At 41.6% G+C, this 59,667-nt stretch overlaps 1 protein-coding gene across 5 annotated transcripts; it reads right to left on the bottom strand.

Annotated features, from left to right (window-relative positions):
- Nucleotides 1-14,985: 14,985 nt before the first annotated feature.
- ano7 (anoctamin 7) lies at nucleotides 14,986-59,370 on the bottom strand. Of its 5 annotated transcripts, XM_024442013.2 has the most exons (25): nucleotides 59,055-59,369; nucleotides 55,293-55,403; nucleotides 54,935-54,992; nucleotides 51,823-51,974; nucleotides 51,188-51,295; nucleotides 50,704-50,840; nucleotides 50,434-50,491; nucleotides 49,650-49,760; nucleotides 48,656-48,824; nucleotides 47,371-47,461; nucleotides 47,034-47,130; nucleotides 45,677-45,820; nucleotides 45,345-45,482; nucleotides 44,934-45,032; nucleotides 43,169-43,271; nucleotides 42,951-43,062; nucleotides 42,774-42,828; nucleotides 32,431-32,528; nucleotides 31,869-32,029; nucleotides 29,744-29,949; nucleotides 29,507-29,646; nucleotides 29,273-29,363; nucleotides 27,154-27,273; nucleotides 25,133-25,337; nucleotides 14,986-15,935 (listed from the first exon to the last, which is right to left on the bottom strand). In XM_024442013.2, the coding sequence occupies exons 2-24, from the start codon at nucleotides 55,383-55,385 to the stop codon at nucleotides 25,173-25,175; spliced, it is 2,706 nt and encodes a 901-aa protein (XP_024297781.1). In that variant the 5' UTR covers nucleotides 55,386-55,403; nucleotides 59,055-59,369; the 3' UTR covers nucleotides 14,986-15,935; nucleotides 25,133-25,172. The 5 variants fall into 5 exon arrangements, 4 of the variants coding, with proteins under 4 accessions (XP_024297781.1, XP_042151730.1, XP_024297780.1 ...); XM_042295796.1 differs by lacking the exon at nucleotides 14,986-15,935 and having other exon boundaries at nucleotides 24,485-25,337; nucleotides 55,293-55,490; XM_024442012.2 differs by lacking the exon at nucleotides 14,986-15,935 and having other exon boundaries at nucleotides 24,485-25,337; nucleotides 59,055-59,368.
- Nucleotides 59,371-59,667: the final 297 nt, after the last annotated feature.

The following is a 59,667-nucleotide window of genomic DNA, read 5'->3' as shown; positions in this document are numbered from 1 at the left end:
TGCGGCGTGCTTCGGAGGACGCATGGCGCTCGACCTTCGCCTCTCCCGAGTCCTAACGGGAGTTGCAGCAATGGGACAAGACTAACGACCAATTGGATATCACAAAAAAGGGGTAAAAATTTAAGGAAAAGGATCCATCTTCCGTAAGGATCAAAATGGTTATTAATTAATATAATCCACCTTTTGAGAATTCTTTGCCCATGACAAAAATATATTTCTCCCTCACAGTCCTTTTAACACATTTTAACACACAACCTCATCTATAGTTGTAGAGTGAGTTTCCTGTAAACAATATACATTATATTCTTTCTCTTTTAGCCAGGTAAAAAAATATTTTTCATAATCTGCTAAGCCATTACATTTGTAACTGGCTGTACTTAATGATACCAAGTTTCAATTATACTTTTCACTACCGATGTTTGTAAACTTAGCATCAAAAGTACCATGATGATTGAGTGTCCATGTAGCTGTACCATAATATTTATATTTACATAATATAATATGTATTTATATTTACATAATATAATATGTACCATAATATCAGACCACCTCCCTGACCCTTGACACGCCTTTGCATCCTAAGTAAACCTTTGGCCCCCAATTGGAATAGGCCAGAGGGCAATACGGACTAAATACTTTTTTTGCCCCACTGTATATACATACTACAGACCCTACCTACAGAGTACACTCTACAATACTTTTACTGCGGCACCCAGAATAGTTTTTGCTCTGCAGTGATTCACCTTGTGGCCAATGGAATGGGTGGAGTAAAAGGCCAGCAACACTCAGTATTATTCAGAGCCCCATGAAATGAATATTCCCAACCCAAAATATAATTGTTTTTTCCATATAAACCAATATGCAATTTATAAGCCTACAGTGTATTGCATTGGGACATATGGAATGGGTAGAGTAGAAAGGGCTGCTTGTTATTTAGACCACAGTCATCCAATAAATAATAGTTTATATATGTAGTTTAACATTATGCACTAGCAAAGCTGCAAAAACGATTGATTTCGTATCATACACATAGCGTTTTAAACAGACTTTTATTCTGAAACCAAAATCGGAAAATCGGAAGCGTTAGTGTTGATGTCTGCACACTAATGTTGATGACATAACGCTATTGGGAAAGACGCAATAACATAGACGTGTTCGAATATTCATACTAACCGCACTATTTGTGTCGTAAATTGAGTATGTAGTATGCTTATTGGTCATAGTATTAATATAGTTAGTATGACAGATGTCGTACTAAATTCGCCAAAATATGAAGTATACAAGCTGTGGACACCATTTCCTTGCTTTTAGGGCCCATAAATGCAATCTTTCGTAAAATGGGCGTGGCTTCACACTGTTTTCAGATTTTAAGAAAATGGCGGAAAATATGCACAAAATTCATTGCTTTAAAGGGGAATGAAAACTGTGAGCTGTGTTCAAATATCCATACTAACATACTGTACAGTCGTTGCCAAAGGTTTGAGAATGACACAAATATTATTTTCCACAAAGTTTGCTGCTTCAGTGTCTTTAGATATTTTTGTCAGCTGTTACTATGGAATACTGAAGTATAATTACAAGCATTTCATAAATGTCAAAGGCTTTTGACAATTATATGAAGTTGATGCAATGAGTCAATATTTGCAGTGTTGACCATTCTTTTTCAAGACCTCTGCAATCCGCCCTGGCATACTGTCAATTAACTTCTGGGCCACATCCTGACTGATGGCAGCCCATTCTTGCATAATCAATGCTTGGAGTTTGTCAGAATCTTGTTTGTCCACACACCTCTTGAGGATTGACCACAACAGGAGTTTCCTGGCCATGGACCCAAAATATTGATGTTTTGTTCCTCTCGGAGGATGTGTTGGTACCATTCTTTATTCATGACTGTGTTCTTAGGCAAAATTGTAAGTGAGCCCTCTCCCTTGGCTGAGAAGCAACCCCCACACATGAATGGTCTCAGGATGCTTTACTGTTGGCCTGACACAGGACTGATGGTAGCGCTCACCGTGTCTTCTCCAGACAAGCTTTTTACCGGATGCCCCAAACAATCGGAAAGGGGTTTCATCAGAGAAAATGACTTTACCCCAGTCCTCAGCAGTCCAATCCCTGTACCTTTTGCAGAAAATCAGTCTGTCCCTGATGTTTTTCCTGGAGAGAAGTGGCTTCTTTGCTGCCCTTGTTGACAGGGATGACTTACTCATTGTCAATTAGCCATGGAGTCGACCAATCAGCTGCTTAGGGATTGCATGATTGCATGACATGTCGCAGAGGCTGCATAGAATGTCATGCCGTGTTGCTGGACCAAACTCGTTATGGCACCTGAAGCTTATTGTCCACCTTCCCCTCCATGGAGGCCACATATTGTATGTTGATGATGACAATGAGTAAGTCATCCCTGTAAATAATTCAATGTCTTGTTATTACAGATGAATTGTGGGAAGTATTTGTTATTCTGAATGTCTCTTTTTCAGTGTTGACCTGCAAACAGTGCTGAAGATAATGAGCAGCAAGGTCGACTTTTGCCCCTGTTGCCAACCAAATTAACGTGATTGAGGGACAACGCTTATGATTGCGCAATGAGAGGCTTTAAGAGAGCCCACTTTAATCCGGAGGCAAACATAGATGTGGTTTTTAGGGATGCTGATGGAATTGGCGAAGGGGCAGCTGATGAGGGTGGCCCCTCAAGATAATTTCTCCTACTAATGAGTGCCATCCATTCTTCTGCAATATTTGAGGGACCTGATTGGCAAAAAATGATTTCTTGCAACTCTTAAGGTGAGTTACACTTTTACACTAACTGGCACGTTTGTTTATGGCAATATGTATGACTTGAGTAAGATGTGATTTTTGTATGTTATGTAATTTGTCCTTTGTCTTCTGTGTGACAGCACTCTATGATGGCGTATACAAGCAGGTGGGCCACATGATTGCTGTCTGTCTGGTACATGGGGGTGTAGAGCCACATTTTTTCAGGGGGGCTATACAGGCAAGTGTGTGGCCTACAACCTCCTGTGCCAGAACTGAAAAAAATTGCGGAATATTACTTCAGAGAGAAGTTGGAGAAGGAAAGTCACTTTATACTGTGATGGATGTTATGTTATTGTTAATTTGCACTAAGTTTTAAAAAAATGATTAGGGTTGTAGTTGTTCATGAATACTATTCCACATGGATCTGGTTTCCTTTTGTTGGCAGTCAATCTTTCTAAGGATAGTGATAATCAGTTTAGTGTTTTGCTAATTTGTCCCAAAACACTGTTATTGAACTAAGATCCAGTTAGCACAAACTGTTGACGAAGAGGTCATAGAGGCCTCCGTACAACTGGTCATCTTGAGTTCAGTGCGATACATTCATACATTGGAGGAGAGGGATACCCTGGTGGAGTCAGCCACAAAGTTCTACTTAGAAAGTAGGCTACGGGATGCTCTTGAGCAGTGAGTTTTCATATATCTAAGGAATCTCGTATCATTAGTTAAATTCTTCAGGGCAAATTCACTATGTGACTTTTTTTTAAACTTTATAGCTTCAAAGAGGGTCTGGAGTGTCTAGGTCTCCTGCCTTACATGAATAGACACTTAAGCCTCTTCAGAGGTTTTCATCTATGCTGAGAAGCTTCTTTTGGCCAAAGACATAGCTTCTCTCTTCAATGCAGAGCTCTCCCCACCTGGTACCAATCAAAGAGCAGAGTCATATGTTTCTGGAGGGACTGGCTGCTGGAGGTGGAAGGTTAGATCCAAAACCATGATCATTGAAGTAACACGGACCACATCAGTAAAATATATCATCTAATCACTCTCTCAACTGTGGGACAGCATTTTATAGCCTTATTCTTCCATGGGCCTTCTAAGAATGTAATAGATAAATTAAATACTTTTTATTCATTGCCTTACCTCCCTTATCTTACCTCATTTGCACACACTGTATATAGACTTTTTCTACTGTATTATTGACTGTATGTTTAATTATTCCATGTGTAACTCTGTGTAGTATGTGTCGAACTGCTTTGCTTTATCTTGGCCAGGTCGCAGTTGTAAATGAGAACTTGTTCTCAACTAGCCTACCTAGGACACCTGGGTGACTTCATGATAAATGTCATGTAAGCCCACTCATTTTGGAAGTTATCATTCTGAAACTTTGCACAAGTACTGTTGCCCTCTTATATTTTCCACCGAAATTGTCCCCATCATCCTATCTGAATGTTTGTTTTATCTTGTTCATTTTAAAGATGATGATGTTTTTTTTCATTGTTTTATCTAAACCAAATCTATTGTGTGTTATTCTCCTACATTCAATTCACATTTACACACACTTCAGAGTGTTTTATTTCAAATGTTACCAAGAATATGCATATCCTTGGTTCTGTGCCTGAGCTACAGGCTGTTAGATTTGGGTATGTCTTCAGGCGGAAATTGCACAAAGTAGGGGTTGAGCTGCAAGAGGTTTTAAGAGCCTATCGGCATTCCATAAGGATCAACCCTACTCCTCGGCCAAAGCATCCAGTGGGCGCTCCGAGAGTGAAACGTTCTGAATTTAAGAATGGACAATCATACAACACTCTGAATTTACAAGCGCACTCTGGCACACCTGATTGGATTTACGAACACACCCGAAATCGTAAGATTTCTAGCTAGTAATTTGTTATGCTAGCAAGAGGTTGTTTAGCGACAGTATCAACTTCTAGTAGTCAGGTGAAGCACCAGTTGGCCTTAATATAGTTGGTTCAGAGTTCCTTTTGATATTTCAACCTGCGTGTCCTGATCGCATCTGGTGTGGGTGGGCAGAATCAACAGACCGCTTGCTGTTGATTTTGTGCACACACACCAGATGCGATCAGGACACACAGGTTGAAATATCAAAAGGAACTCTGAACCAACTATATTAATTTGGGACAGGTCGAAAAGCATTAAACATTTACGGCAATTTAGCTAAATATCTTGCTGTTGCTAGCTAATTTATCTTGGGATATTAACATTGGGTTGTTATTTTACGTGAAATGCACAAATGGTCCTCTACTCTGAAAATTAACCCACTTATAAAAGGGTAAACCGAGTTTGTTTCTAGTAATCGCTCCTCCTTCAGGCTTCTTCTTCTTTGGACTCTATATTGCGGTTGACAACCAACTTTAAGGTGCATTACCACCACAAACTGGACTGGAGTGTGGACCTCAGTTAATCTTTCAATCACCCACTTGGTTATATGCTCCTAAAAACCAATGAGGAGATGAGAAGCAGTATTTGCAGTGCGTCAAGCGTCACAAATAGCACCAAGTTCTATTTTAATGTAAAAGGCGCGCATACCCAGAAGCAAGTGGCATTTACATATGGTTTGAGTTTGAATAAAACCAGTTAATTTAGTAAATCTAGCCTGCTGTCATTTTTTTATTCAAGACATAGTCCTAATGCTTGCGCCTTATGTAAAAAATAGTATTAGTTAGCTTGTCCACTATAACAGGTTCAAGCGTAACCTGATAAACTTGCTTTGAAGATAAAGCTACTTTCAACATGCACTAACCCCGTGTCCCTGTTGCTAGAGTAGTAACTTAAACTAGCTTTGACTGCCATCTATTGGAAAGGAATGGTAACTACCCTGGGCATCTAGAGTCAAAGGAGACTTTAATAATATATGCCATTTAGCAGATGCCTTTACCCAAAGCGACCTGGCTACATGGTAGTGGAAACAGATCATAGAAACAGGAATAACAAAAATACTGTCAATGTTATTAAGGTGTTTTTACAAGTTCCAACGAACCAAGAGGATTCACATGAAAGGCTTGTGATTGGAAGTCTTTGCATCATGCACAAGATCAGTAGATAAACAACAGTCGCATACCTTGAAGGGGCAATCAGCAGTTTCTACATCAATTTTTGCACTTATAAATGAATGATATGCAACCATTGATTCTTGAAGAATATAACTTAGAAATGCCTCATGAGCTTAGTTCAAATGTCGGACCCGATCAAAACCCCAAATATAAGCTTGTTCTAATCCGTTTGTTAATAAAGAAAATGTCAGAAAACACATTACAGCCTCAAAACATGGTTAAAACTATCATTTTGATATAATGGATTCTATAGCTCTATGAATTTGAAAGTGGTTACATTTCTCCAGCCCCATCCCTCAGCTTTTTACCAAAAGAGAAGGGAGGACACTTTTATTGTTTCTACTGCTGATTGCCACTTTAAAAAGTTACAACACCCCAGGAGCAAATGTCAATTGGCTTCTCATATCTGAGCATTCATAGGTCGATACAGCAGGTATGAGAGAGAGTCAAAACAGCAGGTCCGGGACAATGTAGCACGCTCGTTGAAACGGGTAAAAATATCAGTGGAAAAACAGTCCACTCTGATTTTCCTTTATGGATGTGTGTGTGTGTGTATTTTTCAATTCGCTGTTGAATGGCCTGCTCCTTCTCCATTTTCGGAACATTCCCAAAGTGACCGCCACTCAATCTCTTTGGGCATTCATGAGAGTCCATTGGGATGGTTCTAGAGCCAGATATGTTACACAAACCATAGTTCTGATTTTACTATAAAATATGACAGAACCTCTGGCTTCCCGATGGCCACCAGCTGTTTCCTCACACCTTTGGCAATGTGTCACTGGTAATACTCATGCCAGACATCAGCATGTGAGTCCCTCGAGTGCACCCTCACACTTGGATGCCTGTCAGTGGCCAGGGTTTCATTACTGCATCCATGGGCCTGTTAGTAATAATCTTTTTATAATTATCTAAAGTTACCTACAACCTCTTCCTATATCCACCAAATACACACTTACAACCCTTAGGCTAGCTACAAAATATTGGTTAGGTTATAGCTTACCTCACTGTGTTGCAGGCATCTCTCCAATCCCTCCCTCTCCCACCAGTAGCTGTTCTTCACTTCGGTCACATGGACAGCAAACATTAGCTGTGTCAACTTCAGTCTAGCTAAATGAGGTGGAACTAACAAAACATTCCCCCCCCCAAAAAAAGTCTTTCAACAAAATGTATTCCAGTGCTTCACTATCTGAGGTGGAAGCTAGCTACAGGACTACACGGAGAAACTGTGTTGCAATTGTAGTTGCAGTTGAGTTGCATGCTAACGTTAGTTGCTGGGGTGTGTTTCACAAAAAACTAGAGATGCAATTAACTAGTTAGTTTCACCTAGAGTTGCAACAAATTTGTCCAGTGTCTAACGCTTGCCTAGTCCAACAACACAGTCGTGACTCATGACCGGTTGACGTTACCTCAAGCGCCATTGACTCTCGTTGTCTCGGTTCAGTTTGACTTTTGACTCTGAAGTCAGCGATGTTGATGATGGTCGGTCACATCCTGACCATAGAGAGCCTTCATTTTCTATGGTGGAGTAGGTCAGGGTGTAACTGGGGGGTGTTCTAGTTTATTATTTCTATTTGGGGTTCTAGGTTTAATTTTCTATGTTGGTGTGATTTGTATGATTCCTAATTAGAGGCAGCTGGTAATCGTTGTCTCTAATTGGGGATCATATTTAAGTAGTGTTTGTTCCCACCTGTGTTTGTGGGATATTGTGTTTTGTATTTTGAGTAAGTGTATGTAGCACCTCTGTAGTCACGGTTTGTTGTTCGTTTCTTGTTTTGTTTAAAGATTCACGTTTAATAAATTATGTGGAACTCAACATCCACTGCGCCTTGGTCCTTCTCAACACACAAACGTGACATAACCCTTAAGAATGGAGGGGTAAGCAGAGCGCTTCAACATAATCCTATGGCTCCTTTCCATTCGGAAACTTCCTGTTGCCGCATCGAAAATTCGCCTTTGTACTCCTTGACGCAATTTTTTTTTTTGCAAAGGGTAAAGTGTACAAACGTTAGTCCACTCTATTCATGAGATATTCTTGTTTTGGGAACAGACAACTGTATTGAGATCACGTTTCATCGATGAGAATTTGTAGAATGATGGTCAAAATCCTTCTCCTCCTGTCACGTCCTGACAGTAGTTCCTTTTTTATGTGTCTATTTTAGTTTGGTCAGGGCGTGAGTTGGGGTGGGCATTCTATGTTTTGTGTTCTGTTTTTCTATGTGTTTGGCCTGGTATGGTTCCCAATCAGAGGCAGCTGGCAATCGTTGTCTTTGATTGAGAACCATACTTAGGCAGCCTGTTTTCCCACTATGTGTTGTGGGTAGTTATTTTCTGTTTAGTGTTTTTGTTACACCTTGCAGAACTGTTCGTTTGTCGGTTTGTTGTTTTTGTTCCAGTATTTTTCCATCTTTATTAAAATCATTATGAATACGTACCACGCTATGGTCCTCTTCTTCTTCTCCCGATGACAATCGTTACAGAACTACCCACCACCAAAGGACCAAGCAGCGTGGTGAAAGGACTCCTGGACAGGTGACCAGCGCTATCTGGAGTATGAGACAACCTTGGGAGGAGATAGAGAGGTTCGGTCGACCCAGGGAGGGGGCGGCAGCCAATTGTCAAAATTCCGCCCCAAATTCAAGTGCCGCCATAGTGGCGGCCTAATCTTGCCTAATGGGATAGCCCTGCCGGCCCTGCCTTAGACAGCTGCGCCACTCGGGAGCCAAACGCTAGCTTTGGGCAGGGGATAGGAGTTTTGGGGGGAACCAGAGGTAATCGGAAGGGAAGATGGCGGAAACTGAGGTTTTGTTTGAAACTGCTAGTGAGTTGAGTGAAGCTAATAGTACAGAAAGCGAGAATGAGTGGGTTACAGGGGTGAAGAAAAAGGGAAATGAGAAGTAAAGATGTGTTTGAAAATAGGAAACCACTAGACTCGTTTTTGGTCGAAGTCAGAGTTTTGGATCAATGCTACTTGGGAAATCCATTTAACTTCTCCAGGAAAATCTGGAATGTGTTGGAAGAAAGTGGATTCGGTGAGAGTCACAAAAAGTGGTCTAGATTTGTGTCTGCGGAGCAGAAGAAGAGTGTGTTAAGACTCAAAAAGATATGTTTCCTGCATGGATTTTCATAGCAGGGCACCTATCAAGGGGGTTATTTCTGGGTTGGCGATGGAAATAAAGGCAGAGGATATAACTGAAGACATCGATGGAGTGGTTGGTGCTCGTCGATTGACCTGTACGGAGAAAAGATGTTCACTTCATCCATGCTACTGTTCTTTGATTAAGTCTCTCCCTTCTAGAGTTTTTGTGCACAAGCCCCTTCAGTGTCATGAATGTAAAAGATTTGGTGTGTCTGTGTAGAAGGAAAGAATATTGTATTCCAGATGAAGGGAAATGCTGCAACTGTGGAGGTGAACATGCACCTGAACGCTTGGAATGCCCTATTAGGGTGAAGGAGAATGAGGTGGCAAGGGTAAGGAGTATCCAGCATGTCTCCTATCTAGAGGCGGTGAGAAAATTAGAAGGAACAAGTGGTGGGGAAGAAGCAGTGGTAGTAGAGCCACCACGACCAGTGACGTTCTCATCAACCGTGGGATAGTGAAATACTACATGTTAAAAAGGTTGACTTTGTAAAATGTATTGCAAAGGTCATACACTTTACAGCACAATCAGAGAAGAAGTCTAAGTGTTACAACCGGGCTCAAGACTGTAACAAACGATGGCAAACCACACATTGAGTAAAGGAATAACAAAATGAATTTATTCCAGAAATAAACACTCACAACAATAATCAGATGCGGCATGAAGGTCAGTTAATTATGTGTCAACTGCCAAAGACACGATGAAACAACCAAAGGTATACATGGAGAGAGGAATCTCTGAATGGTGAAACAGTGGCTTTATGCCACAGCTGAGCTTTCACAGGTGTGCCCCATCAGCACTGATGACCCTCCCAGCTCTGCCCACCTCAACTACTCCGCCCACCGATATCCTGCAGGAAGTAAGCAGAGCAAAACCCAGTAGACAGAGCAGGGAGGGGCTGTCATACTAAGAAAATTGGAATCATTGTTTTTGCGGTCTTCGTGATTTCACAGCTGAGGCGGTGCAAGATATCCTGTCGGTGAATGTAGCCCCATTACAGGACCTTGATCCTGATGATGTCGTTTTCCTTTTCCGAATGTTTGTTATTGTTGTTTTCTATTCAATACCCCATCCAGCTGGTGTTGGTAATCCACCATTAACATTGGTTGCCAACCGCCGTTAAACCCCATCGAAGAAGAAGAACGTTAGTGTTGGGCAACCGGGTTAAGTAGTTAGTTAGCTGGCTAGTTAGTTATTTTCATGAACTGAAGTTACATTTCAATAGGCGAACAACAAGTGGCTACCTAAAGAATACTTACTCATAAGGATTCCTAAATCATTGCTAAGAATAATGAAAATGACTGCAGCTTCTGCTGGTCATTGTTTTCAGGCTGGTTGCATTGGTGCTAGCTAGGTACCATGCTAAAGCTAGTTAGCTACCTCAGAAGTTGCTAATAGCATCTGTATCAAAGATATTTGCAATATGCTCATTTGATCCTGATCTTATTTCAAATGTTCATTTGATCCTGATCTTATTTCAAATGTTCACACAGACGTTTCCCATTCGGTTTAACAAATTATGCCTTTTTACCAACACGGTATTGTAAACACATCGTCCGTGGCCTGGTGTGTGCTTGTTTGCAGACTTTTTTTTGTACAGCTTTGACAGTGCTACTGGTCGTAGTGGTGGCGCTTGGCTTGCATGTGCAAATTCAGCACACACAACATCCTACAATAGAATAGTGTTATTTGACGTGTTTGTTTTTTGACACGCAAAGACCCAAACAGCGTTCCATAGTCATCTCATTGTGCTGGCACAGGTGTATTTAAGAGTGGCTTGTCCCAGTACACCAGTTGTCTTAAGAGATGTGGAGGATTAACACCTTTAGTTGGCACACCCCATTTGATTAAAAAAAAAATCCTTTATCTGATTTTCCCTTTTTTTTTGTTTTGCCACCTAAGTTTGGTGTCGGTTTACATTTTGTTTGCCTGTGGACAAATGTGTAATGGTGGGTGTCTTTTAAGTTCCAATTGTTGTTGCTAGTCAACTTTCAGTGGGCACCCCCATGAGTCTTTCAGAACACCTAGAATCTCACCTGTTTTGTTTTTGTTGTTAGTGACCCCTTCTGTTTTATCAACAATTTTTTGGTTTCTTGCTGGGAAATGTAATGGGGGCTCGTCTGGGATCTTGTTTCCCATGAGTATGGTAGGCGCTCTAACCACCTACTAAGCTCTACTATGACCAGATATTTGATTTTACCACAGTGTCTTTTGTACAGTTTTATTCACTGACAACCACCCAGAGGGGTGAGAAGACTTGTGGAATGATTTAGAAAGTTACATAAACATAGGCTAATACATAAAATTGGAAGCATTTGTGGAAAACCTGACATGGGAGATGCTAGATAAATGTACGAAGGCTAGTCTGTTCATGGCAAAGCATTATCACATCAAAGTTGCACATGCTGATTGAAAAGCAGTCAGAGTTAGTCTATACTGCTTTGATGGAGAAGGAAATCCTTCCAGAGAAGGAGGATGATAAGGGTCCTACACGTAGTAGAGTACACCCCGTAGACGTACAACTGCAAGAGCTAGAACTAAAGGCAAAATGGGAACATAAATTAGAGCTTGAGCACAAGGAAAGGGAAAGAATGCACTGTCAGACAACAGGAACGTGAGCATGCCATTCAATTAAAAGAGATGAAGCTGGAAGCACTACAAAGAGAGAGATCTGTAAATATTCCCAAAGTAAGGCCATCCCGCACCCTCAACAGTTTGATCTTGGTCAGAACAGCCAGCTTCTACCGCCTTTCAACGAATAGGAGATGGATGTACTGTACTCAAACTCTGTTTGAGCGAATTGCCACATCCTAAAATGACCACGGGATATTTGGTCACTGCTAAAGTGTTCTTGTGGGAAAAGAACAGAAAATGTATGCCGCTTTCTCTTGACCAGAGCTCAGATTATGACACTGTTAAAGCTGCTATCCTTCTGGCTTACGAGTTGGTCCCAGAGGCATACAGACAACAGTTCCCTGAATTATGAAAGACAAATCATAAAGCGATGTTGAATTCGCAAGGGAACAAGCATGTCTTTTTGATCGGTGGTGTGGTTCTCAAGAGGTCAAGGACTTCCAACAACTCTGCTTTGAAACAAAAGTATACACCTCTTGTATTAATTCTAACCAAATGGAGAGATTATTATCAAAACAAATGTATAAGATTTGCATAAATTAAGAAATTAACCATCACTGTACAGAGTACAGAGTTGAAGCTTCCCAAACAGAGTTGTCTCTCTCCTCTTATAGAAAGTACATCATTTTATCTATGTGACAGTTAGCAGATGGTCAGAAACAGGCCACGGCAACAGTTGTAAAATGTAATTTAGCTTGTCTGTGTAGATCAAGATAGCTGATATCACCACCATTTCTCTATTCCTCCAAACACAACTCCTGCCAATCATAAACACAGGAGGCCACATACCACAGTCGCACCCAAGTGGCTCATAAATCTGTAAGCTCAGATGTATGACTAAGTCACACAAGACAAGTTTGTCTCAGTAAAATTACAAGCATATAACAATTTAAGTAAAACAGCATAGTATGTCTAATTCAACAGTTTAGTATGCAATTAATATTCAGTTTCCACCACACCTCACAAACATGGTTACAATGATGTACGCTGAGAGTCGGGAAGCAAGTTCAGGGAGTGAATACATTTAATAAATAAATAAACACAACAAGAAACACAAACAGCACACCGACATGAAACAGGAACAATGACGACTGGGGAAGAAACCAAAGGGAGTAACATCTAAAGGGCAGGTCATCAAGTAGGTCATGGAGTCCAGGTGAGTGTCATTATGCGCGTAACACTGGTGACAGGTGTGCTCCCTAACGAGCAGCCTGTTGACCTAGAGGCAGAGAGGAAGCACACGTGACAATGGTTATAGGCTGAAAACAATGACACCTGTACCATGTCAGATAGTTAATGTATTCAATATTTCAGTCATCACAGAAGACTGAAATATAACAAAACAGTTTGACATAGAAACACCAGATTTTCATTGTTTAAAAAAATTAAAAATCTGTATGAATTATGAAAAATATGAACATTCCACCCATGAGGCCAAAGAGTTTGTTCATTACCTGCAGGAAAGGGTTTACAGACTCATACCACTCGAGCAGTTCAAGTATTGCCTTCACAAAAGGGTTGCTACCTCATTATATACCACAAGAATCTCTCTTGAGAAAGCTGGTCCTTGCAGATGAGTCTGTGTTGACACATAAACCTACCTTCACAAACAAAGCACCCAGTAGTTATCCCTACACAAAAAGCAATCCAGAGAGGTCCCCACCTACTGCAAGGTGTTAGTGTTTTTTCCCAGTGCCCAAAGACAAAGATCGTCAGGAAAGTTTTTCGTATCCCCCAGTTTGTCATTACCACAGTGAGAAAGGATACATTGTCTCACAGCGCGTTGAATTGAAACCGAAAAAAGGAGAAAGAGAAAAGGCAGTTTCTTCTAGCAGGCCACTCCAGTCTGTCAAGTCTCTGGTTGGGACTGGTTTAGCTCTTAAACAAGATTTTGGATCAGATGTGTATGAACTCTTTGTTTCAGATGGGTTTGTGTCTCTGCAGTGTGGCGATGCTGTTATGCAGCCAGTGAAAATACTGCGGCAGCCCAATCTTTCCTTTTTGAGGGTGTTTTGCCTTTGTCTGTCACTTCAGCAACTTGTTAGTGTGTTAGTTCAAGGTATGGAGATAGGTTGTCTGAAAGTTCCTTTGTATAATGTGGAACTTGAGTCTGATCTTGTTTCTAGTTCCATTGTCATTGGGGTGAAGCCTAGCCTACCAGTGAAGGTGGTCTCATTCATGTTGGGAAACGTGAGCATTTCATCCTTTTTCCCTACCCTTGCCATGCCTGTTAGATATTATGCACATTGATAGCGTCATAGCAAATATCCTCTGGAGGGAAGGTCGTGCCAAATCCTGTCGTTTGTAAGGAACCCAGAGTGGAGAAACCTGATGGGTTATCAGAAAAGTACCCTAGAGTAGGGGTGTGCCGAGTAGTCGGACAAAACAAGTATCATAAAGGATATAGGCAATTTTCTGGATACGATTATAATCCAAGTATTTTTTTGTAATGATCCGTGTTATTTTCTGGTGCCAGCAAGCATTTTTCTCATGTCAGTCAGTCCGAGTTTCTAACCATAACTCGACCGGCTAGTTTGCCGGTCTGTAAAGAGAAGGGCAGGCTGTACGTTGATCCTGCTGCTCTGTTTGGATGGAGTGAACCTGTATTTCTCCGTCCACTCTCTTCATAATTTCACCTGATCAGTCTTCCGCGCATGTTTTCAGTCTGATCATTTAGATTGGTGCTGCTTGCTACTATGACAAATACCATGGCGAGGATATTTGCTATGACGCTATCAATGTGCATAATATCTAACAGGCATGGCAAGGGTAGGGAAAAAGGATGAAATGCTGATGCGCATCCTGACTGAGAGACAGCAAACTTGGCTGCCCGCTTCAAGTTGAGGACACACAGACACACACACATCCTGCAGCTTTTTTTGCATTGAAAACGTGCAGGGATGTATTTTGCCAACATTTATTTAGGCATATTAAAACAACTTCTGTTGTTTCCATTCACAAGTATAATCTGATCCAATTATCAACTGTCAATTTATAGATACGAATACGAGTATGGCCATGTCAGCACAACCCTACCCTAGAGTGTTCCCAGCATGTGCCATTACCCGCTGTCTAAGTTGCCGGGAGCAAGTGTAGTGTTGAGGAATCCCACCATGTTTGATCTGTCTGAGACGTTTGTGTGATCCTGATTTCGGTAAACCTCCTGAGTTGACCTACCCTTTTTCTAAAAACCTAAGGTGAACTAGTTTCCAGGACCACTGAAGGAAGAAGAGGTGCCTACAGTTGACACCTCAATGTCAAGGAAGGAGCTGGTTACGCCGTTCGGCAAAGATGTTTCCCTCTCCCCTTTTTTTTCTGAGATACAGTACCAGTCAAAAGTTTGGACACACCTACTCAGTCAAGCCTTTTTTTATTTGTATTTTTTTATATATTTTTTTACTATTCTCTACATTGTAGAATTATAGTGAAGACATCAAAACTACGAAATAACACATGTGTAATCATGTAGTAAACAACAAATTTGAGTTAACTGCACTTCAGATTGAAAGACTGGGATGAAAGACTGTGATAAAGGAGTCCCTCTAGTGCACTTTGCAGCACAGAAGTTTGTTCAGGAATCTCTTGATTTCAGTCCAAATGAGCTTGTGATTGTACATCATGTCAGTGGTCCGTTGAGCTTTCTGAGAGAGAGGTTGTTGCAGGACAATACCCCCAAAACAAAATCTGTTGGAACACGTTTGTGCTTTGATACAAATTGCACCGTGGATGACCAAATCCTGGTTTTGTTGTCTGTTCTGTGGCAAGCTCACTTTTCAGGCCCTTACACCATAGTGAAAAAATGTGTAATCTGGATTACTTTATTGCCACACCTGAGCGTAGGAAAAAGAACCTGTCTGTGTCATATCAACATGTTGAAACCATACTTCACCCACTACAATTGGGTGGGGAATGTCTGTGGAAACCGGTAATAACCTTCTGCCTGTGGCCACTGTTGGTCACCGTTGACTACAGTCTTCATCTGGAGCACTGGGCCAGTCAGCCCGCCCAACGTGCAAGTCAAACTCGCTTTTCAAAACTTTACTATCACAAATTCTTCATGTGATCTGAGCATGATTCTGCGGGCCATATTGAATCAGGTCACGGCCCGCATACGGCCCCCGGGCCGTCCTTTGCCCAGGCCTGGTCTAGTGTTTCTGATATGTGTCAAATTCCTTTGAAAAGTACCCCACAGGGTGCTCGACATTGTTATCGTCTTTCTGTAGGAGCAAAGCGCCTGCTCTTACGTCGCTGACATCGGTGTACAAAGCAAATGGACGATGGAAATCCGGAGCAGCGAGCACCGGTACAGAGAGCAAAAGGGTCCCAGCATTTCGTAACCCTAAAGGGAGGAAGGAAAACAAACCATCAGGACAAAAGCACTCAGAGCAACCTGCCAAAATCCCTTCAGCAAATCGAACTTGCTAACTTACTTAGCAGCGCCAACACGGTCCACACAATCGTCAACCCTGGGCATTGCATTGCATTACTCATCAGGACGTGCTCTGTAAATGTGTTCTGAAAATGAGCCATGTTGTTGATACAGTCACTAAAGTGGTCAACTTCTTAAGAGCAGAATCTTTAAACCACAGGCAGTTTGTTTCACTGTTGGAAGAGACCGAGTCGGGTCATGCAGATCTCTCCTACCACACAAACGTGAGATGGCTGAGTTTGGGGAAGGTGCTTAAAAGGGTGTGGGACCTGAAGTCGGAGTTTTTGCAAATGAATGGAAAATATGTGGATTTCCCTCAACTGCAAGATAAAGAATGGTCTTCACCGTGGACATTGTGACGGCCCTGAATTTGTCTGAACCGTCTGTACTTCTCCTTCCAATAGGGCTCTTCGCCTTTAATTCCCAATTAAATAGCTAGCATCAGCTGTGCAAAAGGGGGTGGTGATGATAGTGTGAATGAGGACGTGTTCAACCCTCATTTCCAAAGCTTTTTTACTCTGTTTGTTTTGTTGTATTTAAAAGTGTGCTTTGTAGCCTTTGTGTTCATTATGTTTCCTTTCAACTACACATCTCAGTTGTTCTCCTCTGTTTTGTTGTGGCCTTTCTCCGCTGTAGATCTGTTGGCGGATTGGATTGTTTGACTGACCTACTGAGTACAACTTTTTGGACAACTTTTTTGCATACGGTATTTCATTTGTTTAATTTGCATATGGGAAAACACAGGGTCATTCTGACAATGGAGCTGACAATACAAATCATAATGTGAAGGGAGATAATGGAGTTAATTTGGGCCAGAGCCCTGGGAATCTGAATACTCAGTCTGGACCACAGGCCACAGGAGGTCTAACCAGTTACTCTCTTATTGACATGGATCTGTGTGGAAGTACTGAGCTAGCCCTCCCTCTGACACCCAACCTTCCTCCATCGTCTGGTTTATCTCCAGAGGTTGTAGTCTTACAACTTCAAGGCGACACCCTTGATATTCGCCGATACAACATCTCCAAACTCTAACAACACACAGTTACACATGGAATAAACAAACATACAGTCAATAATACAATAGAAAAAGCCTAAATATAGTGTGTGCAATAGAGGTAGAATAAGGGAGGTAAGGCAATAAATAGGCCATAGTGGCAAAAATAATTACAATATAGCAATTAAACACTGGAGTGACAGATGTGCAGAAGATGAGTGTGCAAGTAGAGATACTGGGGTGCAAAGGAACAAAATAAATAACAGTATGGGGATGAGGTAGTTGGATGGGATATTTACAGATGGTATATGTACAGGTGCAGTGATCTGTGAGCTGCTCTGACAGCTGGTGCTTAAAGCTAGTGAGGGAGATATGAGTCTCCAGTTTCAGTGATTTTTGCAGTTCGTTCCAGTCATTGGCAGCAGAGAACTGTAAGGAAAGGCGGCCGAAGGAGGAATTGGCTTTGGGGGTGACCAGTGAAATATACCTGCTGGAGTGTGTGCTACGGGTGGGTGCTGCTATGGTGACCAGTGAGCTGAGATAAGGCAGGGCTTTACTTAGCAAAGACTTCTGGATAACCTGGAGCCAGTGGGTTTGGTGACAAATATGAAGCGAGGGCCAGCCGACGAGAGCATACAGGTCGCAGTGGTGGGTGGTATAGAATGCCAGCAGCAATATGAACAGAGAACGAAACAGACACCCAAACAGTTACCCAAGCCATCAACAACAGCCAGCATCTCCAGCCAAGACCCCTCCCATGTTCTGTTGGAGAAGTAGCCAAAAGGGACATTTTTCAGCTACATGTCCAAATCAGTATCAAGTAAACCCTTCCAGAAACCACAAATCACAACAGGCCAACACACCTAACTCCCTTCGCAGGAACGGCCATCCTACTCTGGGTGCTTTGACCAGAGCTGGAACCCCAAGAGTCCCTGCCTACGCCCACTCGTCGACATCCCCTTTCTTTCAGTAAATACCGCACCAACTGGTGTTACCCCTGTCCATAGGCCCTTAGACAGGATGAGCCATCCTGGACACCGGGTCATCTTACACATTGCTCAATGAGAAACTGTGGAAGGAGGTTAAAGGTCCACAATACAACTTGAAGCCGTGGACAGAAGGTCCGCTATATCTGGCTGATGGTGAGGCTAAACGAACACTCAGATGGAGTGAGGTTGAGTTCCGCCTGTGTAAATGCTCCTATATGATTCCTTCTGTTATTCTGCATACCAAGAACCTTGCTTTTCCTGTCGTGTTGGGAATTGATTTCATGTACTTCAGTGGTGTCCAGATTGATAACGCACACAACTGCTACTGGTTTCCACACAATCAGAGCGAGAAGCATTTCTTCCAATCAGAAGCTACATGATTGGGGTCCAAATGTGTCAGTCTTCTCTGCCGTTGCTCCGGTACCACAAACCCTTGGTAATCTTTCTGATGATTTCCTTTTACAGGCTGTGAGAAGAGCTCAGCTGGAATAGCCAGAGGCGTTAAGGCTATTAGAACAGCTGCAGAATAACTATGATGTATGTACTTCAAAGCTGGGATGCACCGGGCTCCTTAAGCACAAAATATTCCTTACACAGGAAATATTGATCAAGCAGAAGCCATATTGTTTGTCCCCAGCAAAGCTTATCATCCCAAAGGTTGATACGTTGACACAAGATATACAATTGAATGTTCCTCCTCTCCCTGGGCTGCTCTTGTTGTCCTCATCCCAAAAAAGACTGGTGGTCTTAGGTTTTGTGTGGACTATAGGAAGACCAACAATGTTTCCCAGACTGATGCCTATCCTCTTCCCACCATCCACGAGATCCTGGAGTCATTGTCTGGTGCTGTTGTGTTCACTACCCTTGACCTTAATAGTGGCTATTGGCAGGTTGAGATGGACCAGGAAAGCAAGGACAAGACTGCTTTTGTCTGTGCTGAGGGCTTGTTTTCCTTTAAGGTGATGCCTTTTGGGTTAAAGAATACACCTGCCACTTTCCAAAGACTGATGGAGATTGCGTTAGGTGAGGTCAAAGGGAAGATCTGTTTCGTCTACCTGGATGATATAATTATCTACTCCCAGACCAGAGAACAACACTTTCAAGATCTTCAAGCAGTGTTGGACAAGCTAAGAGAAGCTGGTCTGACATTGAACATGAAGAAGAGCAATTCCTGCCAAACCTCCCTTAAGTTCCTTGGCCATATTGTGTCGTCTAACGGCATCCATGTGGATCCTGAAAAGATTAAGGCTGTACAAGACTTCCCTGTGCCAACTACCCTCAATGCCCTTCAACGGTTCCTTGGGATTGCACCATCGGTTTGTTTAGAACTTCTCCCAGGTGGCAGAACCACTCAACACATTGAAGCGAAATTCCGACGGACGACAGAGTGCTAGACCTCCTTTCGAACCCTGAAATGACACCTTGTCACACCTCCCATTTTGGGTCTTAACCAACATTGCCTGCCCATTTGTTGTTTACACTGATACCAGTCCAACAGACTGGACTTGGCACTGAAGAAGTGCTAGCGTTCACCAGTTGGACATTGAATGGACCACAACAGAACTACTCCACAACCGAGCAAGAGTGCTTGCAGTTGTCTGGGCGCCTGAAAAGTGGAGGTACTACCTGGAAGGAAGATACTTCACTGTGGTCACTGACCATTCCTCCCTTGTATGGGTGTTCAAGACCAACAAACCAAGGACCAGACTCATCAGATGGGCTCTACGGTTTCAAGAGTTCACCTTTGCAGTAGAATACAGGAAAGGAAAGTAAAATACTGTTCCAGGTGCCTTATCCAGAGCTCCTGCTGGTGGTGACAGTGGCCCTCATCTTACATGTGCTACTGTTCTGTCTAACAGTCGAGACTCACCCAAAACAGCCGAGACTCAACCAAAAATGTCCCTTCTCTGATGAGTCCATATGGAAGGCTTTGTACCAGACTATGCTGGAAGATGGAGAAAAGATGGTCAAACAAAGCTGACCATCATTGAAGACAAAGTCTACCGAGTTGTACAACTACCTCAGAACACTCTACCAAATGTACATACCTGAACCTCTACTCCTTCAACTGTTACAACATTTCCATGAAGACCCGTTAGCGGGTCATTTGGGCATGTTCAAAACCTACAAGCGGTTGCAAGCATTACTGTACTGGCCATATCTGAGCATGGACGTGAAGTCACACATTCGAAACTGTCAGGTTTGTCAAATGTACAAACCAGAAGGCAGAAATCCTGCTGGCAAGTTGCAGCAAACTGTGGTTACCTGACTTTGGGAAATGTTAGGAATGGATTTGATGGATCCATTTCTGAGAAGCTCCAACCAGAATGTGTACATGCTTGTTTTTGTTAATTACTATTCCAAGTGGGTGGAGCTCTTTGTCCTTCGTCAGGCCACAGCGAGGACCGTCTCTAACATCCTCACAAAAGAGATCCAGACTTGCTGGGGAGTTCCGACTCTGGGATGCTGGCCTTCTAGGCAGAGTTGGAAAGACAAATCCATATCTCTAGCCAATAAAAATAAAAGTTTAAGATGGGCAAAAGAACAGACACTGGACAGAGGAACTCTGCCTAGAAGGTCAGCATGCCGGAGTCGACTCTTCACTGTTGACATTGAGACTGGTGTTTTGCGGGTACTATTTAATGTTGCTGCCAGTTGAGGACTTGAGGCATCTGTTTCTCAAACTAGACATTAATGTACTTGTCCTCTTGCTCAGTTGTGCACCAGGGCCTCCCACTCCTCTTTTTATTCTGGCTAGAGACAGTTTGCACTGTTCTGTGAAGAGAGTAGAACACAGCGCTGTATGAGATCTTCATTTTCTTGGCAATTTCTCGCATGGAATAGCCTTTCTCAGAATAAAAATAGACTGACGAGTTTCAGAAGAAAGTCCTTGTCACTAGCCATTTTGAGCCTGTAATCGAACCCACAAATGCTGATGCTCCATATACTCAACTAGTCTAAAGAAGGCCAGTTTTATTGCTTCTTTAATCAGACAACAGTTTTCAGCTGTGCTAACATAATTTCAAAATGGTTTAGAGATGGCATCATCTGTGGATCTGTTGGTGTGGTATTGAAATTGGAGTGGGTCTAGGGTTTCTGGGATAATGGTGTTGATGTGAGCCATGAAGCACTTCATGGCTACAGACGTGAGTGCTACGGGTCGGTAGTCATTTTGGCAGGTTACCTTAGTATTTTTGGGCACAGGCACTACGGTGGTGTGCTTAAAACCTGTTGGCAGTACAGACTCTGACAGGAAGAGGTTGAAAATATCAGTTTAGACACTTGCCAGTTGGTCTACACATGCTAGCAGTACATGTCCTGATAATCCGTCTGGCCCTGCGGCCTTGTGAATGTTGTCCTGTTTAAAGGTCTTACTCACATCGTTGTTATTGTTTCATGTTTCATGTTTTAGTGTTATTTGCCTCAAAGCGATTATAGAAGTAGTTGGCGTCAGGCTTGCGTCACTGGGCAGCTCTTGGTTGTGTTTCACTTTCTGGTCTGTAATGGTTGACAAGCCCTGCCACATCCGACGAGCGTCAGAGCAGGTGTTGTACGATTCGATCTTAGTCCTGTATTGACGCTTTGCCTGTTTGATAGTTCAATGGAGAGAATAGCAGGATATCTTATAAGCTTCCGGGATACAGAGTCCCGCTCCTCTAGCCTTTAGCTCAGTGCGGATGTTGCCTGTAATCCATGGCTTCTGGTTGGGGTATGTACGTACAGTCACTGTGGGGGCAACGTCATTGTTGCACTTATTGATGAAGCCAATGACTGAAGCGGTGTACTCAATGCCATCGGAGGAATCCCGGAACATATTCTAGTCTGTGCTAGCAAAACTGTCCTGTCCTGTCGCTTAGCATCTGCTTCATCTGACCACTTTTTTATTGATCTAGTCGTTGGTGTTTTCTGCTTAAATTTTTGCTTGTAAGCAGGAATCAGGATAGAATTATGTTCAGATTTGCCAAATGGAGGGTGAGGGAGAGCTTTGTATGCATCTCTGTGGGTGGAGTAAAGGTGGACCAGAGTTTTTTTTCCCCCCTCTGGTTGCACATTTAACATGCTGATAGAAATTTGGTAAAACAGATTTAAATTTCTAAAGTCCCCAGCTACTAGGAGTGCTGCCTCTGGATGAGCATTTTCTTGTTTGCTTATGGCGGAATACAGCTCATTCAATGCTGTGTTAATGTCAGCCTCTGACTGTGGTGGTATGTAAAACAGCTATGAAAAATATTGATGAAAACTCTAGGTAGGTAGTGTGGTCTACAGTTTATTATGAGATACTCTACCTCAGGTGAGCAATAGCTCGAGACTCAAGTGAGCAAAGTCAATGTTGATCATCAACTTTATCCTTTTCAAATGTCACTGTTACTTGAGGAGCCCAATTGTATGCACGTTTCAAATGACTATTTAACGGCAGAGATTAATGCAGCAAATTGTTCAAAAATGATTAAGTCTTCAAAACCAATTTAGATTCGATACTGTAATATCAAGTCACGTATTTTATCAAATTTTTATTTGTTCCAATAAACACCACATTTAAATATTGTAAATTATATTCAAAGACAATGTTACGTGCATGTTACATTAATCATCTTTGGCTTGACTCTCCCATAAACAGATTTAGTCAATTCATAATGTGAACTGGTTTGTAGTAGTAGGTATAGTCTTGAATGAATGGAATACAACTTTTCTGTTACTTTTCCTCCTAGGAAGTATATATATATATATAATTAGGAGGAAAAGTAACAGAAAAGTGGTATTCCATTCATATGTGTATATATATGTATATATATGTGTATTACATACATACATATTACATACATACATATATATATACATATATATATATATACACTCAGCAAAAAAAAGAACCGTCCCTTTTTCAGGACCCTGTCTTTCAAAGATAATTCGTAAAAATCACAATAACTTCACAGATCAATGAACCTTAAACAATTAATGAACATGCACCTGTCGAACGGTCATTAAGACACTAACAGCTTACAGACGGTAGGCAATTAAGGTCACAGTTATGGAAACTTAGGACACTGAGGCCTTTCTACTGACTCTGAAAAACACCAAAAGAAAGATGCCCAGGGTCCCTGCTCATCTGCGTGAAAGTGCTTTGGGCATGCTGCAAGGAGGCATGAGGACGGCAGATGTGGCCAGGGTAATTAATTGCAATGTCCGTACTGTGAGACGCCCAAGTCAGAGCTACAGGGAGACAGGATGGACAGCTGATCATCCTCGCAGTGGCAGACCACGTGTACCAACACCTGCACAGGATCGGTACATCCGAACATCACACCTGTGGGACAGGTACCGGATGGCAATGACAACTGCCTGAGTTACACTAGGAACACAAAATCGCTCCATCAGTGCTCAGACTGTCCGCAATAGGCTGAGAGAGGCTGGACTGAGGGTTTGTAGGCCTGTTGTAAGGCAGGTACTCACCAGACATCACTGGAACCACGTCGCCTATGGGCACAAACCCACCATCGCTGGACCAGACGGGACTGGCAAAAAGTGCTCTTCACTGACGAGTCGTGGTTTTGTCTCACAAGGGGTGATGGTCGGATTCGCGGTTATCGTCGAAGGAATGAGCGTTACACCAAAGCCTATACTCTGGAGAGGGATCGATTTGGAGATGGAGGGTCCGTCATGGTCTGAGATGGTATGTCACAGCATCATCGGACTGAGCTTGTTGTCATTGCAGGCAATCTCAACGCTGTGCGTTGCAGGGAAGACATCCTCATCCCTCACGTGGTACTTTTCCTGCAGGTTCATGCTGGCATGACCCTCCAGCATGACAATGCCACCAGCCATACTGCTCGTTCTGTGCGTGATTTCCTGCAAGACAGGAATGTCAATGTTCTGCCATGGTCAGCGAAGAGCCCGGATCTCAATCCCATTGAGCACATCTGGGACCTGTTGGATTAGAGGGTGAAGGCTAGGGCCATTCCCCCCAGAAATTTCCAGGAACTTGCAGGTGGCTTGGTGGAAGAGTGGGGTAACAACTCACAACAAATCTGGCAAATCTGGTGCAGTCCATGAGGAGGAGATGCACTGCAGTACTTAATGCAGCTGGTGGCCACACCAGATACTGACTGTTACTTTTTTTGACCCCCCCCCCTTTTTCAGGGACACATTATTCCATTTCTGTTAGTCACATGTCTGTGGAAATTGTTCAGTGTATGTCTCAGTTGTTGAATCTTGTTATGTTCATACAAATATTTACACGTTAAGTTGAAAATAAACACAGTTGACAGTGAGAGGACGTTTCTTTTTTGCTGAGTTTATATATATATATATATATATATATATATATATATATATATATATATATATATATATATATATATATATATACACACATGTATCATGATTGGGTTAGTTAAATAAATACTTCAGTTGATTCCAGTCTATGTGCTTATCGCTTCAAGCTGCTTCATACAGTAAATATACAGTGTATTTGGGGGGGACTGAACTGGAAGACTATAATTAAGGACTGAGCAGCTACACCGAAAGAGACACATTTCTCTAGTAGTAATTGATTGATTGGATTTGTGTAATGCTTTACATATTAAAGAGGGGAACTCACCTCTTCCACTACCAATGTGTAGCACCCATTTGGGCGATGCACAGCAACCATTTTGTGCCAGAACACTCACCACACATCAGCTATCATGGTGGAGATGTGAGGAGTGATATATGCCAATTGGGAATCAGGGGGATGAATAGGTGGTCATGATTGAATGGGGCCAGGTTGAGAATTTGGCCAAGACACTGGGGTTATCACCCTAAATTCTTACAATAACTGCAATGGAATTTTCTATGACCACAGATTCAGGACTCCCGTTTAACGATTCATTTGAAAGACTAGTCTAGTCACAGTTCTCTAGTAGTCCACACATTTGCTGCATGGTTAGAGTGGGGGATATACTGCTGCTCCATATGGGTAAGCACAATGCAAAGCCTCAATCTCACTGCAGTCAGTCCTGAGTAAGGATTAGTCCTGTTATTTGCCTTCTCCTCAGTCTTACAGTTATGACTGTACCTGTCCATGTCACTGAAGTTTGTTAGAAACACAGAGCTGAAAAATAAATCTCATCACTCCATCATGTGACCTTGAGCTGGCGTCCAAACGACCCCTGGGGAGGTCAGGGGTTAGAGCGGTGATCTGTCTGGGTCCTCTGGGATTGGATTCAGTAAGGGTGGTGGTGAGTTGCTCTCCCGGGGTGGAGACGCTGTGGAAGTTTGAGGTTTGGCTCTGCGTCGCAACTCAGTGGACAGATTCTCCTTTTCAAATAGGACGACAACCTTACCCAAAGCCTGCAACATAAAGGGTGTGAAACAAAAAGAAAGCAAAGGGTGGATTCATTGACTTTTACATGGAAATTCATTTTCTGAGGTTAGCAAACAAAATACTCAACCAATGCACTATAATACAACATAGTAATGCAGTACAAAAAAACGCTGGAGAGGGATCACACATTGACATCTAGTCCCTGAGACTTGCAGCGTTTACATGCTAGTCGGCACTAGGAAACTCTGAAATTCCGTACTTGCTAACTGGTTGAACACGGCTTGTGTATAACTACAACCAGTTAGCAAGTTATACATTTCAGAGTTTCCTAGTTCCGACTAGCACATGTATGCGGCATATGTATTGTAGCCCACATGTCCTATGTCACACTGTTCAAGAGCCCAGTCATAGCTCTACCAATAGGGCGTTAGGGGTGGAGCTCCAGTGGTATTCATACTTTTTCAAAAGGGAACCAATTTTTTTCAAAATATCTTCTTGTGACTCCACCCCAAATCTAACAACACAACTTTAAAATCAGTCAATTTCAATTTTGCATCAACATTCATTCATCAAAATGAAGAGAACTAAATACATTTACTCAATCAAATAAATTGTAAATGATCTTTCTAAAAAAAGTTTATATTGTCCCATACAATAATCTGTACTCTTAAATATATATATTTTATTAATATGGTGGCCCCACTGCAATTCCCCCGCAACCCCAACTTTGAATACCATGTGTAATCAATTGGGCTGTCCTGACCAGCCTACTCACTGCAACATTTGTTTTTTATAAATAAAAATGTATCTTATCTTTAACTATGAATTGTTGGAAAAGGACTCATAAATAAGAATTTCACTGTTAGTCTACACCTGTTGACTACGCAGCATGTGACAAATAAATTTGGGCAGTCTTCGCTCTGTGCAGTGATGTGGGACGCCTTGTTTATTTTTCTGATGCTTGCGCCATGCGACCTGTCACCTTATAGGTCCACACAACTTCAGTCCCGCCTCTATTGAAATGTCATTGGTTAGGCGTGTCTCATTCTGACCGATCCAGTGTAGACTCTTGCTTGTCTATACTTTTCTTCTGTAAATGATCGTTCATGGATGGTTATAGATCTTTTGGGGGCTTCTGACCGGGAGTTGGGACGGAAAATTTATCATGCATCAGTCAATTAATTTGAATGTCATTCTGTTTTAAATCTGGCTCACAGTGCAGCTTAGGTTCTGGGATATTTTGTCACATCTGACTGTTCCTTCTTAAAATTCCTTTGCATCAGTTTAGAGAGAGTGACAGCTTAGTGAAAAAGTCATGGGTGTATCTAAAGTTATTTTGATAAACATTCAGAAATAACAAATTAACTAGTAACCTTTGATAAGGTAGAGTCAGCTAGCTAGAACTAGTAGCATGCCCATTTATATCTGAGCTAATATTTCTGAATATTTAGGAAAGTAAACTGGCTAGCTATCTCATCCTACTTTGTGATATACACTAGTTATCCCGAGTAAGATCATTCATTTTAATTTGTTGCATCTGTGCTAAATCTGTTTTCCCTTCATCAATTAATCAGTGACCAGCCAATCAGCGACCACTACTGCAAGGCATGTTTCAACTTTTATATTGAGACGTTTTGTGTAGGGTAAAGTGGTTTTGATGATTGATAATGAGGAAAAAAATACACTATCTAATCAGTAGAAGAATCAGCTGGAGTTATCATTGGTTAAAAAAAAAGAAGCCAAAATTACACTGTGAATTATATAGAGATTTGATTGGTTAATCGGTTGGTTGATTGATCGATTGACTGACAGGTATCTAGAAAGAGGTACAGGGGTTCTCACCTCGTTCTCAGCCAGGGCCTCCTTGGCCATGTAGTGCTCTCTCTTAATTTTGATCTCCACATCCTCAGGTATATCAGGGACCATGAAGTCAATCAAACGACCGATGAAGAACACAACATGCTGAGCAAAGAGAAAGGGAAAAAAGAAAGAGAGAGAAGATGGACCAGGGAAGGAGACACATTATAAGCATACAGTGCATTTGGAAAGTATTCAGACCCCTTGACTTTTTCCATATTTTGTTACGTTACAGCCTTATTCTAAAATGGATTAAATAGTTTTGTTTCTCCTCAATCTACAGACAATACCCCATAAGTACAAAGCAAAAGATCATTTTTTTATGTTTGGAAATTGATTAAAAAAAGAGCTGAAAAATCACATTTACTTAACTATTCAGACCCTTTACTCAGTACTTTGTTGAAGTACATTTGGCAGCAATTACAGCCTTGAGGCTTCTTGGGTATGACGCAACAAGCTTAGCACACCTGTATTTGGGGAGTTTCTCCCATTCTTCTCTGCAGATCCTCTGAAGCTCTGTCAGATTTGATGGGGAGCGTTGCTGCACAGATATTTTCAGGTCTCATCCAGAGATGTTTGATCGGGTTCAAATCCGGGCTCTGACTGGCCCACTCAAGGACGTTCAGAGACTTGTCTCAAAGCCACTCGTGCGTTGTCTTGGCAGTGTGCTTAGGATCGTTGTCATGTTGGAAGGTTGAACCTTCGCCCCAGTCTGAGGTTCTGAGCACTCTGGAGCAGGTTTTCATCAAGGATCTTTCTGTACTTTGCTCCGTTCATTTTTCCCTCGATCCTGACTAGTCTCCCAGTCCATTCCGCTGAAAAACATCCCCACAGCATGATGCTGCCACCACCATGCTTCACCGTAGGGATAGTGCCAGGTTTTCCTCCAGATGTGATGCTTGGAATTCAGGACAAAAAGTTCAATCTTGCTTTCATAAGAGCTGATATTCTTGTTTGTCATGGTCTGAGAGTACTTTAGGTGTCTTTTGGCAAACTCCAAGCGGGATGTCATGTGCCTTTTACTGAGGAGTGGCTTCTGTCTGGCCACTCTACCATAAAGGCCTGATTGGTGGAGTGCTGCAGAGATGGTTGTCCTTCTGGAAGGTTCTCCTATCTCCACAGAGGAACTCTGTAGCACTGTCAGAGTGACCATCGGGTTCTTGGTCACCTCCCTGACCAAGGCCCTTCTCCCCCGATTCCTCAGTTTGGTCGAGCGGCCAGCTCTAGGAAGAGTGTTATTGGTGCCAAACTTGAAGTCCACTGTGTTCTTAAGGACCTTCAATGCTGAATAAATGTTTTGATATCCTTTCCCAGATCTGTGCCTCGACACAATCTTGTCTCGGAGCTCTATGGACAATTCAACCTCACGGCTTGGTTTTTGCTCTGACATGCACTGTCAACTGTGGGACCTTATATAGGCAGGTGTGTGCCTTTCCAAACCATGTCCAATGAATTGAATTTAGCACAGGTGGGCTCCAATCAAGTTGTAGAAACATCTTAAGGATGATCAACGGAAACAGGATGCACCTGAGCTCAATTTCAAGTCTCATAGCAAAGGGTCTGAATACTTATGTAAATAAGGTATATGTTTTTAATTTTTAAAATAAATTTCCTAAAATGTCTAAAAATCTGTTTATGATTTGTCATATTGGAGGTTTGTGTGTCGATTTATCAGGGGGAAATCAATTAAATCAATTTTAGAACAAGGCTGCAACGTAACAAAATGTGGAAAAAGTCAAGGTTGTCTGAATACAATCCTAATGCACTGTATATGAACATCGTAACAAGCCTGTAAGCTTACTCAGATGCAATGTGTTGACAAGCCAACACTCCGAGACCAGAGTATAAAAATAAAACACCAAAATGAAGCACCACAGTATAAAAACGAAACACCCTTCGGTTTTAAATCAGTCAGTGGCAGTGCACACATTCTCAGAGCACACGACAAGGCATCTCAATCTCAATTCTCCAAGATGCCTCAGCTCCTTAACAAAAATGCATACACAGATAGACCTGTAAACACTGAATTAGTCAATGAATTGCATTGAATCTGTACTGCAAAAGTTGTCCACATAATGACATAGCTCAGCTCAACGGAACTTGCCTCAAAAATTATGACAAAGGCCAGCCGGCAAGCCAGAAGGTGGAAGTACTCCGGTCGAAAATGCCCATTTCTATCCCTGTATCCTCTATATCTAAAAAAAAAAAAAAAAAAAAAAAAAAACGAACAAAGAAATGCTAGATGACAATGCCAGTTGTAGAGTAATAGGAACAAGAAAATAACGACGTTCACGAAATGCATATATACATTCATGGGTGATTATGAGTGTGTCTCTACCTGCATTGTGTGTTGTTGGCGTTAAAGTTGCTTGGGGAAGTACCCAAGGTGAAGTTAACATAACCCTGAAGGTTTCCATCATTGTTGTAGCGGTAGTAGAGGCGAGGCAGGAAGTCAGAAGTGAAAGCTATCAGGAAGGCCTGGCAGAGAGGCAGGAGTCTTCATTAAACCAAGCACACTAATAACATCACACACACGCAAGTAACACAGACACACACACATATACAGTACACTTACATTACTAATGACAGCAACGTAGGTGATGACTTGTAGGATGTCCAGCCAGATTCCAATGTCCTGAGCCCTCTCGGCTACGGGCCGTCTGTACTGACACACAAACTTCTGCGCGTCCAGACGCACCTCTACCCAGTTATTGATCAGGGCAAACAGTGGGGCAAGTGGACATGCCGCCACAAAGATGGTAATGAAGCCAAACTGCAGCACTGCAAAGAGGGGGGAAGTCAGCAGTCACCTTCTGCTTGTGTTGGGGTATGTTAATGCATCTGTAATCTGAGTAATGTAGTAATGTACAATTCTGTTAAATTAATTAAATGATGGATTAGCAGAATATAGTGCCCACAGAAAATATTCTGAAATAATTTGTTAATTTGTCTGTGTCATGGAAAGAGCAAGTGTTCTTAATGTTTTGTTCACAGTATTTATACCCCTTGACCTTTTCCCCATTTTGTTGTGTTACAGCCTGAATTTAAAACGGATTAAATTGAGATTTTTTTGTCACTGGCCTACACACAATATCCCACAAAGTCAATGCGGAATTATGTTTTTAGAAATTAATAAAAAATAAAAAGCTGAAATGTCTGGAGTCAATACAGTTGGAGTCAGAGGTTTACATACACCTTAGCCAAATACATTTAAACTCAGTTTTTCACCATTCCTGACATTTAATCCTAGTAAAAATTAGTGGTTTTAGGTCAGTTAGGATCACCACTTTATTTTAAGATTGTGAAATGTCAGAATAATAGTAGAGAGAATGATTCATTTCAGCTTTTATTTCTTTCATCACATTCCCAGTGGGTCAGAAGTTTACATACACTCAATTAGTATTTGGTAGCATTGCCTTTAAATTGTTCAACTTGGGTCAAATGTTTAGGGTAGCCTTCCATAAGCTTCCCACAATAAGTTGGGTGAATTTTGGCCCATTCCTCCTGACAGAGCTGGTGGAACTGAGTCAGATTTGTAGGCCTCCATGCACGCACACACCTTTTCCGTTCTGCCCACACATTTTCTATAGGATTGAGGTCAGGGCTCTGTGATGGCCATTCCAATACCTTGCCTTTGTTGTCCTTAATTGACTTGCCTAGTTAAATAAAGAATTTAAAAAATGAAGAAAAACAATGCACAATACAGCACTTGAGAACATTGACACATCAAGTGGTTTGTGATGATGTGATGTGACGATCTCGCTCAGTTGGTAGAGCATGGCTCTTGCAATGCTAGGGTTGTGGATTCGATCCCCATGGGGAAAAACGATGAAAATATATGTACTCACTACTGTAAGTTGCACTGGATAAGTGTCGACAACAGTAAAAGGAATTGAATAGACTATTTCAGTTTTCACAAAAATAGAAGATAGTGAATGTTCCTGAGTGACTGTTACAGTTTTAAATCTACTTGAACATCTATTGCATGATCTGAAAATGGTTGTATAGCAATGATAAACAACCAATTTAACTTGACACAACTGTGGGAAGCATTGGAGTCAACATGGGCCAGCATCCCAGTAGAACACTTTCGACACCTTGTAGAGTCCATGCCCCGACAAAGGGGCTGTTCTGAGGGCAAAAGGTTTGTTGCAACTCAATATAACGAAGGTCTTCGTAATGTATTGTACACTACGTGTACTGTATATTCTGTATATTATCCTCCAGAGCAAGTGAATTCATTAATTTGGGGTATGGATTACACAATCTGACTGAGTAGGTTCTGCACAGCATTGTTTATTACCTACATGGCACAATAATCTTTGGGATGAGGGGACAGTTACATTGACTGGGGGAAGTAGAGCACGTGGGAAGTAGAGCAGTAAACGTGTGTAGCTAATCCTCCTCAACGGCTTAGTAGAATCATATTGTCAAGACCTAGGGGTTTCAACTGTGTTTCTCCATCAATTACTTGATGGCACAAAGAGTCCTGTCTATTTAAAATGTTAGGTTTCGTTTGCTCCCGGTGCAAGTGTCACTGCCAGTTACCCAGATAACCTCACTTATTCAAGAGTAACACAAATCACAAGAGTAATTCCTTATCCAATAAGAAATACACAATTACAATTCACATTTAATGAATGTTTTAAAACACCGTGTTCCACAGCCCTGCCCTATTAAAGGTGTGCAGGAACACTCACCCATTTCCAGATATTCATCGAACAGTCCCTCACACAGCAGGAGCTCATAGTCGGTCTCCCAGGGTGCAGCATCCTGTGTCGATACTCCCTCTTTCACCTTCTCATCTTCAGCTCTAACCTTAGGATGGATCTTGCGCTTCTGCCACCAAGACTTTAGTTTTCTATCATGAGACAAAAGGAGAGAGGTTTTACCTTAACGAGCACAGAAGCAGTACATAGGTCCTTTATGTGGGCAAGACAATTACAATAACTTACTCCCACTGGGCACAGATGTCAGTTCAACAAACGTAGTTTTGATTTACATTTGGTTGATTTGTCGTCAACTAATATGAATTCAACATTAAATCAACAAAAATTGGATTTAGGTAAAAAATTGGGTGACAAAAAAGACAATCAGTTTTCAACATTGATTTCAACATTGATTCAGCGTCATCACATTGAATATTCTTGTTGAAATGACATGGAAACAACGTTGATTGAAAACCAGTTTTTCCCAAGTGTATTGAGACTGTGATGGGATTTTAGACAAAACTGGGGGAAGCTGTAGGATTACAAGACTCACGGCATGATAAACTCCTGAATGTTGTTGATGACCTGTTTTCCCACCATGATGACCAGTAGCTCCTGGGCCAGTTCAATGAGACAGCCCCCAGCACCGCACTGCAAACAACAATACACACTTACAGGTTATGCACATGGGCGCAGGCACACACACACACACACACACACACATACAAACACACACACAGGCTGATAAAGACAGCAAAGGTACATCCTAGAAAACAGTGAACATTGCTACAGGTTCCTTAGCATGGCAGCAGCCCATACAAAACACAACTATGAAACTCTTGAGGCCTACTTGGATATACCTGGGCACCCTACCCTGCACTGGGACATGATCTGAGCAGACACCTGCCTACTGTGGGTTTTATCTTTCCACTTGACATTGTGCATTGGATGTTTTTGGACAACTACCAAACTTGAACTCCACTTGGATTGACCCTTTTGGACTCTCCCACAGCCCCCTCCTGGCTTTCGACCGGCCTGTACTGGAAACTACATCCCCTCCAAAGTGCTTCTCTCCTGGCTATAATACTGGTAACATGGCCTGCGTTGCGTTGCTGATTTGATGGGCCCCAGCATTTAATCGCATCGAGTAAGTGACCCCTCTCTCCTTGCTGTTGTTATGTTGGCCAGTTTTGTGCCTTGGTTGTGTTATTGTGGGTCCTAGTGCTGCCTTTTAGTCTGTGGTTGGGTTCTGGCTTGCTGCCTATAACTGTGGTGATCCTACAAACTGTGTGATTCAAACTAACTATCACACTGTGGATTGATTGGTTTTAAACTAATTCCTCGCCAACCTTTTTTATTTCCGTGGATTTTAACTCAATACTTCCAAAGTGGCGTCTACCACTTTTAGAGACTAGGGTGAATGTTTCATCCCATGTAGGAGCTGCACCTACACTGAACAAATATAAACGCAACGGGTCACGCCCTGACCTTAGTTATCTATGTTTTATGTATTATTTTGGTCAGGTCAGAGTGTGACGAGGGTGGGTATGTGTGTTTTTTTCCTGTCTAGGGTTTTTGTATATCTATGGGTTTTTTGTATGTCCAGGTAATGTAGGTCTATGGTGGCCTGAATTGGTTCCCAATCAGAGGCAGCTGGTTATCGTTGCCTCTGATTGGGGATCCTATTTAGGTTGCCATTTTCCATTTTTGGTTTTGTGGGTTATTGTCTATGTGTAGTTGCCTGTCAGCACTCGGTTTATATAGCGTCACGGTCGTTTTGTTAGTTTGTTTAGTGGTCTTTCTTTATTAAAGGAAGTATGTATTCATATCACGCTGCGCCTTTGTCTCATCAATACGACGAACGTGACAACATGCAACAATTTCTATGATTTTACTGAGTTACAGTTCGTGTAAGGAATCTGTCAATTGAAATACATTCATTAGGCCCTAATCTATGGATTTCACATGACTGGGAATACAGATATGCATCTGTTGGTGATAGATACTTTTTTTAAAAGATAGGGGCGTGGATCAGAACCAGTTAGTCTCTGGTGTGACCACCATTTGCCTCATGCAGCACGACACATCTCCTTCACATAGAGTTGATCAGGCTGTTGATTGTGCCCTGTGGAATGTTGTCCCACTCTTTTTCAAAGGCTGTGCAAAGTTGCTGGATATTGGCGGGATCTGGAACATTGTCGTACACGTCAATCCAGAGCATCCCAAACATGCTCAATTGGTGACATGTCTGGTGAGTATGCAGGCCATGGAAGAACTGGGCCCAAGCCTTCCCCATTTCTCCTTCTCCCAAATCCATTCAGCTGATGTTCTGAAAGAGCTGCAAAATCTGGACCCCTACAAATCAGCCGGGCTAGACAATCTGGACCCTTTCTTTCTAAAATTATCTGCCGAAATTGTTGCAGACGACACCATTCTGTATACTTCCGGCCCTGCTTTGGACACTGTGTTAACAACCCTCCAGGCAAGCTTCAATGCCATACAACTCTCCTTTTGTGGCCTCCAATTGCTCTTAAATACAAGTAAAACTAAATGCATGCTCTTCAACCGATCGCTACCTGCACCTACCCGCCTGTCCAACATCACTACTCTGGACGGCTCTGACTTAGAATACGTGGACAACTACAAATATTTAGGCGTCTGGTTAGACTGTAAACTCTCCTTCCAGACCCATATCAAACATCTCCAATCCAAAGTTAAATCTAGAATTGGCTTCCTATTTCGCAACAAAGCATCCTTCACTCATGCTGCCAAACATACCCTTGTAAAACTGACCATCCTACCAATCCTCGACTTTGCCGATGTCATTTACAAAATAGCCTCCAATACCCTACTCAACAAATTGGATGCAGTCTATCACAGTGCAATCCGTTTTGTCACCAAAGCCCCATATACTACCCACCATTGCGACCTGTACACTCTCGTTGGCTGGCCCTCACTACATATTCGTCGCCAGACCCACTGGCTCCAGGTCATCTACAAGTCCATGCTAGGTAAAGCTCCTCCTTATCTCAGTTCACTGGTCACAATGGCAACACCCACCCGTAGCACGCGCTCCAGCAGGTGTATCTCACTGATCATCCCTAAAGCCAACATCTCAACTCTGTGTTGTCTGTTCACACTGCTATGCTTTATCTTGGCCAGGTCGCAGTTGTAAATGAGAACTTGTTCTCAACTAGCCTACCTGGTTAAATAAAGGTGAAATAATAAATAAATAAAAAATGTGGTCAGGTGCCACAAAGAAGGACTTTGGAAAATTGCAATTGGCTCAGAACAAGGCAGCATGGCTGGCCCTTGGATGAACACAGAGAGCAAACATTAATAATATGCATGTCAATCTCTCCTGGCTCAAAGTAAAAGAGAGATTGACTTCATCATTACTTGTATTTGTGAGAGGTATTGACATGTTGAAAGCACCAAGCTGTCTGTTTAAACGACTAACACACAGCTCAGACACGCATGCATACCCCACAAGACACAACACCAGAGGTCTCTTCAAAGTCCAGAACAGACTATGGGAGATGCACAGTACTACATAGTGCCATGACTACATGGAACTCTATCAGGTAACTTATGCAAGCAGTAGAATCAGATTTTAAAAACAGATAAAAATACACCTTACGGAACAGCAGGGACTGTGAAGCAACACAAACATAGGCACAGACACATGCATACACACCCTTGATAACATATGCACTATACACACACATACACATTCATTTTGTGTTGTAGATATGTGGTAGCAGTGTATGGGCCTGAAGGCGCACACTTAGTGTGTTGTGAATTCTGTAATGAATGTATTGTAATGTTTTAAAAATGGTATAACTGCCTTAATTTTGCTGGACCCCAGGATGAGTAGCTGCTTCCTTGGCAGCAGCTAATGGAGATCCATAATAAATACTTCTCCAGCGTGACAGGGGCCATCGAAGATGAGCATTTGCCCACTGAAGACGGTTACGACGCCGAACTGCAGTCAGGTCAAGACCCTGGTGAGGACGACGAGCATGCAGATGAGTTTCCTTGAGACCGTTTCTGACAGTTTGTCCAGAAATTCTTTGGTTGTGCAAACCCACAGTTTCATCAGCTGTCCAGGTGGCTGGTCTCAGACAATCCTGCAGGTGAAGAAGCCGGATGTGGAGGTCCTGGGCTGGCGTATTTACACAGGGTTTGCAATTGTGATGCTGGTTGGACGTACTGCCAAATTCTCTAAAATGACGTTAGTGGTGGCTTATCTTAAAGAAATGAACATAACATTCCCTGCCAACAGCTCTGTCGGCCATTCCTGCAGTCAGTATGCCAATTGCATGCTCCCTTAAAACTTGAGACATCTGTGGCATTGTGTTGTGTTGTGAATTTAGAGTGGCATTTTATTTTCCCCAGCAGAAGTTGCACCTGTGTAATGATCATGCTGTTTAATCAGCTTCTTGATATGCCACACCTGTCAGATGGAAGATTATCTTGGCAAATAAGAAATGCCCACTAGCAAGGATGTAAACAAATTTGTGCACACAATTTGAGAGAAATAAGCTTTTGTGCAGACAGGATGTGCTTATGACAAAAATTCCTGGGGTCTTTTCTTTCAGCTTATGAAACATGGGAGAAACTTTTACATGTTGAGTTTATATTTTTGTTCAGTATATTTTGCACAGTTATTGAGGAATATATGTCTGAGCTGGACGTCCAGAGTAAGCAAATGGAGACGCTGCAGCGTATGCAAGATAGGTCCCCTCTAAGACCTTTTCCTTTTCTACTCCACAACCTGGATGTCGTGCCACTGCCTCTTCACTGTGTTGCAACTCTCTGACTGACAGGCCAGGGCTGCCATGTAAGTGACCCCACCTTAGTGAAGTCACCTCTCCCCTCCCATCTCACCCGCTCTTCCCATCCTACTCCGACCTCCCATCCTGGCACCCACTCCCCACCCCACTTGGAGAATAAAAGAGCAAGGCCGCTTTAGGAGGAGCTGGCGATCCAGCTGTTGCACGATAGCAACCAAAGCCCTTGTAAGTCCGTTTATAACATTCCATAATTGGTTACTCTGAGAGTTCCTCTTATTGACATTGGTTGTGGCCCTATGGCCTTATGGTGCTAACCCTGGAAAAATAATTCCAATTTCTTCTCCTTCCTCTATTACTAATAGAGATAGACCAAGTGGTGCAGTTCTATGCAATCTTATAGCCATACCAACTACTATATATCAATATCAACCGCCTACTGAGCATAGCTTGCTTGAGTTGGAGCTTCCATGTGACTTTAAAAACCCTCAAGGTCTTGGGTTGATGCATTTGAACATTAGGAGCTTACTTCCTGAACTGGATTACATAAAGATCTGGGCTATGCAGACAAATCCGGACATTCTGGTATTGACTGAAACTTGGATCTCAGGGAACATTCTTATCATGTGTTCAGAGTTGACAAGCAGGGTAGAGGTGGTGGAGAGGCCATTTTCATTTAAAATAATTTATCTGTTTCTTTTCTCAAATCCATTTCACTTGCCCTAAAATCTGAGCTATTATCTTTAAGCCTTTGTCTGGGAAAAATGTCTCCTTTGTCTACCATCCTCCCTCGGCTAACCTTTGTCTACCATCCTCCCTCGGCTAACCTTTGTCTACCGTCCTCTTCTCGGCTAACCTTTGTCTACCGTCCTCCCTCGGCTAACCTTTGTCTACCGTCCTCCCTCGGCTAACCTTTGTCTACCGTCCTCCCTCGGCTAACCTTTGTCTACCGTCCTCCCTCGGCTAACCTTTGTCTACCGTCCTCCCTCGGCTAACCTTTGTCTACCGTCCTCTCTCGGCTAACCTTTGTCTACCGTCCTCTCTTGGCTAACCTTTGTCTACCGTCCTCCCTCGGCTAACCTTTGTCTACCGTCCTCCCTCGGCTAACCTTTGTCTACCGTCCTCCCTCGGCTAACCTTTGTCTACCGTCCTCCCTCGGCTAACCTTTGTCTACCGTCCTCTTCTCGGCTAACCTTTGTCTACCGTCCTCTCTTGGCTAACCTTTGTCTACCGTCCTCCCTCGGCTAACCTTTGTCTACCGTCCTCCCTCGGCTAACCTTTGTCTACCGTCCTCCCTCGGCTAACCTTTGTCTACCGAGGAGGAATAATGGTCTGGGGCTGTTATTCCTGGTTTGGACTAGGCCCCTTAGTTCCAGTGAAGGGAAATCTTAACGCTGCAACATTCAATGACATTCTGGATGATTTTGTGCTTCCAACTTTGTGGCAACCGTTTGGGGAAGGCCCTTTCCTATTTTAACATGACAATGCCCCCGTGCACAAAGTGAGGTCCATACAGAAGTGGTTTGTTGAGATCGGGTGGAAGAACTTGACTGGCCAACACAGGGCCCTGACCTCAACTCCATCGAACAATTTTGGAACGCCGACTGCGAGCCAGGCCTAATCGCCCAACATCAGTGCCTGACCTCACTAATGCTTTTGGAAGCAAGTCCCTGCAGCAGTGTTCCAACATCTTGTGGAAAGCCTTCCCAGAAGAGTGGGCAGCAAAGGGGGGGACTAACTCCATATTAATGCCCATGGTTTTGGAATGAGATGTTGACGACCAAGTGTCCACATACTTTTGGTCATGTTTTGTATCTATGTACTTAATTTACTAAATCGGAAGTGTTTATCCTGGGTGACCTAAATTATGATTGAAAGTGCTTCGGACAATCTAATAAACATGTGTAATGATCAAAACCTAAACCAGCTGGTGACTAAGCCTACACGCCCCAACCCTAGAGATCCTTCAAAGTCCTCTTTGCTTCACCTTATTTTAATTATGGCTGCTGTCCCTGTACAGGGATCAACATCAGCGGAAATTTCAGAGTGACAACTAATAGTACTCGATACAACTCAAACTTTCATTAAAACACACATGCAGGGTACTCAATTACACTCGTTGTGAATCTAGCCAACATGTCAGATTTTTAAATGCTTTTCGGCGAAAGCATGAGAAGCTATTATCTGATAGCATGCAACCCCCGAAATACCTAAAGTGGACGCAAACAAAATAATTAGCGTAGCCGGCGCTACACAAAACGCAGACATAAAATATAAAACATTCATTACCTTTGACGAGCTTCTTTGTTGGCACTCCTATATGTCCATAAACATCACAATTGGGTCTTTTTTTCGATTAAATCCATCCATGTATACCCAAAATGTCCATTTATGAAGCCCGTCTGATCCAGGAAAAAGCACCTTTCCAAAACGCAACGTCATTTTTTTTAATTAAAAAAGTTGCCTATAAACTTTGACAAAACATTTCAAACTACTTTTGTAATCCAACTTTAGGTATTAGTGAACATTAATAATCGATCAAATTGATCACGGGGCGATCTGTATTCTATAGCAGCAAGTCTTGAAATCATGGTCCATATTCTCTATTCCATAACTTCCCCCGGTGTACTCGATGACAGGAAGTGCCTATTTCTCATTTCACCAAGGATTAACTTCAACCCAATTGGCAAGACTGGCGACATCGTGTGGAAGCTGTAAGGAACTGTAAAATGGGCCCTATCTATTTTCCCTTGCCATAGACAATACAGAGACTGGCAGAGGGATATTTTTTGTGTGTTTTTTTGTGAACAGCTTTCCTTGGGATTTTGCCTGCTACACACGTTCTGTTATAGTCACAGACATGATTTAACAGATTTAACAGAGTGTTTTCTATCCACACATACTAATCATATGCATATACTATATTCCTGGCATGAGTAGCAGGACGTTGAAATTGTGCGCGATTTTTAACAAAAAGCTGAAAAAATTCACAGCCTACTGGTGTTTTCTCCCAAGACATTAGTGATCATTGCCCAGTTGTGATGACAAGCCTCTTGGAACTTTAAAAACTTCAGTGAACAGGTGACCTTGATTATATTTCAACTATCCCTGAAACTGATTTAGATTTGAGTCTCTTTGCAGATGTATTCAACACTATTGTGGATAATCATGCTCCTTTCAAAAACGGAAGGGTTAAAGGTAGATCGAATTGCTGGTACACTCCGGAATTATCAGAAGTAATTTATAAAAGAGATGATGCTTGGGTCAAGGCCAGGAACACAGGCTTATGCCCGGACTGGCAAGCTTTTAAGCAACCGAAAACAAATCAGAAAGGCTAAATCTGATTTATGTATCGCTCTTTCAGATTGTAATGGTAACCCAGCTAAATTCTGGAACACTGGAAAATCGCTGAAGGGTTCAACTTCCTCTATACCACAACAAATTCATTCAGACACTAGCCTCATTACAGAAATAAATGCCATCATTGATGCATTTGATCACCATTTTATCTCTTTTTAAGAACTTCTAAGTGTATTCACAATGATATTGGGCTGGGAGTCCTGGACGCTTTGCGAGCAATAAGAAATCCACAGGGGCCAACAAATTAGGTCCTGGTCTGCTTTAGTGTGCAGCGCCCATCATTTTTAGCTCAATAACCCAAATGTTTTATTTAACGTTGTTATCAGGACATTTTCAAAAAAGTATGGAAATCAGCTCTTGTGCTGCCCCTCCAGAAGGCCTTGATAGTAGTGATCTAATCGTATCATCCCATTTCAAGTCTTCCTTGTCTAGCTAAGATTCTCGAATCCTTGGTAAATGTACATTTTTCTTTTTGTTATCTGAGAAATGTATTTTTTATCTAAATCAATCAGGGTTTAGGCCTGGGCATAGCACAATTACAATAACCACTTTAGTTGTTAATGATCTTGTCAATGCTTTAGACACTAAAATGAAATGTGCTGCTTTGTTTGTGGACCTGTCAAAAGCACTTGATACTGTTGATCATGCTATTTTATTGAACAAGTTGTCCTGCGTTCTGACGCCTGTTCTTGGTTTCATGATTATCTTTGTGACAGAACTCAGAAAATCGTGATGGATGGGGTTAAGTCTGAATTTCTTGAAGTGCATAAAGGTGTACCATAGGGGTCGATTTTGGGGCCTGTCCTCTTCACTATTTACAGTGCATTCGGAAAGTATTCAGACCCCTTGACTTTTTCCACATGCTGTTACATTACAGCCGTATTCTAAAATGGATTAAATCGTTTTTTTTCCCTCAACAATCTAAACACAATACCCCATAATGACAAAGCAAAAACAGGTTTGTATAAATTTTTGCAAATGTATAAAAAAATGTACATGAGTACTCAAGACCTTTTACTCAGTACTTTGTTGACGCACCTTTGGCAGCGATTACAGCCGTGAGTCTTCTTGGGTATGACGCTACAAGCTTGGCACACCTGTATTTGGGGAGTTTCTCCCATTATTCTCTGCAGATCCTCTCAAGCTCTGTCAGATTGGATGGGGAGCGTCACTGCACAGCTTTTCTCAGGTCTCTGCAGAAATGTTTGATCAGGTTCAAGTCCAAGCTCTGGCTGGGCCACTCAAGGACATTCAGAGACTCCCGAAGTCACTCCTGCGATGTATTGGCTGTGTGCTTAGGGTCATTGTCCTGTTGGAAGGTGAACCATTGCCCCAGTCTGAGGTCCTGAGTGTCCTGAGGTTTTGATCAAGGATCTCTCTGTACTTTGCTCCATTCATCTTTCCCTCAATCCTGACTAGTCTCCCAGTCCCTGTCACTGAAAAATATCCCCACAGCATGATCCTGCCACCACCATGCTTCACCGTAGGGATGGTGCCAGGTTTCCTCCAGATGTCATGCTTGACATTCAAGCCTAATAGTTCAATCTTGGTTTCATCAGACCTGAAAATCTTGTTTCTCATGGTCAGAGTCCTTTAGGTGCCTTTTGGCAAACTCATGTGCCTTTTACTGAGGACTGGCTTCCGTTCTGGCCACTCTACCATCAAGGCCTGATTGGTGGAGTGCTGCAGAGATGGTTGTCTTTCTGGAAGGTTCTTCCATCTCCAAAGAGGAACTCTTGAGCTCTGTCAGAGTGACCATTGAGTTCTTGGTCACCTCCCTGACCAAGGCCAGCTCTAGGAAGAGTCTTGGTGGTACCAAACTTCTTCCATTTTTAAGAATGATGGAGGCCAATGCTGCAGAAATTTTTGTTGGTACCCTTCCCCAGATCTGTGCCGCGACACAATCCTGTCTCAGAGATCTTACGGACAATTCCTTCGACCTGATGGCTTGGGTTTTGCTCAGACATGCACTGTCAACTATGGGACCTTATATAGACAGGTGTGTCCCTTTCCAAATCATGTCCAATCAATTGAATTTACCACAGGTGGATTCCAATCAAGTTGTAGAAACATCTCAAGGATGGTCAATTGAAACAGGATGCATCTGAGCTCAATTTCAAAGCTCATAGCAAAGGGTCTGAATACTTATGAAAATAATGTAAAAATTCCTTATATTTTTTATAAATAAGCAAAAATGTCTAAACCCTGTTTTCGCTTCTTCATTATAGGGTATAGTGTTTAGACTGAATAGGATAAAAAATATATACATTTTAGAAAAAGGCTGTAACGTAACAAAATGTGGAAAAAGGGAAGGGGTCTGAGTACTTTCCGAATGCACTGTATAGTGTTTAATGTGTATTTTATATTGTATTATACAGGTCGCATTTGGAAAAGAGACCTCTATGTCTCAATATGCTTTCCCTGTCAAAATAAAGGTTAAATAAAAAATGTATGTTTTTGAAATTGCCACAACAAACATTATTTGATCAACATTAGTAGAAGGACATACTATAATGGTTATAGGATCATTTGGAGAAAAAAATCAAAATGTTATTTTATGACACTTCTAGAATGTGTTAACCAAACCTTAATGGAGAAAACATTATAGATATGTCATGGGAACATCCCTGGGAATCTCTGACAAACGTTCAGGTAATGTTGTGACTAACATTCTGGGACTCCAAGGCTAGAAATTGTTTGCTGGGAAGTTAAGTACGTTTTAGAATGTAAGGACAACACTCACATCCTCATTCCGTATTCCCAATAGCTTGTAGTAGTTGCCAGGGTAACCAACAAACCTGCAAAACATAGGAGTTTCTGAGGATGAGACATATTTTCATTGTACTGTGAGGGTCTATAAATACAGGACCTTTCAATACATAAGGCTCATTTGTGCCTTGACGTTGTTTGATCTACTCACCGGCCTTTGAAAAAGGAAATGTAGACCGGGGAGGAGTAGAAGTTGACAAACTGGAAGATGAAGACCTTGAGAATAAACATGTCCTCATATTTGGTCTGTGTGCGGTGCATCTCTGTTGATATGACCAAACAAAACATATGAGCAAACATTGGTAATTAAAACACATATTTATCTTCCATCTGAGCGACGATTGACAAGAGCCGGACTTGCTGACTCACCCCAACGCGTTAAGACCTGGGCAAGGTAGATGTAGACCCGGGAGAGCATGAGGATCACCAGAAGGTTCAGCACGGACCCTGTGAGACTGGCTATCCGACCAGCCTGCCGAGATAGGTATTCTAAAATGGGTTAAATTGTTTTTTCCCCTAATCAATCTACACACAATACACACAGTACACAAAATAATGACGAAGTCCATTCAAAAGTCTGAATATCATTCAAAAGTTTGGTGTCACTTAGAAATGTCTTTGTTTTTGAAAGAAGAGCAAATTTTGTTGTCCATTAAAATAACATCAAATTGATCGGAAGTACGGTGTGGACATTTGTTAATGGTGTAAATGACTATTGTATACATACATATATAATGACTATATATACAGTTGAAGTCATACACCTAGGTTGGAGTTATTAAAACTCATTTTTTCAACCTCTCCACAAATGTCTTGTTAACAAACTAGTTTTGGCAAGTCAGTTAGGAAATTTACTTTGTGCAAGACACAAGTAGTTTTTCCAACAACTGTTGACAGACAGATTATTTAACTTATAATTCACTGTATCACAATTCCAGTGGGTCAGAAGTTTACATACACTAAATTGACTGTGCCTTTAAACAGCTTGGAAAATTCCAGAAAATGATGTCATGGCTTTAAAAGCTTGTTGAACATACATATATAGTTGAAGTCGGAAGTTTACATACACCTTAGCCAAATACTTTTAAACTCAGTTTTTCACAATTCCTGAAATGTAATCCTTGTAAAAATCCCTGTTTTAGGTCAGTTAGGATCACCACTTTATTTTAAGAATGTGAAATGTCAGAATAATAGTAGCAAGAATGATTTATTTCAGCTTTTATTTCTTTCATCATGTGAATGTTCCCAGTGGGTTAGAAGTTTACATAGTACCAAATACTAATTTTCCAAGCTGTTTAATTAAAGGCACAGTCAATTTAGTGTATGTAAACTTCTGACCCACTGGAATTGTGATACAGTGAATTATAAATGAAATAATCTGTCTGTAAACATGTTTTGGAAAAATGACTTGTGTCATGCACTAGGTAGGCGTTTTTCAGAAAAAAAAGATCCCATGGCACTTATCGTAAGAGTAGGGGTGTTAATCCCAGTGTCCTGGCTAAAATCCCAATCTTGCTCTCATACCGCGGTTACCTAATCATCCACAGTTTACAATTGGCTCATTCATCCCCCTCTTCTCCCCTGTAACTATTCCCCAGGTCATTGCTGTAAATGAGAATGTGTTCTCAGTCAATTTACCTGGTAAAATATATATTTTTTATCAAACTGGGTGAGTTTAAAGAGTAGAAGAAAATAGTTTAAAGAGTAGAAGAAAATAACTTTTTTCTCACCAAAATGTAGCGTCCGAAATGGTTTGGGCTACAAACTAATATGTTTTACTCAACGACCCCCACAAGTTTCACGGGACTCGTCTGATGGTTTCCCGGTACCGTGTGAACGGCGCATACGAATAATTCCATGGTGATTTAGATTTTTTTTTTGCTTCACTTCAAAGCATACTTAGTTTTGGTTTATTTTTGGACTATGTATGAATCTGTTATTCAGTGCGTTTGTATGGGCTAACAGCAGTAAGGCCAAATTCATCAAATATTTTTTTCTCCAGTATGTTGTCTGAGAGAGCCAATAGTCTTTAGAACTTGTATGAATCATTGTCCTGTTAATGGTAGAAAAACAGTTTCTAATTACACTAGAATGATGCAACCGTAGTGGGTTTTAGGTCTAAAAAGGGACTCACAGAGAAGATCAAGAAGGCATTGTGAGATTTGTAAATGATGATGCTCAGAATCACCCGGTAAACGATGATCGCCACCACAAACATCAGCACTACAGATACCTGTGAGAGACAAAAATGCATCAAAGCTAAAGTTAGGGCTTTTCGGGGATTCTTGATTAATGTAATTCATTAGTCATTAATTCATGTCATCATAAATTGACTTCCTATCTCACATGTCATCAGGGATGGGCAACTCCAATCCTGGAGGGCCAGTGTGTGCAGACTTTTGTTTTAGCCCAAAACACCTTATTATACTAATCAAGTGCTTGCTAATTAGTTGCTAGTCACGTGTGCTAGTGCTGGGCTAGAACAGAAATGTGCACCCTTGTGCGACCCCCAAGGCCAGGATTAAAGAACATTGTCCTGCAGCACCATGATTATGATGACCATGCCGCCGGTCAGGGTGCGGTTGAAGCGGCGTCGCTTTGGGAAGTAAGGCTCCTCTGCACCAGTCACAGGGTTCCGCAGGGTCATGGGTGCTGTGGCAGTGAACTCTGGCCTTGGGCGCTCCTGGGTCACAAAGGGTTAAACGGGAACAACATCCCAAATCTGTCATTCCTTATTGGTTCTTAAAGCTCCATGACAGAAAATCTGAAATTGTGCATCTTAGAAATAGTTTCACATACAAACTTTACATGCCTGAACTTAGGATCAATTGGGCTTTCCAAAAATAATATAACCACTGTGATCATACTGTACTGTACCTCAGTTTCCTGAAACTCTGAACAGTCCCATCGGTGGGCCAGCACTGCACTGGTGCGCTTCCAGTATTCCAGGAAAGTGACAGCCCATAGAGCCATGAAAATACTGAAGAATACCGTTCCCCCATTGTCAAATAACAGCCCTGCCTGTGAAGAGAGGATGGCCATACAGTATGTAGTAAAACAGCATGGGCAGTGCACAAAGTATTCAAACCTCTTGACTTTCTCCACATTTTGTTTTTACAAAGTTCGATTCAATTCTCTCTTTTTAAAAAACGTTTGCCCCCTTTTTCATGATATTCAGTTGTTTTTAGTAGTTACTATCTTGTCTCATCGCTACAACTCCTGTACTGAGACACAACCCAACCAAGCCGCACTGCTTCTTAACACAGCACGCATCCAACCCGGAAGCCAGCTGCGCCAATGTGTCGGAGGAAACACTGTGCACCTTGCGACCTGGTCAGTGCGCGCTGCGCCCGGCCCGCCACAGGAGTCGCTAGTGCGCGATAAGACAAGGATATCCCTACCGGCCAAGCCCTCCCTAACCCGGATGACACTAGGCCAATTGTGCATTGCCCCATGTGCCTCCCGGTCACGGCCGGCTGCGACAGAGCCTGAGCTCGAGCCCAGAGTCTCTGGTGGCACAGCTAGCACTGCAGTGCCTTAGACCACTGCGCCACCCAGGAGGCCCACTTAATTCTGACTTTTGTCAGCAATCTACACAAAATAAAGTGGAAGAACAATTCTAACATTTATAAAAAATAAAACAGTAATATATCTTGATTCGATAAGTATTGAACCCCCTGAGTCAATACATGTTAGAATCACCTTTGGCAGGGATTACAGCTGTGAGTCTTTCTGGGTAAGTCTCTAAGAGCTTTGCACCCCTGTAGGTCCCAGTTTTACTTCAGTGCCTTATTGCAAACAGGATGCATGTTTTGGAATATTTTTTATTTTGTACAGGCTTCCTTCTTTTCACTCTGTCATTTTAGGTTAGTATTGTGTAGTTACTGCAATGTTGTTGTTCCATCCTCAGTTTTCTCCTATCACAGCCATTAAACTCTGTAACTGTTTTAAAGTCACCATTGGCCTCATGGGGAAATTCAAGACATTTCAGCTTTTAATTTGTTATTAATTTCTAAAAACATAATTCCACTTTGGCATTATGGGGTATTGTGTGTAAGCCAGTGACAAAAATATCTCAATTTAATCCATTTTAAATTCAGGCTGTAACACAACAAAATGTAGAAAAACTCAAGGGGTGTGAATATTTTCTGAGGACACTGTACACTAGAACACATACAGTAAGTACAATTAATCATGCCATCACACATGCATGTGAACACACACACACACACACCTTGAAGGTGGTACAGATGCTGGATAGGTTCCAGTAGGAGCAGATTTTGCACAGAGGACACATGACAAACTCATCCTTGCTCTCACAGATCTCCCGCCTATGGGACAGAGGATAGACATTCAGAGAATGACCTTTGGTGATACGGTTGGCTACAGTGAAACCCTGTTTGAATCCACACCTGAGCAGAGTTCAACTATTAGTTCTTACACGTGTTTAGGTGTGGAAACAAACACAGAATGTTCACAACCCCGGTGGACCCCTCAACACGGATTATGGTGGGCGAGGCTTAAGAAGAGGAGTGACATGCTTGGTTGAAGTCGTCCTCTGTCATACTCACGCTGGCGCATCAGTGACCATCAGCCAGATCCCAAACAGAAAGACCAGTGTTCCGACCACAGCTGCTGGGAGCAGCCAGCCTGTGTAGAACCCTACATGGAGGTAAGAGAGAGAGATTAAGCAAAAGAAGAGTCATTTCATTATGTCTTGTGATGTATATTATTTGATGTGATGTAAGTCTTGGGATGATATTCTTGCCAAGGAGCTTGTTCATTGTTGTGAAGCAAATTTCTCTTTATGGGATACTTAAGCTTGCTATTATATTCTAAGAAGCAGGTTGATGTTTTTTGGGATGCGTCTTGTCCTGGTGGCAGAACTGAGCGAAATCCCCTAGATATGCAAAGTCAAAATTGGCTATATATAAAACGACGCAACATGTTGAATATTTGGACATACAATCATCGCAACTCTGCCGATTCTGTGGTGAGGATTCAGAATCAATATTATTTGTTCTGGTATTGCCCTCATGTAGCTTGTTTCTGGTCTCAGGTTCAGTAATGGCTGAAAAAGCAAAACATGAATCTAAAATTGACCCTATGAAAATTGACCCTATGAATCTAAAATTGACCCTATTGACCCTATGAAAATTGACCCTATGCATTGTTGGGAGATCTGGAGAGACCTGTTCAGTCAAATATTAAAATGTTACTACTCTTTGTAAAAGTATTTATCTTCAACTCGCAATCTGTGGATTCTATTCAATTAGTTCGATTCAAATTGTATGCTAAACATGACAGCATAGTTTAAATATATATGGTGCGTATAAATCCAAAGTGGGTGGCCAGCAGAGATAGGTCTCAGATGGTTGAGGGTCAGCTCTCGGGGAACTGTGGGAAGATCTTGGATGGTTGGTGGCCTGGCGGTTGGGAGCTTGGGCCGGTGGCCGATAGGTTGCTGGTTCGGATCTCCATTTTGACTTGATGGGAGATCTGTCGACATACCCATGGGCAGGGCATTTGACCCTGGTTGTTCCTGTGGGTTGCTCTGGATGGGAGTCTCTTCGATTACTGAATGTAATGTAAATGTTGAGCGGCTTCACTGCAAGTACGTTTCTATGTTTGTTTAAATGTATGTTTAAATTATTATTATTTTAATTAGGTTTAGAGTTAGGATTCAAATGTGATTTTATGACTTTGTGGCTGTGCCTGCTAATGACCACTCTGCAGAGCTGCCTCCAGTACATGAGTCATCCCAATAAATGCTAACCTGCTTCTAAGACGAGTACTCCTCCAAAAGACAGACTCTCCACTTCAAGCCAACAAAACACTGCCAGTGCCAATGCTTACCTAGCCAGGCAAAGTACAGTGCTATCTTCTCTCCATAGTACTCTCGGATGTGGTCCAGAGGCTGGTAATTCTTCCAGCTGGCCCAGCGAGCCCAATACTGGTGGAGGATCTGCCTCATGCTCAAGGACTGAGAGTCCACCGCCTCCCCCCCGGGCATCTCAAATGGACCCTGCAGGAACATTGTAGGACAGAGTCAGATGGTGGATAACTATTCAGGTTTTGGGCTTATGGTCAAAGGTGCCATGCCCATTGTGGCTTGACATTCAGTGACATCACAACATTTATGTCCGGTTTATGAGAATATTATGACATGAATTTCAAATACAGTGTTACCGAAGGATATTCATTGGATACAATTACAAGTTACAATTTATTTTATACAGATATAATCAAAGGACAGATTTTGGTCATCAGAGCCCCCTCAAAAACATTAGGGGCATGACTCCTCTGGTTACAGTCAAGATAAATGTTTGATTTAACATTACAGGGTAAGATTTATAAGATTAGCGAGATTTAGAGTTAGGTTTATCAGAAGATCCCTGGGTATGGGCGTACAGTAATGAAATCATACTCACACACACACACATACACACACATATACATACACACACACACACACATACATGCATACATACATACATACATACATACATACATACATACATACATACATACATACATACATACATACATACATACATACATACATACATACATACATACATACATACATACATACATACATACATACATACATACATACACATACGCACACGCACACACGTACACACACATACACACACACACACACACACACACACACACATACATACATACATACATACATACATACATACATACATACATACATACATACATACATACATACATACATACATACATACATACATACATACATACATACATACATACATACATACATAACATACATTATAAATACATAACATATAGTATGTCTATGGAGGACACTAACCTCATGCAGGGGGTATGCAGCAGAGAAGGCATTCTCGCTGAGCAGCCTTTCGATTCCCACCTCTCCTCTTTTTAATGCCCCATAAGGCGTCCGTGCTAAAATCTCATACAGCTAGGTCAGACAAAGGAATGTGTTGTACTGTCAAAGTGAGGAAGTCTATTATTCTACGACTGTAGTGTCAAAAATATCAGATGTGTTTATCACATGTTCATTATGACCTCTTCGTATGGTGGTTTTGCAATCACATTTCCCTGCATTAATCTACCAGACAGTCATCCAAATGGAGCCATGGTTGAGTGGTAACGCACCGGAGACCGGTGTTCTATCTCTGAGTCCATCCTTCCTACTGTTTCTTACACCTGCCATTATCCACATCTGATATGCATTATGTCTCAATAACGTGTAAAAAACACCCCCAAATGTATTTTTTAAATAGGAATAATGACCTTAAATAGGGACTGTTTAAACCTAAAAGGATCTGACTAGTAAATCAGGGTAGTGTTCAGTGGGCACCAAATGGAAGAAAACGGACGGAAACAGGGAGGGACTAACAATAATTGTCAAATTTAGTTTTCAATTCCAAAATGCTTTGAGACGGTTTCTGTTGCCTGCCTTAATGAACTCAACCCTGAGCTCAGATAGAGAGTTACCTGAAGAGTAGATAGATCTACATTTGTGTGACAGAATCTGCACCGCTGTGTTTCCTTGAAATACCGTATTGGTGACGCTCTTACTGCAAGATACTGATCCAATTTGAAGAATCGAGTTGAAATGGCAAACTCACTACTTGGTGTCTTTGGGTAGTCTTGAAGAACGTCTCCTTATTCTCACTGCCCAGAAACCTGTAGACACAGCCAGGTGGTCATACATAGTATGTACAGTATATGGCATAGTTTGAAGTTAAAGATTGAATATACTTGTCTCTTGCCTAGATTCCACCTCTCTATAGCAACACCTGACACTCAAACACAACACTGTGTTTTTATTTACCATGTATTTGCAGCAGCTGCTAAGCAAATCATTTAGGATTTTAGGATTTAGGATTTTAACATACCTTTCCAGTTTGTTGGTGCGAAACTGGCAGGTGTAATAGTCCGGAGGCATGCTGGGCACGTCTTGGCTCATGAGGTTTGGGATTTTTATTTTCTCTAGCATCCTCTCTGACCAGTTGAAGTTTGGTGTGGTTACCATCTGAGGAATATGCAGCACCATGATCTACTTGTGTCTCATTTGATTAATTTTGTGAACATGTGAGATTAAGCACCCGAAAGCAGGAGTGACCAACCTTCCTCCTGGAGAGCTACTGGGTATAAAGGATATCCGTAGTTCTCCAGAATAAGGGTTGACTAGTGAATTGAAATTCAGTTAATGAACTCAACATTTCTATGTGCATTTTTTCAATTGATTCATTTAATTTCAATTCACTTTGTGAATTGACTGAATTGAAAGCAGAATTGACCCTAATACCAAAGGTCTACATCTCTTGACATGTGACAGGAGAGTAGAAACATAAGAACTGAGTCAACTGACTAACTGACCTGCAGAGGGACCCGGAGACTGATCTCCTCAGCGTAGTAGCAAAGGACACTCCAGGGGGCGCTCAGGAGCACATAGGAGATTTTCTTCTTAGCTTGAAGAACTTCCCGCTAGCGGAGAGGCAAACAGGAAAACAGAAATCACTGACTATGCATGTTTATAAATTGGATACAGCAATGATTTATTTCCACTGATGCTGGACAATAAAACTATTATAATGTGATAAAAATAATTTAAAAATCACATTTTTTACATTGTTGGCATAATACAATGATATGGTATTATGCACCAATATTATATGTGGTAGCTTGTTGATTCAAGCACCCAGTAGAAAGGGCTAAGTAAATGACTTGGAAGACAAGCTCTATGGAACTGTGTAAATATTGATAATGTCTTTCTCTTTCCAGGTGAGTGTGCAGCTCACATAGGAACCATGACTGGTATGGGAGCAGTTGTTTATCATGGGTGATGTGTCATTTATTGAGGCAGGAGTTTTTCCAGACTACATGACCTGATCAGGAATAACTCTGGGCCCTGGTTATAGGCTATAACTAGGGCTCAGAGTTTTTCCTAGTCTGGGCACAAAACTCAGGGCTCTAGTAAATGTAAACGACCCTGTCCCTTAGCCCTCACTCACCATCTCCTGGTCGATGCCGGCTGCTTGAAGTCTGGACAGGAAGTCTTCCCTCCACTTCCTGTGTGAGTCTTGGATGGCGTGACTTGACTTGTCTTTCTCTAATGTGCCATCCTTCAACACAGCTAAACTCTCCTCCCAAACTAACACAAAGTCTGTGGGACCCAGGTGTGGTATTAACATGTGCAGATATATAAAATGTTTTTGTAATTACCAATAAGGCTTAGGCTCTGCTCAGCAAACTTATATTCTCCATGGGCTCTGCTCAGCATCTTTCTCTGAAGCACCATCCTTCAACACAGCCAAATTCTCCTTCTAAATTAAACACAAATTCTGTGGGACCCAGGTATATACTTCATATAAACATGTGCATACTGTACATATACCCCTTCATGCAGTGTACAGTTAGCATTGTAATTACCAATAGGGCTTAGGCTCAGCTCAGCAAACATTCAATCCGTTTGTTGAAAGATTTCAAGCAAGTATATTAATATTTTCACACAAAAATATGCACATTCTACACAGTGGTGTGTTTATATCAAGCTGGCTTGTTGCGAATGCAAAGCTGTTCATAATGATGTAGTGCACATGAAAAGCATTTTGTTGTATGAATTTTCATTTACCGAATGAAAAACAGAAGATCTATGTGTTTCCATCCCATATTTAACTCTGTTGATAGTTTTGCCACAAAAGTGTTGCAACAAACAGTAAATGTGGCCATTATGCTCTTTGCACATTTGCCCCCTATCTGGATTAGGGACCTCTGCCGTCCCCTGTACTAGTAATAAACTTTTGTTACTTCGACACTGTCTGCATCTGGGTCTTAGCTGAAATGTGATAGTATAGTGCAAATATGTGCTCTGTCATTTGTTGAGTTGTCACAGCAAGTCAACAACGATTTAAGTAAACACAAGGATCTCTAAAAAAGGAACATGGGTGATTAATCTCTTCTGTCCAATGGTGTAAAGTACTTAATAAAAAATCATTTAAAGTACTACTTAAGTAGTTTTTGGGTGTATCTGTACTTTATTATTGATATTTTCGACAATATTTACTTTTACTCCACTTCACTCCTAAAGAAAATATGTACTTTTTACTCCCATACATTTCCCCTGACACCTACTCTTTAGATTTAGAATGCAGTACAGAAAAATGGTTCCATTCACACACCTATCAATATAACAAGTTGTAATTCTTACTTCTTCTGATATGGTGGACTCACTAAACGCAAATACTGCATTTGTAAATTATTTGTTTTTAACATGTGCTGTCTGGTTTGCTTAATATATGGGCATTTGATGTACAGAATTTACTTTTACTCAAGTATGACAATTGAGTACTTTTTCCACCCCTGTATTTAAGTAAATGCAAAACCAGATATTTTTTTAAACTTTTACTCAAGTAATATTTTGCTGGGTAACTTTTACATGAGTCATTTTCTATTATGGTATCTTTTTCTTTTACTCAAGTATGACAATTTAGTACTTTTTACACCACTGCTTCTGTCCCTGAACATCATGATTTAAACTTATACTCTACTCTCTAACCTTGTTATTTATTGAAATATGTTACCTAATTATTATTTTGTAGCCATTAGTTCAGTGGTTGGTTGACACATTTTATAGAAATTATGCAATTGATGATTAGAAAAGAATCCAGCCTTTTAGCAATTGAACCATCGCTGATGCTCTTGACAACCCTCAGCAGCCACTAACCAATACATATTTCAGAATCATATTGCATTCCATTGGAATAATTAGAAATCAGTGAACACTTTTAGAACATTTTACGTGTTTTTAATGTAATATATTTGAAATGGCTACAAAACTCAGAAATTCAAGCAGCTTTTTGGCATATTTTTATCACTATTCTTGTCACGCCCTGGTCTAAGTATTTTGTGTTTTTCTTCATGTATTGGGTCAGGCCAGGGTGTGGCATGGGGTTTTTGTATTGTGGTGTGTTTTGTCTTGGGGTTTTGGTGTGTGTGTATTGGGATTGTAGCTAGTGGGGTTATCTAGCAAGGTCTATGGCTGTCTGGAGTGGTTCTCAATCAGAGGCAGGTGTTTATCGTTGTCTCTGATTGGGAACCATATTTAGGCAGCCATATTCTTTGAGTTTGTCGTGGGTGATTGTCCTTAGTGTCTTTGTTCCTGTCGCTGTGTTAGTAGACACAAGTATAGGCTGTTTCGGTTTTTGTTACGTTTTGTGTTAATTCGTGTTCACGTTGTTCATTAAACATGGATCGCAATCTACACGCTGCAGTTTGGTCCGACTCTCCTTCACACCTAGAAAACCGTAACAATTCTGGTAATATTGAGCTAAATATGTATGTGTATGACATACTTGGGCCATCATTTTGGGTTGTCCTCATTGTAACACACATGTTAAGCCATTATTGGCCGTTACTCCAATTATTTATCTGGTTTTGACCAGGCAAAATCAATGCGGGTCCTTCCCATTCCAATTGTTTCATACCTTAATGTTGTATTATGAAGTTAATAACATATCAAATTGCCTTAGTTAGAGAAGATTGTTCCCTGATAATATAAAACCACATTTAATACCCTGATCCTGTTCGCCGTACTAACCGCATAGGGGTCATAACATATAATGCATGCAGTGAGACACATTTAGCTACTTCGAATATATTGCAAACATACCAAAATATAATCCAAAGTGGACAAATATGTGAAATGTGGCCCTCTGGCCCATGGACTAACTAGTAGGGAAATGCAAAACTGACCTAAGATCAGCATCTAGAGTGCCAACTTCACCCTAAACCCAGTGAGGACAAAGGAAAGGACACCAGGAATGGAAGAAATGTACCTTGCAGGCAAACGTTCGCACATAATGTAATTGATTGCTTTTATAAGTTAAAACTGGTTAAGAAGATGTCACCAGATTACAATCAACTGGTCTCTGTAAAGACAAACACATATTGTTCATGACAAGGACTATACGTTATTATCAGGTCAGATTAAAGATTACAACCAGATAAAGATGTTAAGAAAACGTCCTTACACAAGCTGTGCACAACCTGACCATTGCAACCAGTTTGTCCCAATAGTTTTTTTTTAGCCATCCTTACGTCATTCCATTCCATCAGTATACTCACCAATGCGAGTGATGCCGTCGCTGAACACATTTTTGTCCCCAGAGCTGACCTGAGACATCTGTGAACATGAATAGTTGATCTATTATCAATGTACCCACTTAAGATTGTTCCTAACCAACATCCACTCTCCCCTTAGTTATAGTGTTGTTGCGGTTGGACTAATGCTCTCTGACTTCCTGTCTTTGCAATCAGAGTCACTGATTAACGTCCCAACATCATAACAGGAGACTAGCCTGGGTGGGTGTTGACATGACATAATGTTTTCTACGTGCACACACACACACACACACACACACACACACAGAGTCCATAACTATGAGTGTTTAAATATGATCAAACAATATTTTTTCATGATTACCCCAGTATCCATGCTCCCGTAGTTGTGGTCTGCAGTGTTAGTCATGGCGATGAGAGTGGTGATGTCCTCTCGCTCCTCTCCCCTCCTCATCATGGTCTCTCAGTAGGCTGCCTGGAGCACATAAAGTCCCTCATGTTCCATTGGTGTGAACAAGCTCCCAGAGCAAGCAAGATACCAGGGGATTCAGCACAGTATGCCCTCATCAAAACACACAACATGAAACTCATACAGCAAAACAGCCACGTCCTAATTGTACCCATCACTGCATGTCCAATTTAAATGACTTTACATCCCAAGTTATTGCATGTCTGCAAGTAACATGGTTATGCCTGATTATGCCACCATTAGCTGCATAAGTGTACAGTCGCAGAGGAAATCGCCTCAGTAGCTAGACAGTGACCTTTTGAAGGTATACAGCTCAAACATCTCAGTCATGGGGCTGTGTCCCTAATGACACACTATCCCCTATATAGTGCATTACTGTGCACTATACATGGACCAGGGTGCTATTTGATACAAAGTGATGTTTTCATATTAACTCAATTGAGGCCATTAAGAGTAGCAAATTAAGTTGGAGTCCAGAGAACACATTACCTGGAGCTAACTCTACAAATAGCACTGCTGGGTGATTTGAAAGTAGTCAATCGATCAATAATATAGTCAATTGAAAGTAGTCAATCATCAATAATATAGTCAATTGATCAATAATATAATAATACTTAATAATAATAATTTACAATCTGTAGAAATTATGAGATTAGATAGGTTCAGAATTTTTGTGAAATGTCACAGCACAATTGAAAAACATATGGCAAATAGAAAAACCTGGATGGGTTTAAGAGAAAACTCAGCAATAAAAGAAACTTCCATTTTTCATGACCCTCTCTTCCAAAGATAATTCGTAGAAATCCAAATAACTTCACAGATCTTCATTTTAAAGGGTTTAAACATTGTTTCCCCATGCTTGTTCAATGAACCATAAACATTTACTGAACATGCACCTGTGGAACGGTCATTAAGACACTAACAGGCTACAGACGGTAGGCAATTAAGGTCACAGTTATGAAAACTTAGGACACTAAAGAGGCCTTTGTACTGACTCTGAAAAACACCAAAAAAAAGATGCCCGGGGTCCCTGCCCATCTGCGTGAACGTGCCATAGGCATGCTGCAAGGAAACATGAGGACTGCAGATGTGGCCAGGGCAATAAATTGCAATGTCCGTACTGTGAGACCCCTAAGACAGCGATACAAGGAGCCAGGATGGACAGCTGATCGTCCTCGTAGTGGCAGACCACGTGTAACACCGGCACAGGATCGGTACATCCGAACATCACACCTGAGGGACAGGTACAGGATGGCAACAACAACTGCCCGAGTTACACCAGGAACGCACAATCCCTCCATCAGTGATCAGACTGTCCGCAATAGGCTGAGGCTGGACTGAGGGCTTGCAGGCCTGTTGTAAGGCAGGTCCTCACCAGACATCACCGGCAACAACGTCGCCTATGGGCACAAACCCACTGTCGCTGGACCAGACAGGACTGGCAAAAAGTGCTCTTCACTGACGAGTCGTGGTTTTGTCTCACAAGGGGTGATGGTCGGATTCGCGTTTATCATCAAAGGAATGAGTGTTACACCGAGGCCTGTGCTCTGGAGCGGGATCGATTTGGAGGTGCAGGGTCCATCATGGTCTGGGGCGGTGTGTCACAGCATCATCGGACAGAGCTTTTTGTCATTGTAGGCAATCTCAACGCTGTGCATTACAGGGAAGACATCCTCCTCCCTCATGTGGTACACTTCCTGCAGGCTCATCCTGACATGACCCTCCTGTCATGACAATGCCACCAGCCATACTGCTTTTTCTGTGCGTGATTTCCTGCAAGACAGGAATGTCAGTGTTCTGCCATGGCCAGCGAAGAGCTGGTCATTCATGCCAATTTTGGTCCCAGCAAGTCTTTTACCCAGGCTTTTAACAATTATTTTATCTTTAAATTAAGCAAATTTGGCAATGATTGGGCGTTCATACCTCTGCCCTCTCGGTCCGAAGCGGTGTACACGTTCGAATTGGATTTTGACGATAGCTTCGCGTGTACTCTGAAGCGCTGTAAGGAGGAACTCTCTAACTACAGATTCAGGAACTTCTCCTTCTTTCTCTTGGATACCTGTAAGTACCAGATTCTCTCTCATGGATCTAGTCTGTATGTCAAGTAAGGCTTCTCTCAGAACGGTGTTCTCCTTTTTTTTCTCGATTTCAATCTTATTGACTGTCCTTTTTAGCTTGTGTTTCCTTCTCCAATGTCGCAGCTTTTTCATCACTCATCTCGAGGCTTGCCTTCAACTCTTTTATATCCTTACTGACTAATTCAAGTATACCCAGTTTGTCATTTATTGATTTTAACAGATCGGTTTCGACCTTTACCATTCCCGGTGGTGAAAATATTAAATTGTCTGTGTCTGTAGAAGAGTCACGTTTTCGTTTTGAAATCGGTTCCCCTGTCTTACTCTCTGTCATGTTTGGGTGTTGCTTGTTTTCGTAATATTTGTGGATAAATTTGTCTAGTCTTAAGATTAGTTTTGTGTTATTATCCAGATTGAAGGTTATCACCCACCAGATTGTGTAGTGCTAATATTTAGTCTAACTTGCCGATATTGACTATTACGTTTTCATCTTGAGGTGATCTACATAACTACTTTCAGTCCGCCATTACCTGTCTCAGTCCCGCCCCTACCTGTCTCAGTCCCGCCCCTACCCGTCTCAGTCCCGCCTTTGTCCCCCTTTTGTTCAGGGACACATTATTCAATTTCTGTTAGTCACATGTCTGTGGAACTTGTTCAGTTTATGTCTCAGTTGTTGAATCTTGTTATGTTCATACAAATATTTACACATGTTAAGTTTGCTGAAAATAAACGCAGTTGACAGTGAGTTTTTTTGCTGAGTTTAGATGGGAGGGGTTGAGTCTAGCTGAAGGGTGGGACTAAAAACAACAATATAATTAATGAAAAATATACTGGGTTCGTAAAATGTATATAGGTTCAGAACTTTTGTGAAAACAGCACAGTTAAAAATACATGGCAAAAACAAAACTGAATGGTCTTCAGAGATAGATTGGATAGGTTGAGGGTAGCTGAAGGATGGGATTAAAAACAAAGAAATATATGATGTATTTTACAATAGTTGTGTCCGTAAAATGTATTTAGTATGTATAAGCTGGAAGTAGAAGTCGAAGTGTTGTTGTCCATCATTTTACTCCAATTAGGGGAGGGGTGGTAGGGTTATGGTAACATAATAAAGAAAAATATATTTGTAAAAATGTATATACAGTACTTCACCAACACTTTTTTGGTTACTACATGCTTCCATATGTGTTATTTCATAGTTTTGATGTCTTCACTAATATTCTACAATGTAGAAAATAGTATAAAGAAAGAAAAACGCTTGAATTAGTAGATGTGTCCAAACTGACTGGTAGTGTATATTTACAAAAGAATATATGGGAGATTGGAAATTATAATGGAAGCTACAATCTGCAATATTAAAGCTGATCTACACCTAAAATTAACAAAAAACAGTTAACTAGCTGTAGAGGGAATATGATGCAATTATAATACATTGTAAGACCTGTCTTAAGCATGTATCACCCTCATCATCTCATTATGAACCTGACTAAATACTTTCTCGCTCTTTCCAGGATATGCTCTCAACATCAACTATCATTCATTTACACTTCCCTTCTCTTATTTCTCTCTTTTTTGAGCTCACCTGTGTTCATCCAGTTTCACCGTTATGGCGCACACCCAGGTTAGAGCCTTCACTTAATCCCAATCACAACGTTACAGGTGGAGTCCCTCCTCAGTCCAGATACTATAGATGGGAAGGAAGGAGATCCTCAGAAGTCCTACTCTGTTCGTGGTCATCCCAGCCTATAAGGCTTGATCCGTGTGGTGTCTCTCCAACAGCAACTAATGTTCTGTACTCCTTTACTGTAGTAGTTGTTACTAACTTCCCTAACCGTCGCTACTGCCAGATGCACTGCAGGATAAGGCACTCAGACATACACATCCGGGCAGGACAGATAAGAGACGAGGGAAGGAGGGAGGGAAGAAAAGTTAGCAAGGAAGGGAGTAAGAGAGAGAGAGCAGGAAGGAGGAGAGGCTTTGTTTGCTGTGAAGGTGGAGCTCCTTTCACCTAATTTCACCCTTACAACCCCTGAGACATGTGCAGACACACAAACACACCAGATGTACACACTGACGCAAGCACGCAATAGTTTATCTTTTCAAAATCATTCATTTTTTATTGGGAAATACATACATTTGCATTGGTCAAGTTGATCGATCTTGTCTTCACAGTCAAAATATGAGTTTTACAGGCT

Source organism: Oncorhynchus tshawytscha, linkage group LG13 (assembly GCF_018296145.1).
Source record: "Oncorhynchus tshawytscha isolate Ot180627B linkage group LG13, Otsh_v2.0, whole genome shotgun sequence".
NCBI classification, from domain to species: Eukaryota; Metazoa; Chordata; class Actinopteri; order Salmoniformes; family Salmonidae; genus Oncorhynchus; species Oncorhynchus tshawytscha.
Note: the sequence above shows the minus strand (reverse complement) of the source record. Positions and strands in the feature narration are given on the sequence as shown.

What these genes read in the sequence shown, in the direction of transcription:
- ano7 (XM_024442013.2), bottom strand. Translation starts at nt 55,385, where the DNA reads ATGATGAGGAGGGGAGAGGAGCGAGAGGACATCACCACTCTCATCGCC. An exon ending in CGCACCAACAAACTGGAAAG is followed by an intron (nt 50,492 to 50,703) that starts GTATGTTAAAAT and finishes CTGTGTCTACAG; the next exon opens with GTTTCTGGGCAGTGAGAATA. An exon ending in AGGCCCTGGCTGAGAACGAG is followed by an intron (nt 25,338 to 27,153) that starts GTGAGAACCCCT and finishes TTTATGTTGCAG; the next exon opens with GCTTTGGGTAAGGTTGTCGT.